At 42.2% G+C, this 72,089-nt stretch overlaps 2 protein-coding genes across 3 annotated transcripts; both read left to right on the forward strand.

Moving 5' to 3' along the window:
- Window positions 1–8,029: 8,029 nt before the first annotated feature.
- On the forward strand, window positions 8,030–16,387 carry LOC111950713 (adapter molecule crk). The gene is made up of 3 exons (XM_023968528.2): window positions 8,030–8,451; window positions 9,594–10,201; window positions 15,890–16,387. The coding sequence occupies exons 1-3, from the start codon at window positions 8,232–8,234 to the stop codon at window positions 16,022–16,024; spliced, it is 963 nt and encodes a 320-aa protein (XP_023824296.1). The 5' UTR covers window positions 8,030–8,231; the 3' UTR covers window positions 16,025–16,387.
- Window positions 16,388–24,579: 8,192 nt separating this feature from the next.
- LOC111950376 (14-3-3 protein epsilon) lies at window positions 24,580–49,646 on the forward strand. Of its 2 annotated transcripts, none has more exons than XM_023967911.2 (6): window positions 24,580–24,818; window positions 43,420–43,619; window positions 43,886–43,992; window positions 44,556–44,762; window positions 46,115–46,251; window positions 49,374–49,646. In XM_023967911.2, the coding sequence occupies exons 1-6, from the start codon at window positions 24,755–24,757 to the stop codon at window positions 49,424–49,426; spliced, it is 768 nt and encodes a 255-aa protein (XP_023823679.1). In that variant the 5' UTR covers window positions 24,580–24,754; the 3' UTR covers window positions 49,427–49,646. The 2 variants fall into 2 exon arrangements, with proteins under 2 accessions (XP_023823679.1, XP_023823680.1); XM_023967912.2 differs by lacking the exon at window positions 49,374–49,646 and adding an exon at window positions 46,620–46,666.
- The last annotated feature ends 22,443 nt before the right edge of the window (window positions 49,647–72,089 follow it).

The raw sequence follows: 72,089 nt of genomic DNA on the forward strand, positions 1-72,089 counted from the left end.
TGCATCAAAGCTGGGACCGAGAGCCTGAAAAACAGCTTCTATCTCAAGGCCATCAGACTGCTAAACAGCTATCACTAACTCAGAGGCTGCTGCCTACATTGAGACCCAATCACTGGCCACTTTAATAAATGGAGCACTCGTCACTTTATACAATGCACTCTAAATAATACCACTTTAATAATGTTTACATATCTTACATTACTCATATCACAAGTATATACTGTATTTTATACCATCTATTGCACCTTGCCTATGCCGCTCCGCCATCGCTCATCCATATACTTAAATGTACATATTCTCATTCACCCCTTTAGATTTGTGTGTATTAGGTAGTTGTTGGGGAATTGTTAGATATTACTGCACTGTCGGAACTAGAAGCACAAGCATTTTGCTACACTCACACATGGTTAGTGTTGGAGATTTTCCAGTTATCGGATGATTTTCAGTAACCTATACTGTTCTCTTTGAAGTAGAAAGAATAATCAATATAACCTTAAATATTAGACATATGTAAGCAGAATGAAGGCTAAACCTATGTGAGTGTCTAAGCTAGATCAACATCGAATTGACCATTGGACATGTAAAGAACAGAACGTAAGCAGAATCTGTGGAGATGATGCAAGGTAAACTAACAAGACGTGACTGGTCTGGGCCATATCTGATCTTGTGAAGGCTACTGGACACGCACACAAGTTAAGCATACATTGATAATGTATGTCTGAACTTGTAAAGACCTTTGGACAGGAACATTAGCTCAATGGTATGCATGTCACGCCACCAATAGAATCTATGCCTCAATATCTGAGCCAATAAGATAATGGAAACTATGTAACAAAGCAAATGGGGTGATGACGTTATGTAAAGGAAAACATTTATAAAAGCCAAGCACTAAGAATGAGAAGGCAGTACTTCCATGGAGGTGCTCGGCTTTGTTGCACTCTGCAATTAAAGTCTAATTGAATTCACAAGCTCTAGTATCTGAGTAGGATTTGATTTAATATTTTCCACAACATAAATGGCGAGCATGCCAGGAGGGCCTCAAGGGACCATAGGACAGTGACGCTTCTGTGGCTGACAGAGGTTCTTCTGGGCAGTCTCGCAAACGGTGGCCGCCCAACTATTTCAGGTGAGCTTGTTCTTACGATAGTTGAATGTTTGTGTGATTTGCCTCGGGGGTCCTGTCTCAGCGATAGAAGCACCACGTAGGTCTCTACCCAATTTCTAAATGACCCTAGTAATACTGAGAGCTTTTGAATTCAATAACTGCATGCATGCTTAAGCTTTGGGGGGTTAAAAATAGTTATTGATAGACATTTGTGTGGATTTGATGGATAGGGGGTTGTGTGCCTTGCTGGTGTTGAGTGGTCGGTAGGGAGGGGCTTTCACTTGCTCTGGTCGGACTGTCCAACGGACCCGCATGGATGGCCTGTTTGAGTAGGGATTGTCCTGTCTGATTCTACTTGGCCGGGCACGACTGTTTCAGAACCTGTCTGGGCTTGTGCGTTAACACAAGCCATTCAACTTGATCAGGCGGTCCGAGTTGGGTGTGTGATTCAGGTTGTCCCTCTCTCCGGACCGTTCATCTGGGGAACTTGTCCAGCCTGGCTGGTGTGTTTGTCTGCCCTGACTAGCTGGCTGTGTGGCCTGGTGTGTTTGTCTGCCCTGACTAGCTGGCTGCGTGGCCTGGTGTGTTTGTCTGCCCTGACTAGCTGGCTGCGTGGCCTGGTGTGTCATCACTGCTCCCTGTTTGTATTGTCAACACAAATAAATAAATAGATAGAAAAAGCCTATGATACCGCTTCAATAAAAATTAGTAGAAGGTCTGCTTGGATAGGTTACTTATGAATGCACCTCTAATGAGTAGAGGTCTGCATAAATAAGTAGGTAGAAAGCCTATGGCACAGCTCTAATAAATTAGTAAGAGACTGATTGGATAGGTGTTCACAATACCGCTCTCAGGAAGAGAGGTCTGCTTGGGTGAATAATTAGGGCACAATAGAACTTTGACCCGATTCGGCAAGGTCCTATTGCAAAATAAATCCTGCAAATAACGCTCCGTCTGACTAATCGGGGGTCGGTAATTAGTAGGTCATCCGTGATACCGCTCTGAGTAAGAGGTCTGCCTGGATGGGTGAATAGGGAATGATGGGATTCTGACCCGATTCGGCAGAACTCCCATCATACCACAAAAATCCTGTAGAAATAACGTCTTCCTGTGTTTGTGGAAGTGCATCAGGTTAGGCTAAAAAACTATAGGTTGTTTTAGGTCAAACGTAGTGTGTGTGAGTGAATGTGAATAAAAGCCTGAATTAATGTGAATAAAAGACTGAATGAGTAAAGTTTCCCTGTGTGGAGAAAGTTTATAGGTTTAGGAAAGAAGTAGGGTGTTAAAGTGTGTGAGTTGTCTGTCCTGAGTGAGGGGGATTGCGCAACCATCCTGTGACGTCACTTAAATGTGACCTGGCAGGAGGGGCGCATTTGATCCTGCACTAGGAGAGAGGAGTGTAAATGATATATGAAGACTAGTGGAATTGCACAATACTAGAAGTTAGGAGGAAATACTATGAATCATATAGAGGTGTATAAACATCATAGGTGAGTGTCCAGTAAGGTTTATAGAAAATGTATACTGGGGTGTGAGGTAGAGGAATATACAGTACAGGGAAACATGGATATAATAACATTTAAAGTAAAACTATACTACTGGAGGAATAATGATTATAGACATGTGAAGACGGGACATATGATACGCCACCTAGCAACAATAACTAGAGATATTAAAGTAGTGTGGATAACAGTAGGTATGAGAGTATGGTCGAGCAATCCACTACTTAACAGACCACTAGGAATATATAGTCCAGGAAGGACAGGGATATATATTAAAGCAACAGAGGAGGATTGGTTTTAAATAGGTGAATAGCACAATAAAAATAACTAAAACAGCATAGATAGTGCGGATATTATAGGAAGCTAAAATAATAACTAGAAATTAAATAAACATTTGAAAGTAAGGATATCAGTAGCAATAGGACAAGAAAGAAAGAGAAAAAGAAATACTGAGAATGTTTAAAGAAGGAGAAGGATTGTTGAAAAGTATAAAGAAAGCTAGAGGAATGTTGAAGAAGGACAAGGAAAAGTCAGACAGAAAGAAGGTGGAATGGTTTACAAAACCTGGAGTTGTGGAAATAAAGAGAGAAATGGAGGTGGAAGATGATAAGGAGACTCTCTCTGCCCTCTTAGGTAAAATAAAAGGACCTGGAAAGGACAGGGGAGACTGAGCAAGGTGCAGGAAGGAACCCAGGAAAGTTGAACTGTTATGAAAGATTATGTGGAAATAGGAAGACAAGTGTGAATTGTTTAGATAACGTGGGATATCAATAATAGTGATATTTGAGGCGCTATACTGGAATAAGACATTAAGTCATCTGTATTATCCAGTAATGAATTTGCAGACATTATAGAATAGATTCTAATACAAGATATTACGTGCCGTGACTAATTAATTATTGTCCGGGGAAGTGGATAGCCTTACCTTGGAAAATAGTCATTTTAAAACCATGGAGTCGCTGAAAGAAGCGCACGTAAATTCTACCAATTCGGCTCGAATATGAAAGAGTAAACTAGATAATGCAGGGCAACATTACCTTATAAACAGGAGAATTCAAATCAAATAAACAATTCAGGGAGGCAATTATGAATTAGAACAAACACATAAAACCAGAATAAGAAGCTCAATATACAAGCGTATTGAAGTTAGCGTTCTATCAGCGTCATTACGCTCACAGGACTATTTTGAGAATGGATAGTGTAAAATGGGGTGCTTGGTAATGTCGTACAGGCTATTTTGGTTGGATTTCAAAGCACTAGATTGAATATACCAGAGTGCAGAACAACTGATTGTTACGAGAATTTTGTTCTCAGTTGTTCATAATACCAAATTGAATTAATTACTCAGCCTGAAACCCAGAGTTTGTAAGAAACTGGTTGAAACGAATCAGGCGGAGGCCCAGCTACAATTGTCAGGAATGTTTATTTAGAGAGCTCTGACGTGCATATACAAAAACGTTCATTTTATCCCTTCTCTTAAACTACGCACATAAATACACACTATATTTGGATTATCCCCTGAAGTCTCACCACAGTTTATTACCACTTAGCTGACAGTTCCAGTCCCCCCCCAGATACGGAAAACCTGGAGGGGCTCTCGCTGTCTTATTTTATCTCCACAGAGTTATAGCTGGGTCAGTTCAAACATAGGTTAAGGGGTCTCTTTGCTTTCTTTCGGCACACACATACAGTGGGGCAAAAAAGTATTTAGTCAGCCACCAATTGTGCAAGTTCTCCCACTTAAAAAGATGAGAGAGGCCTGTAATTTTCATCATATGTACACTTCAACTATGACAGACAAAATGAGAAGAAAAAAATCCAGAAAATCACATTGTAGGATTTTTAATGAATTAGTTTGCAAATTATGGTGGAAAATAAGTATATAGTTAGTATAGCAATGTAACGTTATTGATCTGTCAGTTTCCCTAGCTAATTCCCTACTTTTCACTTTTCAAACAGAGTAATTAACATCTCTACAGGCTTCACTGTCATGGTGCACAGTCAGTACACAACACTATGCTCATCATGTCTAAGCAGGATCAGATGGCGACAGGTGTCCCAACAGGGACAGACAGCCAGGGAAGACCAGTCTATTGAGCTTGTGACTTTTGCAGTGTATTAACAATATCAGTGAACGATACAAAGGAGTCTGTATTGAAAACATAATATCTCAGGGGAGATATCTATTTAGGCAGTCCCTAGCTGCTTGGCTGCTCAGTCCTGGCCCTGGGGGTCTGCTGTCCTGTGTGTTGTCACTCTGGCCTTGGCCTAACACACCTGAAACCAGTAATGAATGTTTCACTAAGATCCTAAAGCTGAGTGGGTGTGTTGGGGTGCTGCAGGGCGGTGGACCCCTAGGGACCGGACGATCCAGCTATATTGCGTGCAAGTAAAAAGAGCTCAGTGATATGAATTATACTGAACAACATAAATTCAACATGCAACAATTTATTTTGCGCAACAGACATACAAAACGCCCAATGTGGACCCAGAGGATATCACATGAAAGTATTAATTATAAGTACATTTTAATGAATTAATTAGTCACTAATCTATGGATTTCAAATGACTAGGCAGGTGCACAGGCATCACCCAGGCCCAGCCAATCAAAGTTGTTCGCCACAAAAAGGCTTTATTAGACAGAAATACAACATATTGGATTGTGTAGAAATGCAGGAAATTAGCTTTAAATGGCCAAAAAATGTCCTCCCCCAGACCCCCGCCAGGTTATGTACCCCCCCACTTTAAAAATCAAAGTTGTGCCCCTGTGATGTGATATCAATGGCAGCCAGCATTGGACATAAAGAGATGTGCAGAAAGATAATCAGCCTCTCCCCTTAATGTATTTTTAATGTCAGCCATGGACAATCTCTTCAAAGAAACCCTCTAGTTGAGTAAAATAAGGAGCCTATTGCTTCGGTCCTTGTTTCGTTTTCACTTGTTACCTGGTAAATAACCAACAACCATGGATAACCACAAAGGGAATAAGGTAAGGAAACAGTCCATGTCAGCCAGGCGCATCTTTTTAAAGAAACACTATTTCAATCTGTAGTTGAGTAAATAATGATATCAAATTTCAAATTTATTTGTAAAGTCCTTCTTACATCAGCTGATGTCACAAAGTGCTGTACAGAAACACTAAAACAGCCAGCAATGCAGGTGTAGAAGCACAGTGGCTAGGAAAAACTCCCTAGAAAGGCCAGAACCTAGGAATAAACCTTGAGAGGAACCAGGCTATGAGGGGTGGCCAGTCCTCTTCTGGCTGTGCCGGGTGGAGATTATAACAGAACATGGCCAAGATGTCAAATGTTCATAGATGACCAGCAGGGTCAAATAATAATAATCACAGTGGTTGTTGAGGGTGCAACAGGAGTAAATGTCAGTTGGCTTTTCATAGCCAATCATTGAGAGTATCTCTTCCGCTCCTGCTGTCTCTAGAGAGTTGAAAACAGCAGGTTTGGGACAGGTAGCACGTCCGGTGAACAGGTCAGGGTTCCATAGCCGCAGGCAGAACAGTTGAAACTGGAGCAGCAGCACGGCCAGGTGGACTGGGGACAGCAAGGAGTCATCAGGCCAGGTAGTCCTGAGGCATGGTCCTAGGGCTCAGGTCCTCAGAGAGAGAAAGAAAGAGAGAAAGAAAAAGAAAGCATACTTAAATTCACACAGGACACTGGATAAGACAGAAGTAATCCAGATATAACAGACTGACCCTAGCCCCTCGACACAAACTACTGCAGCATAAATACTGGAGGCTGAGACAGGAGGGGTCGGGAGACACTGTGGCCCCATCCAACGATACCCCCGGACAGAGCCAAACAGGCAGGATATAACCCCACCCACTTTGCCAAAGCACAGCCCCCACACCACTAGAGGAATATCTTCAAACACCAACTTACCATCCTGAGACACGGCCGAGTGTATCCCACAAAGATCTCCGCCACGGCAAAACCCAAGGGGGGGCGCCAACCCAGACAGGAAGATCATGTCAGTGACTCAACCTACTCAAGTGACGCACCCCTCCTAGGGACGGCATGGAAGAGCACCAGTAAGCACCAGTAAGCCAGTGACTCAGACCCTGTAAGAGGCAGAGAATACCAGTGGAGAGAGGGGAACCAGCCAGGCAGAGACAGCAAGGGTGGTTCGTTGCTCCAGTGCCATTCCGTTCACCTTCACACTCCTGGGCCAAACTACACTGAATCATAGGACCTACTGAAGAGATGAGTCTTCAATATTTACGTTTTGTTCTGATCACAAGACAATCCAGAAAATTGCAATAAACAGCGCCAAACTCATGCAGAAAACGGAATGTTGTATTCTGGCCTGACCAATCTTTTTGAAGTAAACACCATTTAATTATCTCTATTTGAGCAAAATAAGTAGTTTTGTTGTGATTACCAGGAAATCCTAATAATTCGGATAAAGAGCGCCACAGTCAGGCAGAAAAATCGGAATGTTAAGAGTGAGTACAATTAGTTTCCCTGGCTGTTGTATGGCTGCTACTTAGAAATACTATAAAAGTACATTAATAGATTACATCCACTGCTATAAACCTTCCAATATAATCGCATAGTTTACACCGACCCACCGCGGACCTTTAACAAATAAATATCCGTGTAAAAAAGGCGTCTCATGGTCTGTTTTGTCAACGAGCTCGTCATATTCCAAACACTGGGGGTAACCAGATGATCCCAATAATTTAAGTAGTAAACGATGCCCTTCTCTGTTATGTTCTACTGCGAACTGTCTGTGACTCGATCGTTGTTTCCCTGTTTTACTTATTACGTCAGACAAAATTAACTGCAAATATATCAGCATAACTAAGCTACACAGAACCATGGCGGACCCACTGTAAAATGAGAGGCTTTTAATCGTATTAAAACGTGATCCAGTACAGCATGTCTAGCTCTACCCACTGGGGCGTGGCTTACGGAGCGCTCTTTGAAATAAGCGCTCGTATCTTCGTATTCCACCGGAACGAGTTCTCACCACACCTACCTTGGAGTTTAGGAGTGCCATTTGAATGACATCTAGTGTCAAATTGTTGAAACGGCATATTCTTCTTCTTATTTGTTACTTATCAATAACAACATATTGCAGTCCATGCGAAATAACCTGGTATTGTAATATTTAACAAGCAGCCAGCTGAGTTTTGAAGTCAGAGCATGTGAACCTTTGACTGATCAACATTTCTCTTCCCTTCCCTTCTCAAAATGGATGGATGTGATGCCCATCATGACATTCCATACCTCAGTGGCAGCCTCCAGCGGACATGCCCCATCGTGACTAGCTACGCCCAGTTAAATCCATGGGGATGAAGTCAACCTTTACACCAAGATCCGCCGTTTCAGCCCCTGAGTTTCACGTTGCAAATTCAGAGATGTCTTTTAAAACGCCTTGATAAATAAATTACATAGTTCTGGTTGCAACAATTAATTCTTAAGGGGGGGGGGTCAGTATTGTTTTGTGGGAGTCGGTTACATTTATATAAATCTAACGGTTTAAAGCGGTATCGATGCCGTGTCTTTTCCCGGAGCGTGTTCTACTGTGAAACAAAGTTGTATGAGTTGGATCCTAGTTGTGGACAGGGAGAGGCAAGGGGAAGGCCTCGGAGTGGATTTGCAGTCATGGTCGGGAATTTTGATGCGGAGGATCGTGCTAGCTGGTACTGGGGAAGGTTGAGCCGACAGGAGGCGGTTTTCCTCTTGCAGGGTCAGAGACATGGCGTGTTTCTCGTCAGGGACTCTATTACCAGTCCCGGGGACTACGTGCTATCCGTCTCAGAGAACTCAAAAGTATCACATTATATAATCAACAGCATCAGCAACAACCGGCAATCTGGATCAGGTAAGATTAGATAGCTGTCATACTAGCTCGCTAACGTAGTAAACTAGTTAACGTGGGAAAACGCCACTGACCCAGTTCTAGCGGGCACTAGCTAGCGGTACATAACTACGTTTAAGATAATTTAGTTGGCCGGAAGCTGGCTACACCAGACATAGCTAATGTTAGTTTGCTAAACAAAATTGAGTATACGTTTGAAAACTGTATTACACTATGAACACTTAGCATCAGTAGCTAGCTATCATTCTTGTTAAGGTCGGACTGAAGCTAGCTGTTGGAACAGAAGGCAAACTATGGCTATGCACAGAAACAAGCAACCCCCTAGTTGTGTTAACTACTTGACAGTCATTGTGTAGTTTGTCAATTAACTTACGGTCGTGGTCTGGGCTCGCTAATGAGTTCTAATTTGAACAGTCACCAAGATTTGGAAATAGTATTTATTTAGGGATTTGGTAGTGTGTTTACCTAGCTACACATAACTGGCTGTGGTTTTTGTAACTGTAGTAATGGTGGGGTTTTAAAGGTTTTTGTTTAGTTTTGTCAGCTGGAGGCTTTAGGTACTTTGTCTTTAGTAAGAGCCAGGTAGACAGTGAGTGGTCGGATTGGGCTGATCCTATGAATGAATGGACATGCTGTCACAATTGGAGGATGACTGTTTCCCGAATGGTGTGTGTGGAATGCATGTGGTCCTGCCCTGTTTTAATTACACACACACACACACACACACACACACACACACACACACACACACACACACAGGCTCAGTACTTTTTTATTTGTTTAGGCTACTTCCTTTTGGAAATTTCACCATACATGTCCTACCTTGCAGGCCTTGCAAGTGTGTGACCATTAGCTAAGCTGTCAAATTGAATCGAAAACTATCGAATGAGTAGTCCTATATCTTCTGGAACAGATTGTTTTTCTTAATAAACTTGCAAAAGTTGTGACAGGGAATGTATACATGCTGTATGTGAAGCCATGGGAGGCTTAAACAGACTATTTCAGCTAAGTCCTTGACTTAAGCCTAATTGTTTTGTTAGGACTCGATTGTCAGAAGAATGCTCAGCTGAGGCACTTTCAGTTTCAGTAGCCTCAGGGTTCCAGGAGAATTTAAAAAATAAAACTGTCATCCTCTCGCCATCCAGGTTTGGCCCCTCCGAGGTTCCGCATCGGGGACCAGGAGTTTGACGCCCTGCCCATCCTTCTGGAGTTCTACAAGATCCACTACCTGGACACCACCACTCTGATCGAGCCCATCAGCAAGGCCACGTACACTAGCTTTGTGAGCTGTGCCGCCGCCACCGCCCCTCCCACTGCATCGGGCAGCGCCCCGCAGGAGGCAGAGTTTGTTCGCGCCATCTTCGACTTCCCCGGCAACGACGAGGAGGACCTGCCCTTCCGCAAGGGTGACGTGCTGCGTGTGCTGGAGAAGCCTGAGGAGCAGTGGTGGAACGCGGCTAACCAGGAGTGCCGCGCCGGCATGATCCCCGTACCCTATGTGGAAAAGTACCGGCCCGCCTCGCCCACCTCGGTGGCGGGGGGGCCCGGCGGTGCGGGAGGGCCGGCGGGTGTTGGGGGCAGCACTACGGATGGAGCAGCGCCCCAGCTGCCCCCGCCTCTGGGAGAGCCAGGCCAGTATGCCCAGCCCATGGTCAACACTCCCCTGCCCAACCTGCAGAACGGGCCCGTCTATGCCCGCGCCATTCAGAAAAGGGTGCCCAATGCCTACGACAAGACGGCCCTCGCCTTGGAGGTATTGGTTCACCCCCTTCGCCTTCCTCTGTGCCCCATGGCACTCTCTCCCTCTTTTCTGTTTCATGTCCCCTATATGTTCTCTCTGCCAGGGTGCAGCTGCTGTAATTGCTTACTCTTTCCTGTAAGTATACACAACCATCCATACACATGTGGGCAGGCACACTTGCATGCTTACACACACACACACATACACAATGACATGTATAATGGGTTCATGCATATAGAGAAAAGCAGACCGAGAGGAGAGCTAGTACTGTCACATGCGCTAAATACAATGATGCAAAGTAAACAAACGCCTATTAAATACCTATTAAAGGTATAGTTCAGTTCCACATAAATATGTAGTTTTGTAGAACTATCCATTTAAGATTAGAAGCTGTTTGAAGGTTGCGAGTCGTACAGTAGAAATGGCAATGCCCGAACAAAGGTTGCTTCGCAGTTCATAGCTTGCAGCTTAAGAGTCCAATTTGTCAGTGTTGATGAAGAGCGTTCTTTTGAAGTACCACACCTGCAGGTATAACTGTATGTCATGAGAGGAACATGGGTTTTGTCCCAAATGGCACCCTATTCCCTATTTAGTGCACTGCTTTTGGTCAAAAGTTGTGCACCATCTAAGCAATAGGCCAGGGTGCCATTTCGGACCATTTAAAAAAAAAAATGCACATTAGAAAGTGAAGCAACAGAGATTATAGTGAATGATGGGGAATGGGCATGGAGTGTGTATCCCAAGGTAAAGGCTTGGTAGGACTGTGCTGCTGTGTAGATCAGGGCTTCGGGTCAATTCCCTTACAGGCTGTGAGTCAATCAGGGTTCGGGTAATTCCATACCAATATTGGTCAGTCAGTGGACATACCGGTAGTTCACATTGGTTTCCAATTGCAACTGTTCATGAGTGTATTTGAAATGGAAACAACCCCAACCCTGGCCTGGGTTAGCGAAACGAAATAAAGAGTTTGGCTACTGTGCTTGTCAGTATGGATGGGCATGTTAGTATTAGAATATTGTGAGAGTATTTATTTGAGGGGGGGGGGGGAAATCACAGGCCTGTTTTAACAATGAAAAGTTTGTCTCAATTAAATCAAATAATTTCTGACGTTGTTACACACAAGGATATGCCATGATATTTGAAATTCTTAATCTAATAAAACAAACTTTGAATGGAGTTTTATGACGTGTGACCCATAATAAAAATACTTATAGCCTACACAGGTTTGTTGTTGTTGGCACTACAGTCAGAGGCTGTGAAGTGGGAGGTCTCAAATCAATGCAAATTTTAAAAATTGAATTAAGTTAGCTAAATGAGAAGTAGGTTACAACGAGCAACCAAAAGGTAGGCTGCTGTTTAATGAATGGAGTTGGTGTAGACTAGAGGTCGACCGATTATGATTTTTCAACGGCAATACCGATTATTGGAGGACCAAAAAAGGCCGATACCGATTAATCGGCTGATATTTTTTGTTTGTTGTAATAATGACAATTACAATACAGAATGAACACTTATTTTAACTTAATATAATACATCAATAAAATCAATTTGGCCTCAAATAAATAATGAAACATGTTCAATTTGGTTTAAATAATGCAAAAACAAAGTGTTGGAGAAGAAAGTAAAAGTGCAATATGTGCCATGTAAGAAAGCTAACGTTTAAGTTCCTTGCTCAGAACATGAGAACATATGAAAGCTGGTGGTTCCTCTTAACATGAGTCTTCAATATTCCCAGGTAAGAAGTTTTAGGTTGTTGTTTATAGGACTATTTCTCTCTATACGATTTGTATTTCATATACCTTTGACTATTGGATGTTTTTATAGGCACTTTAGTATTGCTAGTGTAACAGTATAGCTTCCATCCCTCTCCTCGCCGCTACCTGGGCTCGAACCAGGAACGCATCGACAACAGCCACCCTCGAAGCAGCGTTACCCATGCAGAGCAAGGGGAACAACTACTCCAAGTCTCAGAGCCAGTGACGTTTGAAACGCTATTAGCGCGCACCCTGCTAACTAGCTAGCCATTTCACGTCGGTTACACCAGCCTCATCTCGGGAGTTGATAGGCTTGAATTCATAAACGCAGAGCTGCTGGCAAAACGCACGAAGGTTCTGTTTGAATGAATGCTTACGGGCCTGCTGGTGCCCACCATCGCTCAGTCAGACTGCTCTATCAAATCATAGACTTAATTATAACATAATAACACACAAATACGAGCCTTAGGTCATTAATATGGTCGAATCCGGAAACTATCATCTCGAAAACAAAACATTTTATTCTTTCAGTGAAATACGGAACCGTTCCGTATTTTATCTAATGGGTGGCATCCAGTCTAAATATTCCTGTTACATTGCACAACCTTCAATGTTATGTCATAATTACGTAAAATTCTGGCAAATTAGTTCGCAATGAGCCAGGCGGCCCAAACTGTTGCATATACCCTGACTCTGCGTGCAATGAACGCAAGAGAAGTGACACAATTTCACCTGGTTAATATTGCAGGTTTAAAAATATATACTTCTGTGTATTGATTTTAAGAAAGGCATTGATGTTTATGGTTAGGTACACGTTGGAGCAACGACAGTCCTTTTTCGCGAATGCGCACTGCATCGATTATATGCCGGACACGCTAGATAAACTAGTAATATCATCAACCATGTGTAGTTATAACTAGTGATTATGATTGATTGATTGATTTTTATAAGATATGTTTAATGCTAGCTAGCAACTTACCTTGGCTTCTTACTGCATTCGCGTAAATCAGACATGTTGGCTGGATTCACAACATGTGTAGCTCCTCATGAGGCAGGTGGTTAGAGCGTTGGACTAGTTAACCGTAAGGTTGCAAGATTGAATCCCTGAGCTGACAATGTAAAAATCTGTTGTTCTGCCCCTGAACAAGGTAGTTAACCCACCGTTCCTAGGCCGTCATTGAAAATAAGAATGTGTTCTTAACTGACTTGCCTAGTTAACTTATTTGATATAGGGGGCAGCATTTTCACTTTTGGATGAATTGCGTGCCCATAGTGAACTGCCTCCAACTCTGTCCCAGATGCTAATATATGCATATTATTATTACTATTGGATATAAAACACTCTGAAGTTTCTAAAACTGTTTGAATGATGTATGTGAGTATAACAGAACTCATATGGCAGGCAAAAACCTGAGAAAAAAATCCAAACAGGAATTGAGAATTCTGAGACTGGTCAACGTTCAACTCATCACCTATTAAATTCCCTGTAAGATATGGATCTGTTTGCACTTCCTACGCCTTCCACTAGATGTCAACAGTCTGTAGAACGTGGAATGAAGCTTATGCTGTGTTGTGGGGCTGGATGAGAGGGGAATGAGTCAGTGGTCTGGCAGATTGCCAGTTCCTGGTCATGCGCTTTCCTCATGATCTCGCCTTGCGTTCCATAACTTCTACAGACACGAAGGAATGCTCCGTTTGGAACGTTATTGGATATATGATAACAACATCCTGAAGATTGATTCTCTACTTAGTTTGACCAGTTTATTCGACCTGTTATATAACTTTTTGAAGTTTTCGTCCGAGTTCGCCTGCATCTGCGCGAGCGTTTGGACATGTGCACTAAACATGCTAGCAAAAGTAGCTACTTAGACATAAGTAATGGACATTATCAAACAAAACAACGATTTATTGTGGAACTAGGATTCCTGGGAGTGCATTCTGATGAAGATGATCAAAGGTAAGGGAATATTTATGATGTAATTTCGTATTTCTGTTGACTCCAACATGGCGGAGAAATGTTGTTATTTTTGAGTGCCGTCTCAGATTATTGCATGGTGTGCTTTTTACTAAAGTAAAAATCTGACACAGCGGTTGCATTAAGAACAAGTGTATCTTTAATTCTATGTAAAACATGTATCTTTCATCAAAGTTTATGATGAGTATTTCTGTTATTTGACGTGGCTCTCTGCAATTTCTCCGGATATTTTGGAGGCATTTCTGAACATGGCGCCAATGTAAACCGAGATTTGTGGATATAAATATGCACATTATCGAACAAAACATAAATGTATTGTGTAACATGATGTCCTATGTGTGTCATCTGATGAAGATCAGTGATTAATTTTATCTCTATTTCTGCTTTTTGTGACTATCTTTTGCTGGGAAAATGGCTGTGTTTTTCTGTGGCTATGTACTGAGCTAACATAATCATTTGGTGTGCTTTCGCTGTAAATTCTTTTTGAAATCAGACATGTTGGCTGGATTCACAACATGTGTAGCTTTAATTTGGTGTCTTTCATGTGTGATTTCATGTGTGATTAATTTTTATAGTAATATATTTGAATTTGGCGCGCTACATTTTTTCTGGCTTTTGGCCAAGTGGGACGCTACCGTCCCACATATCCCAGAGAAGTTAAATAAAGCGGTACAAAAAATAATAATAATTTTAAAAATCTGCAAAATCGGTGTCAAAAATTACTGATTTCCGATTGTTATGAAAACTTGAAATCGGCCCTAATTAATCGGCCATTTCGATTAATCGGTCGACCTCTAGTGTAGACGAGGACGGGGAGCGCAGCAAAATAGCCTCAACTGGCATAGCTAACAAGCTGGCTAGCTAATATCTGGCAATCTTAGCTAGCTTCTTTACCTTGATTTTTTTATTTCACCTTTATTTAACCAGGTAGGCAAGTTGAGAACAAGTTCTCATTTACAATTGCGACCTGGCCAAGATAAAGCAAAGCAGTTCGACACATACAACAACAGAGTCACACATGGAGTAAAACAAACATACAGTAGAAAAATAAGATTTAATACAGTAAAGACAGGCCCTGCCAGATGGGATGATAGATAACATGTGGCATTTACAAGTTTGTCAACTAGCATGAGTCAGTTGCTACTTTTTCCTCGCTCTCCCTTGTCACACACCATTGGCCCCTGCCCATCCCGTGCAATGTCTCTCCCGTGGTGCAGGCTGCGCAACAAAGTGTCCAAGTTTATCCCAATTTTTGTTTATTTGAATGTGAAATGATTTCAAATGCCCATCCCTACTTGTCAGGCTAAGGCTGGGGTCGGGAACTCAAACGAAACAAAGCAGAATTGGGCTGTATTGGCTGGCTATCCAGAGTCCTTGCTCCGGTCAATCGCTGCGCAACACCCACGGACGTTAGTTTCTTCTCCGCAATGAGTCTGGATCTGTGTACCTCCCGAGCCTTCACCGAATGCAAACAGATTCAGGGCTGTCAGATTGGGTTGGGCCAGAGCCAGAACACACGTGGGTAAAGTGGCTGTTTAAAAATGTGTCATAGGCTTTGATACTCTGATTGGTTAGAAACAATCGAATCGCTGATTACTTTGTTTTGTACAACGCCCCTCTTGTAACCACAAGACTTAAATGATTAGAGTAGCCGACCTAAAGTATGTAGTGAATGACAGAGCAGCGGAAGAATGTAATGTGAGTCGTCAGGCTAAGGGCTGTAGCCAACTAATTAGGCTAAATAATTTTAATGTGGTTCAAGTGTGAATAGAGTTGATTTGATGTATTCATTCTACTACTATTAGAGTTGATTGATTAGGCTGCTTTAAATAACTATTTATTGAACATCATTGAGTCCCATAGAGGCTTTTTAAGAGCCTTGTGCGGCTCCAGAGCCACACGTTGCAGACCCCTGAAGGTCTTGCTTCTATCCAATTTGTCTCTATAGTCTAACGTGTGTGTTTTGTGCAGGTCGGAGACATGGTGAAAGTGACCAAGATCAACGTGAACGGCCAGTGGGAGGGCGAGTGCAAGGGCAAGTGCGGCCACTTTCCCTTTACGCATGTCCGGCTGCTGGACCATCAACACTCCGAGGACGAGAGCTGAGACACACACATACTTACAGACACACTCCTCACTTCACATAAGTCCAATCCAGTCCTCTGTGATTTTCACCTATGATCGAAAATAACACATGATATACTGACTGCAGTGGTCAGAAGTTACAACTCATTCGCTGCTGTTGCTAATGTGTGTGAGAGAGAATTTATTTAGATGAAGTTCTCACTCACACACACGGAATATAATTTACACTTCTACCCCAGTATTCAAGTCCTGATACACTACACACACAGCAGAGTTTACGCCCCCTCTCCCATGTTTGGCAAGAAATCGTCCTTTACACATATACACACGTATTTGCCCGCACACACACACACACATGCCCAGACGCTGGTGTATATGTGGCTTCTCTCAGACTCATGGATCACCCTTTTGTAGTAGAGGACAGTGAATCTGGGACCTCGAAGAGCAGAATGGCCATACTGACTCCTGATTGACTCCCTCTTGTGGAGAAAGACGCTCACTGCGACTGAAACGACCATTGCTGCACTCCACAGATAGAACAAGTTACCACAGGACACCCACCACAGCGGCCCTAACCAAGCCCCTCTGCTTCAAACCCCCAAGTACTCTTTTTGTACTGAAATTAAGTGGAAAATATTATGACATATGACACCATTACATACTAAATATTATGTTAAATGTTTTTTGTGTGTTTTTTTTACCCTGTGCATGATCAAGACCCTCACCGCCCTGTGTGATCACTGACATTCTGAAATGCTATGATGACTGTGTCTTGTCTGTGTCTGGGGAGTAAGTGGAGACATTCCTTAGGACTAAAGTATGGGGCCTTTGTTCAGTCCACCTCATTGTTGTGAGATATACAATGGCCAGACAACGGCTTTGTATATTAATATACCAAGCGGATATATTTGAACTCTCCTCTTACTTTGGTCTGCCCCGGTCCCCTCCTTTCCCATCCTCTTGATCTCCTCCTCCTGTCTCATTCATTTATAAGTTGGTCCGATCCATTTCCTCCCGGCCTCCCCCATGCCAAAGACACTAGATAAACCTGCTGTGTTAGTGTTAATGTGTTAGTGTATACAAAGGCCTTTTTGTCAGGGGGAATGTGTCAACATATTTAAAATGATTCAGAACCTCATATTGTCACAATCAACACAAAGCCACAGCGTTAATCCTTTGGTCTCTCCCCTCGTTTCCCTCCCATGCGGACTGTAACAAACACAGTACATACACGTTTTTAGGTGTACTAAATTAATTTCTGCCTGCTTCGTTTCAACTGGGAGCTCTGAGTTAGGTCTGGGTTGAGTTTGGTAATGCACAGTGTTGAAAGTGTTTTTAAAGTTTTTGTAACAGAAAACAATAATGAATGTTTCTTATTGGACAGGTTCAGGTAGTACCTCCCCGTTTCAAAATGCATGTCCTCCCGACTGAACACAACCATAGTCATTTCCCTAGAGTCTCTCCCTTGGTGCCAATCTGTCACCCTCACCCAGTACCTACCCTCTGGGCTCAGCTATGACACACAAAGCCACTGACGTGCCAGATGCATTGCAGGATGCTAAACGTCATCGTATGCTGATGACACCACATTGCTAAAGGACTGTGGGTGAAAGGCACACAGTCACTGGCCAATCATAGTAACATGGGTGGGTGTGTGGACCAATCGTAGGCATATGGGAGCGTTTTAGGCCAATTGTTGTCATTTAGGGAGAGCGTGTTTATTTGTCCTCTACCTCATGTCTGAATTGTTTTAATTTATATAGATTTTTTTCCCTCAGAAATATGAAAATAAGTGATCTGAAGTGCCATGCTCAGTTCATCAGTATTTTGTGGAAATGTTTTTTTTTTTTTTTCAAGGAGCAATTCTAGCAAAAACACTTTCCTTACTCCCTCAACTATATCCTGTGGTATTTTGTAAATATGTGCTGGGAATTAGCCTGCTAGGTGCACATGTTTCACAAGAGAGTAAGAACCCCCCCTTCCAAGTCCAGGTCTAATGAAGCTGCAAGGCTTTTTAATAACACTAAGTAAGCGTTAGACTATTAACAAGCCCTATGTAGATGTTCGTTAAAGTTTACAAAGACAATATGGTTGCTCTATTGAAAGAAACACTGAGGGCAACCTGCATAACTTGTGTTGACTGCAGCAGCATTTTATTTATTTTATATATTATGAGACAATGAACAGTAATGTCTAATGGTTTTATGCTCTGTTTGTGATAAACTGAGTTCAGTGACGGGAGGAGTAGTATGGCAAGAGGATTATTGAACTATGACTTCTACAGAAAGCACCAGTGTTGTGTTCAGTAGGGTACAATGTAGCAAAATGTTTTGCTATGGGGGGGGGGGAAATCAGGGTTCTTATTGGTCAAGTTCAGGTAGTACCTCCCAGTTTCACTCTGTCTTAATGTTTTCTCCCTACTGAACAAGACCAGGGTCACTGCTAGAACCAACAACCCTTGTCGCCCCTGTGTAAGAATATTTCAAAGCGTTTTGTGAATTTGAAATTATGCAATCTGTAATTAGCAATGACCAAGAAAGACTTGCACAAATGAATGAATGTGACTGAAACTCAAACTGAAAATGTGACAAACTGCATGACAGTTCCCCATTGCACAACATTTAATATTTTTTTATAGGTTTATAAAGTCAATACATTGATTGGGAAGGGTGCTGTGGACTTCAGACCCCTTCACTTTTTCCACATTGTTACGTTACAGCCTTATTCTAAAATTATTTACAGGGTTTGTTCCTTAATTTACACACAATACCCCATAATGACAAGGCAAAAATATATATTTTTGCAAATGTATTAAACATATTAAAAAAACTTACATTTACATAAGTATTCAGACCCTGTTGAAGCACCTTCGGCAGCGATTACAGCCTCGTGTCTTCTTGGGTATGACGCTACAAGCTTGGCACATTTGTATTTGGGGAGTTTCTCCCATTCTTCTCCGCATATCCTCTCAAGCTCTGACAGGTTGGATGGAGAGCGTCGCTGCACAGCTATTTTCAGTTCTCTCCAGAGATGTTCGATCGGGTTCAAGCTGGCTGGGCCAGTCTAGGGCATCAGAGGCTTGGCCTGAAGCCACTCCAGCATTGTCTTGGCTGTGTGCTTATGGTTGTTGTTCTGTTGGAAGGTGAACCTTCACCCGAGTCTGAGGTCCTGAGCGCTCTGGGTCGCTCTGCACTTTGCTCCGTTCATCTTTCCCTCGATCCTGACTAGTCTCCCAGACCTTGTCGCTGAAAAAAAATCCCCACTGCATAAAGCTGCCACCACCATGCTTCACCGTAAGGATGGTATTGGCCAGGTGATGAGCGGTGCCTGGTTTCCTACAGACGCGACACTTGGCATTCAGGACAAAGAGTTCAATCTTGGTTTCATCAGACCAGAGAATCTTGTTTCTCATGGTTTGAGAGTCCTTTAGGTGCCTTTTGGCAAACTCCAAGTGGGCTGTCGTGCCCATTACTGAGGAGTGGCTTCCATCTGGCCACTCTACCATAAAGGCCTGATTGGTGGAGTGCTGCAGAGATGGAAGGTTCTCCCATCTCCATAGATGAACTCTGGAGCTCTGTCAGTGACCATTGGATTCTTGGTCACCTCCCTGACCAAGTCCCTTTTCCCCCGATTGCTCAGTTTGGCTGGTCGGCCAGCTCTTGGAAGAGTCTTGGTGGTTACAAACTTCTTCCATTTTTAAGAATGATGGAAGCCACTGTGTTCTTGGGGACCTTCAATTCTGCAGAATATTTTGGGTACCCTTTGCCAGATCTGTGCCATAATACAATCCTGTCTCGGCACTCTACGGACAATTCCTTCGACCTCATGGCTTGGTTTTTAATCTGACATGCACTGTCAATTGTGGGACCTTTTATATAGACTGGTGGGCCTTTCCAAATCATGTCCACCTTTGGTGAATTCAATTGATTGGACTCCAAGTTGTAGAAACATCTAAAGGATGATCAATGGAAACAGGATGCACCTGAGCTCAATTTCGAGTCTCATAGCAAAGGGTCTGAATACTTAAATAAAAAAATTGCAAACTTTTCTAAAAACCTGTTTGCTTTGTCATTATGGGGTATTGTGTGTAGATTGATGAGGAAAATATTTAATCCATTTTAGAATAAGGCTGCAATGCAACAACATTTGGAAAAGTCTGAATACTTTCCGAATGCACTGTATGTTCCCGGCACTTTTCATTTTCCCCTATTAGTTTTCTTCAACTCGATTGTCAATATTGCTTAGATTTCTTAAAAGGGGGGGGGGAAATAGTTTTTTCAGATGATTTTAATATTGTCCTCTGATATGGTGCTGATGGGTGTCTTTTACCAGTATGTTCATACTGTAAGAAGGTGTTTTACATTGGGGAAATTGTTTGCTTTGTTAAAATGTTCTCAAACGTCTCTCACCAACACCATTATGCAATGTGTTGCATGTGGAGCCAGGTCCTGATTGGTCCATACTTTCGAACATTAGATAAAGTTTGAACTTTTTTTCTCTTTTTTCAAAATTTGCATCAGCCAATTAAAATCATTGACGTAGTTGCATGTGATTAATACGCAACGTTAGCTGTTCCATTGCATAACCTGGCACATTTAGCACTATGCTAATTTGACCAGGTTAGCAGTGATTATGTCCGGTAACAAATTCTGCATCAGCCAATTACAGATGTTGACATGGTTGGATGTGATCGAACACTTTTCCATGAGTGTCCTGAACAGAAGTCAAATGGCACCATCTGCTAATCAAAGTTAGTAAAACACAATTTAAACTGGATGAATAGTTAAGTGTAGTGAGCCTGGCTCATGGTATTTATTTCAGTTTGCGGCAAGTTCGAAATCCAGGTGAGTTTTTTACTTTCAAACAAATTTATGTTTGTGTTAATGTGTTGCGAAGGGATGTGCAGACAACACATTGTTCTTATTAAGAATAAGAACTGCTTACATTTAATGAGATGCATCTTTCTTCAGTCTTGTAGACAAACACACTGCTAATAATATGTTTATTAGGCCTACATATGTTACATAGCTACACTTAAATGTACGTTTTATATGCATTATTAGAATCATCCACTTCATATTTGAATCGAGCATTGAGGTCGGCAGTAGAGTTTTTTTCAATAACAAAAAAGCTTGAGGTGAGGGGGCCTCAAACCCACTTACTGTGACCCGCAGATTTATACTGGTTGGTAGGTGATCAAATACTTATGTCATGCAATAAAATGCAAATTAATTACTTAAAAATCATACAATGTGATTTTCTGGATTTTTGTTTTAGATTCCGTCTCTCACAGTTGAAGTGTACCTATGATAAAAATTACAGACCTCTACATGCTTTGTAAGTAGGAAAACCTGCAAAATCGGCAGTGTATCAAATACTTGTTCTCCCCACTGTACATCCCCTATGTGTGATAAATGTCAGGCTGCGCAGGGTACACTAATCCACTGCTTTGCCCTATGCTCTAGCTTGTATGGTTATTGGTGTGGAATTTTTAGCATCCTCTCTGAAGTTCTGGAGACCCGCGTCTGATAATCCTGGGAGTGTCTGATTCCCTAAACGGATTAACCAACCCCCAAAAACAACTAATCTCTTACCTTCTCATTTCGTCAAAAAACATTTATCTTGCTGTTTTGGAAAAGGAGGGAAGCGCCCTCTATCAAATTATGGCTCAGCGAATTGGCAAACACTACAATTAGAAAGAATTAGATATATTCTGAACAATAAATTATCAACATTTGTTCAAATCTGGCAGCCTTTCCTCTCTTACTTGGACCAGTCGGCGCTGTGAATTTGTACATTGTAATGCACTCTCAATTGTAATATTTTAATCTACCTTTGGGCAGCATGTGCTTGCCCCGGCACCCGAGCAGTTGGGGGGGAATAAGGGGGTGACATCTACCCTCTTTCTTTCCACGTGTCCTTGTTCTGTATGTCTTGTTTTGTAATATTTGTTTTGTACCTAGAACTTTGGGTCTTGTTGTTTCTGTCTGCTCTTTTATGTTTAGATAAGAATTGCATACTTGTCTTTTATACCTATACACCATTCTTGTGTGTGTTCAATAAAAAATATTTGAACGAGAGACTTTTGGAAAAGAATCTCAGGTGAAGATGGTAGAGATGATGCCAAGAGTGTGCAAAGCTGTCATCAAGGCAAATGGTGTCTACTTTGAAGAATCTTAAATATAAGTATATTTTGATTTGTTTAACACTTTTTTGGTTATGACATGATTCCATATGTGTTATTTCAAAAAGAAAAACCCTTGAATGAGTAGGCGTGTCCAAACTATTGACTGGTACTGTATACAGTTGAACTCAGGAGTTTACATACACTAGGGTTGGAATCATTAAATCTCGTTTTTCAATCACTCCACAAATGTCTTGTTAACAAACTATAGTTTTCGCAAGTCGGTTAGGACATCTACGTTGTGCATGACACAATACATTTTTCCAACAATTGTTTACAGACAGATTATTTCACTTAAAATGAACTGTATCACAATTCCAGTGGGTCAAAAGTTTACATACACTCCAGAAAATTATGTCATGGCTTTAGAAGCTTCTGATAGGCTAATTGACATAATTTGAGTCAATTGGAGGTGTATTTGTGGATGTATTTCAAGGCCTACCTTCTAACTCAGTGCCTCTTTGCTTGACATCATGGGAAAATCAAAATAAATCAGCCAAGACCACCACCAAGTCTGGTTCATCCTTGGGAGCAATTTCCAAACGTCTGAAGGTACCACGTTCATCTGTACAAACAATAGTAAGCAAGTATAAACGCCATTAGATCACGCAGCCGTCATACCGCTCAGGACGGAGATGCCTTCTGTCTCCTAGAGATGAACGTACTTTGGTGCGAAAAGTGCAAATCAATCCCAGAACAACAGCAAAGGACCTTGTGAAGATGCTGGAGGAAACCGGTACAAAAGTATCTATATCCACAGTAAAATGAGTCCTATATCGACATAACCTGAAACGCAGCTCAGCAAGGAAGAAGCCACTGCTCCAAAACCGCCATAAAAAAGCCAGACTACAGTTTGCAACTGCACATGGGAACAAAGATCGTACTTTTCGGAGAAATGTCCTCTGGTTTGATGAAACAAAAATAGAACTGTTTGGCCATAATGACCATCGTTATGTTTGGAGGAAAAGGGGGAGGCTTGCAAGCCGAAGAACACCATCCCAACCGTGAATCACGGGGTGGCAGCATCATGTTGTGGCGGTGCTTTGCTGCAGGAGGGACTGGTGCACTTCACATAATTTTCCTGCCTCATGATGCCATCTATTATCTGGATATATTGAAGCAACATCTCAAGACATCAGTCAGGAAGTTAAAGCCTGGTCGCAAGTGGGTCTTCCAAATGGACAATGACCCCAAGCATACTTCCAAAGTTGTGGCAAAATGGCTTAAGGACAACAAAGTCAAGATATTGAAGTGGCCATCACAAAGCCCTGACCTCAATCCTGTAGAAAATTTGTCGGCAGAACTGAAAAAACATGTGCGAGCAAGGAGGCCTACAAACCTGACTCAGATACACCAGGTCTGTTAGCAGGAATGGGCCAAAATTCACCCAACTTATTGTGGGAAACTTGTGGAAGGCTACCTGAAACGGCAATGCTACTAAATACACTCAATTAGTATGGAAACATCTGACCCACTGGAAATGTGATGAAAGAAAGAAATTCTGAAATAAATCATTCTCTCTACTATTATTCTGACATTTCACATTCTTAAAATAAAGTGGTGATCCTAACTGACCTAAAACAGGGAATTTTTACTAGGATTAAATGTCAGGAATTGTGAAAAACTGAGTTTAAATGTATTTGGCTCAGGTGTATGTAAACTTCCGACTTCAACTGTATATCTATATAATTGTATAATAAAAATACATCATCAGGACCACATCAGACTGATCTAAATTGCCAGTTAGGTCATGGGGTGGAGGCATTCTGATGAGTTGGGTCTGGGGTTGTCTGTACTGAATCTGATTTTAAATAATCAGATTATAATAACATTATGGATTCTAGCAATGATGAGGAGTTGTGTGTCTGTCTGGTCAAAGGTAGTGATGTTACGTTTGGTACCGGACCTCGGAGTCATGCGTCGAAATCGCTAAGCAGTTTCATTCAAAGTAGTGTGCCTATGCCTATATCACTTTATTAGAAACACGTGATCAATGAAGTCCCAAGCTTCATTTTGTCAAACCTTTTTGCTTTTGGTAGAAGACTAAAAGGCTATTCTGTGCACTCGCTACAGCGTGTTGGACATCATCTATAATGATTTGGCTGCTCTAATTTCTTATCACCAGCAGGTGGCACTAGTGTACACTGTTTACCAAAGCCTCACGTAATGAACCTATTTGCATCACTTTCCCCATCACTAGTCAAAGGTGTAAACCAGAGCCGAATACAAAAATGTGAATGACTGTTGTGTGAACTATACACACTACTATCATGCTGAAATTATTATATTATAACAACATTTTTAATAGTAATATGTGTATCACATTAACTTTCAACAGATTTTTGGATTACAGTTAGACGTCATAAAGATATGTAAATTGGGGCACGGTGGCGTCATGGATTGCGTTGGTTTCCCGGATGGAGTTCCGACGCCATCTTTACACCAGTGCTGCTGCTACCGGTAGCTAGAGAGTGGGGACGCTGCAGTTGCTCCACTAAGAACCGCCGACTGAGACAGACATACACAAGTTCGATCCGCTCTCCATCGACAGTCCGATCCCGAACACCATGGCAGATCGAGAGCATTTAGTATACCAGGCCAAACTCGCCGAACAAGCTGAGAGATACGATGGTAAGGGCTGAGATATACTGTCAATGCAGAGTATGCCTCAGTCTCATTCGCGTGTTCCCTCTGCCTCCCCCCCCCCCCCCACACTCTACTAACGGGGGGCTTCGAGGTGGGTTGAAGATGGTTAGTTAGAGATCGTAGTAGAGACAAAATGGCGGAGAAGAGGGTTTCTGAACTAGTCATTTAACGTTTAGAGAAGTGGTTTTGTTTGACTGAATAATGTTAGTTAGCAATAATGTTTAACATGTGTATGACTGGGTTTTTGTGCATTCAGCGTTAGCATGTGTCATTCAGTATACGCTATATCTAGTTACTTTCTTGAAACCGTTGGTTATTTCTGCTGGTGGTGCCGAAGTTCCGACGTCGTTGTTGGCCCTCAATGGATATACAACTAACGTTAACTAGTTATTCTATTGTAACTAATATTGCTAACTAGTGAACTATAGCCTGTCAGCAACGTTAGCTGTGGTACAATGGCGGCTAACTGTTTTATAATATGCATAAAGGAGACGTTAGCTACTGTACAACTTTAGCTACCATGGTGATGAGTTACCGCAAGCTAATTTGTTAGCTAGCTAAAACAATTGGCTGATTTATGATGAAATAGTTAGTTATTGTGACAGTATAAGATAAACAACTACAGCTTGGTAAATCTAGTTAGTTAGTTGGTCTTGACGCTAGCTAACTTTCTATCGTGTGTGTGCGCGCACACAGGCTGTCAAACCCATTTGCGACGACAGAGCTTTGTGGGTTGGGTTTCGGGTTTTCTGCAACACATGTAGTTAGCTATCTACAGTAGCTAGTACACGTTGGGTAATTATCTTGGTATTAGTTTTCTTTATAGATGCCAGTTAGTTAACTGTTGCCTTGACATGATTGGCTAAACAGTATATCAACCAGAGCCAATTAACATTAGCTACCGACCAGAGACATTTCGCTATTTAGATAGCTAACGTCAGAGCCATGTAGTTAGCCAGCTAACTTAGCTAGCAAGCCAACATTAAACTCAACACGCTAACATTAGCTGTCAGTTTTGTTTAATGTTATAGCTAGCTAGATAGCGAGAGCTACCTTATTAGCCTAACCGTGGAAAGAACGCAGTCCCTGGCAAGCCGAGTGGGTGTGGTTGTAACGGGGATAGCTAATGTTGGCTCATTACATTATCCCAAGCCAGTCAGTGCAACACGTTTCAGCTAGCCAGTCAGTACCTTGACAAATGAGCTGTTATGTTTCATTTGTCGTTTATTTTTATTAGTAGTGTAAGTTGGATAACACTTGCTAACATAGACAAATATGGTTACAATGTTACAGGCTTTGACATGGCAAGCTTGGGTTAGTTACTTGGCTCCTGGCTTACAATGGTGTCCACATCAATGAACTGTTGTACTAATCATTCTTTGGCCCTTAGTGGAGTTTAAATACTTCTACAATAGAGCAACACTGTTATAATGCTGTAGTCAAATCTAGGGATAGTTATAGTTTGCTGTAATATGGATCTCTGCCATACAGGGGCTCCCAACCTTTGTTCTACAGGGCACGTTTTTCACATTTGAAAAATGTCACGCTCACTCCGCCCCTTTTATTTTTATTTATTTTTATGGAAGTCTATATTAAATACACCAAAAGCTTGATTTTGTTTAATTTGAAGGTCTCTGTGATTTGAAGCGCATTTCTATTTAGTTTAGCAAGACTCATGACACATTTTAGGTAGGCTATATAATACTAATAATAATGGATAAGGAAAATATAGTCTAGACCCAATTTTGCCCAAATGTTATTCAGCTACCAAATGTTTTATGATAATTTATATGAGCCCTCAATTTAATTAAACATTCTCTTTTACAGAAAGTGATTACTTCAATTGATGGCAACATTCACACAAGTCTTAATATCGTTGACTCCTCAACTTTAGAAGGTCATATCTCAGTTTCTGAATGTCAGAGACAAACCAGAGATTATTCCCATGTGCATCAGTCGCGTCTTTCTCTGGCATTTAACTGCTTCTTTCTCGCCTAAAGCATCGCAGATTTGTGTTGTTTTAGATCGGTATAAACAGTCAAGGTACCACACCTCTAAAGATTTCCTAATTTTGAGGAAAAACCATGAATGTAAGCACCACATACAATTTAGGAGAACCACAAATATTTTTAAATGTGGAATACTGTTACTGTAGGGAAAGGAGGACAAACTGCACCGATTCCAGCTGGAAAACAACAGGACACATTTTCAAGGTATTGGCAAAGACAGTACAGTATGAAGATAGGCTAAAACTGCTTCTCCAATAGAAATCCCAGAGCACACTTGTAGGCGATGTCATGGCGAAGTTGACTAGCTAAGCTCATGTGTAGACCCGATGACGTGTTTCTAATGGTCGTCTCGCACCAAACTGCATGTGCAGGCCCTCAAATCAGAGACCCTCCTTCAATATAAATTTGTTGACAAAAATAGAAACATGTCAGTTTGTCACTTTCATGAGATTGGAGTAATAACATGTTCAGCTAGTTAATACATTGGCTCAAATTTAGGTTGTGGCTTTAGACTTTGTGAAAATGAAGAACAAAGGAAGAATTTTCCCTTCTCTCATTGACTTCTAAAACCCCGGCTTGGTCTGTTTCACAAGCGTTCCTGGAAGTTTTGCAATGTTTTATTTGGTATTTAGCTGTTTTCATTGATAGGAGGGCTGTAACCACTGAGTTCTGGTAGTAGTCACTTGAATGGAAAAAAATCAATCACAAAATTAGCCACTGGCAAAGCACTGCCTCTCACTGCAGGCGTTGCCTTAGTGAATGGTCCTTGCTGTCCGGGATCCTTGGGATGGCCCTGAGTTACATTCAGTTCATATAAGGCAATCAGTCAATTGAAATAAATTCATTTGGCCATAATCTATGGATTTCACATGAATGTGAATACAGATATGCATCTGTTGGTCACAGATACCTTCACGAAAAAAGGTAGGGGCTTTGATCAGAAAAACAGTCTCTGGTGTGACCACCATTTGCTTAATGCAGCGCGGCACAGCTCCTTTGCAATGAGTTGATTAGGCTGTTGATTGTAGAATGTTGTCCCTCTCCTCTTCAATGGCTGTGCGAAGTTGCTGGATGTTGGTGGGAACTGGAACATGCTGTTGTGCATGTCGATCCAGAGCATCACAAACATGCTCAATGGGTGACATGTCTGGTGAGTATGCAGGCCATGGATGAACTGGGAAATGGTCAGCTTCCAGGAATTGTATACAGATCCTTGCGACATGGGGCCGTGCATTCTCATGCTGAAACATGAGGTGATGGTAGCGGATGAATAGCACGACAGTGGCCCTTAGGATCTCGTCACGGTATCTGTGCATTCAAATTGCCACTGATAAAATGCAATTGTGTTCATTGTCCGTAGCTTATGCCTCCCCATACAATAACCCCACCGCCACCATGGGCCAGGCACTCTCTTCACAAGGTTGACATCCACAAACTGCTTGCCCACACAACGCCATACACATGATCTGCGATTGTGAAGCCGGTTGGACGTATTGCCAAATTCTTTAAATTGACGTTGGAGGCGGCTTATGGTAGAGATATCATTCAATTCTCTGGCAACAGCTCTGGTGGACATTCCTGAAGTCAGCATGCCAATTGCACGCTCCCTCAATTTGAGACTTCTGTGAAATTGTGTGGTGACAAAACTGCACATTTTAGTGGCCTTTATTGTCCACAGCACAAGGTGCACTTGCGTAATGATCATGCTGTTTAATCAGATTCTTGATATGACACAACTGACCGGCGCATGGATTATCTTGGCAAAGGAGAAATGCTCACTAACAGGGATGTACAACATTTGAGAAGCTTTTTGTGCTTATGGATCATTCTGGGATATTTTATTTCAGCTCATGAAATGTGACCAACACTTTTACATGCTGCATTTATATTTTTGTTCAGTGTAAAATGCTTACAGTAAGTGTTAGGGATGCACATTTCTGTAAATTTTGCTGCCAAGTAACTGACCCTCATTAACTGGTTAATGTTCCATATGTGACGATGATGAAAATCTCAAACTACAGTAGGATGGGTTGCTAATATGACTAGGGTTGTGCCTTTTTGCTTCTGGACAACAGAAGTTGATATGAAAACCAACAGAACAGGAGAGAAATGCTAGTTAATGGCATCAGGCAGTCTTTATAAAATAAATGCCTCTGTTTCTATGGATAGATTTTTGCAAGGCTACTTTGAAGCAACGTAAGACATGCCTCATTATCTGAAGTAAAGTCAAAGGTTCAGCTTTCAGACAATTACTGCCTCAAGCTCACAAAGTGGTAGGTGACATGCTGATAGTCTGCCTACCGTTGACTATAGCCTACTCACTCGAATGGCAAATGGGATAACACCCGATTGCATTTAGAGTTGTTTGTTGTGCAATGACTGGGCTTACAAAAGCACTTTCACTCCAGCGAGGAGCTACTTTCGCGCTGTCTGACAGGTGATGGGATATTCCGCTCCTCAAGCTAGGCTCTGTATGCTGTGCGTGTGATAAGTAAGATGCATGACTAACAAAAATACACCTACCAATTTAAGTCCACTAAAGTATGCTAATTTACCTATAGACCGATAAGCATGACCGGTCAAATGTGTTTTTGGCGGCTAACCCATTAAACGGTTAACCGTTAACATCCCTAGTGAAGGCTAAGGCTCGGGTTTGGTTATGGTTAGGGTTTAGTGTAGGGATGTCCCAAGGATTTGACTAGCAATAACACTCAATGAACAGCGTCAGGTACTCTCAGCTAGTTAGATGGGCGTGGCGAAACGTGAATTTGGACCACTGAGGTATAATAAGAACGAGACTGCCTCAAATATGGCCAACTCTTGTTTTCAACGAAATCTAATCACTTTCGCATACGCAGTTCCGTAGTTGCTGCCATCTTCCTTACTGAGATTACTCCACCTGCACTCAAGCACTCAGTGCGCACTGGAAAGGCAGGTGGAGTAATCGGCACTTCCGATGGCTAGCTGGGGTCATGACCTCAGAGCATGAATATAAAATGTTAATATCTTCGGCTGTGAGTGGCCTGGGCAACAATTTGAATAAGTTAATGCATGTTTTTTCCCCCCCCAAAGGTGATGACTAGTGTCTTGTTAGGCCTTTTAAAATTTGACTTCTCTATGGGGCCGTCAACGGGAATTACCTTTCTCGGCCGTGATGCAGTTAAACTGCAGTACCGAAGCAATACTGTAGGTGCAGTACTCAGCATTCACCGTAGAAGCAGTAACAGTTAGTTCACGCTCCTCTCCGACTGGTGTCGTTGGGTTATACAGTGCATTCAGAAAGTATTCAGACCCTTTGACTTTTTCCACATTTTGTTACGTTACAGCCTTATTATATAATGTATTAAATAGTCTCCCCCCCTCAATCTACACACAATACCCCATAATGACAAAGCTTACAAATGTATACAAAAATGTAAACTATCACATTTACATAAGTATTCAGACCCTTTACTCAGTACTTTGTTGAAGCACCTTTAGCAGTGATTACAGCCTCAAGTCTTCTTGGGTATGATGCTACTAGCTTGGCACACCTGTATTTGGGGAGGTCTCTCATTCTTCTCTGCAGATCTTCTCAAGCTCTTGCCAGGTTGGATGGGGAGCGTCGATGCACAGCTATTTTCAGGTCTGTCCAGAGATGTTCGATTGGGTTTAACGCCGGGCTCTGGCTGGGCCACTCAAGGACCTTCAGAGACTTTGAAGCCACTCCTGCGTTGTCTTGGCTGTGTGCTTAGGGTTGTCCTGTTGAAAGGTGAACCTTCGCCCCAGTCTGAGGTCCTGAGCTCTCTGTGGCAGGTTTTCATCACGGATCTCTCTGTACTTTGCTCTCTTCATCTTTCCCTCGATCCTAACTAGTCTCCCTGTCCCTCCCTCACCTCCCTGACCAAGGCCTTTCTCCCCACGATTGAGGAAAAACATTTATTTAATCCATTTTAGAATAAGGCTGTAACGTAACAAAATGTAGATAAAGTCGAGGTGTCTGAATGCTACTGTATACAAAGACATACCATTAGTTGCTGTAGTAGCACCTGATTTCAGTTTTCTAGATTTTACTATCAAAGATTCACCAGCGGTACACACGGGCCAGGCAGTCTGGTCTCTCTTGCTCTGCTCTGAAACAGGATACTGTTCTCTACCAGCTCTAGCCACTGTTGAGAGGCGACACCCCCCACCCCTCCTGTCGTTAGGCCTCCTGAAAGGGGACAATCCCCTGTAGGGGCTCAGAGCCAGACTGACCCCCCCCCCCTGCAGGCCTGCTGTGGAACAGGCCATTCCTCCTGGAGCCCCCTTTGGCACAGAGGAATGTGCAAGGCGGATAGTACAGCTGGGGTCGAGCCAGACCAGAGAGAGAGGGGTGGGGGTGTAGGAGCTGGTGGTATGTGCCTATGCAGCCCCCCTGACATAAGGGCTGAAGGACGGGAGGAGACGAGGCACCAGTGCGCCACTCTCTTTTACGTAACCCCTCTCCAGCTCAGGCGAGTCATCCAGACCCAATGTTTGTGCAAATGGCTCAGACAGGGGCTCTCTGCTTAGTGGGGATCTTTGCAGAGACTGCTCATTTACTTTTTACTCCCTCCCCTCCTTGCCGCTGCCTCTTTGACGAAGTGCACTTATACACTGCCCCCAGCCTCAGTAGGAGGCTGGGCTCAGTGGTCCTGGCCACTCAACAGACCTGAATGAATTCCAATGTGGTGTTGTAATGGTGGTGGTAACTCCTCTGCCCCAATCCACCTCTGTCACCCCCCCCCCCCAGAGATGGAGTAGTATTCCTTCTTTCCTTGATTAATTGGGTTTAGAGTGAACAGTTAACAATGTTATTTTTTTTATAGACACGTCAAGTGTTCTTGCGGTGCTCATTAAAACGAATCTGAATACGTCGAGTCATGCTAATCAGGGCAGCAGAGTAGCTGAGCACTAGTTAAACGTGATGCTTCCACACATGCATGGAAGGCCAGCTGTTGTGTGTCCTGAGCGCCATGGTCCCCCACACATAACATTTCTACAATCTAGTGCCTTTAGACCGTATTCACACCCCTTAACTTTTCCACATTTTGTGTTACAGCCTGAATTTAAAATGGATTACATTGAGATTTGGTCACTGGTACTCCATAATGTCAAAGTGGAATTGTGTTTTTCAACACTTTTACAAATTAATTAAATGAAAAGCTGAAATGTATTGTGTCTAGTATTAAACCCCTTTTCTTATGGCAAGCCTAAAGTTCTGGAGTAAACATTTTCAAAACAAGTCACAAGTTGCATGGACTCACTCTGTTTGCAATAATAGTATTTAACTTGATTTCTATACCCCACACATACAATTATCTGTAAGGTCCCTCAGTTGAGCAGTGAATTTCAACCACGCATTCAACCACAGACCAGGGAGGTTTTCCAATGAGCATAGTGTAGTTATTAATTACACTTTGGATGGTGTATCAATACACCCAGTCACTGCAAAGATACAGGCGTCTTTCCTAACTCAGTTGCCGGAGAGGAAGGAAACCGCTCAGCGCGATGCCAATGGTTACTTTAAAACGGTTACATAGTTTAATATCTGTGACAGGAGAACTGATGATGAATCAAGAACATTGTAGTTACTCCACAATACTAACCTAATTGACAGAGTGAAAAGAAGGAAGCCTGTACATAATACAAATATTCTAAAATGTGCAGTCTGTTTGCAACAAGGCACTAAAGTAATACTGCAAAAAAATGTGGCAAAACAATTACATTTTTGCCCTGAATACAAAGTGTTTAAATTTGGGGCAAATACAACATATTACTGAGTACCACTCTCCATATTTTCAAGAATAGTGATGGCTGCATCCTGGGTGTGCTTGTAATCGTTAAGGACTGGGGAGTTTTTCAGGATAAAAAAGAAACGGAATGGAGCTAAGCACAGGCAAAATCCTAGAGGAAAACCTTGTCTGATTTCCACCAGACTGGGAGATTAATTCATCTTTAAGCAGGACTACAACCTAAAACACAAGGCCAAATCTATACTAGAGTTGCTTACCAAGAAGACAATGAATGTTTCTGAGTGGTCAAGTTAGTTTTGACTTAAATCTTCTTGAAAATCTATGGTAAGACTTGAAAATGGTTGTCTAGCAACGATCAACAACCAATTTGACCGAGCTTGAAGAATGTTGAAAATAGAAATGGGCAAATGTTGCACAATCCAGGTGTGGAAAGCTCTTGGATTTACACAGAAAGACTCACAGCTGTAATTGCTGCCAAAGGTGCTTCTACAAAGTAAAGTTTTCAAGGATGTGAGTACTTATATAAATTAGATTTCTGTATTTTATTTATAAACATTTCTAAAAACATGTTTTCACTTTGTCATTATGGAGTACTGTGTGTAGATGGGTGAGAAAAAATCCATGTAATCAATTTTTGAATTCACGCTGTAACGCAACAATGTGTATGAATACTTTCTGAAAGCACTGTATATCCTGAAATCTTGTTTGTTTCATTTCCCTGTCCTACCTTTTTTAAATTGTGTCAATCCAGAGAGTGGTCACTCTGAGCACGGCTCTAGCCCACTCATCGAAGTCACAGGTCAAGTGTTCTTTCTCTGTAGAGATACCGTAGTACCGCTGCTCTTCCCGGGCACTAGTAGTCGAGCATCGAATCTTTAGCAATTCTACTCCATGTCATATGCTGAAAAGACTCGCCTTTCTGTGATCTTCGAATATGAACATTTTATAATTGAGCTTGAGGAGAACAGGATTTAATCCCCCGCACAGCTATCCTCCAATGACAGTTTCATTATTTGCATTATCATTTTCTCCACAGAACACATCGGTATCCAGTTAAGAATGATTTTTTTCTTCATACGTTTACAACAATACATACTGCAATACCTACCTCCAAATGTATTAGTTTTGATTTTAGGCCTCAAAATACAACATGTCTAGCTAAATGTTTAGAATTTGAATTTCTAACAGTCAAAAACAATTTCCCGAGGCTCCACATGTTTTCATGTAAATATTAATGTTATTTCCAACAACCAATGAGCAACTCCGCCGTTAATCCAGCGCATATTGAACATTGAGATTGCCAAAGATTGCCTTATCATTCCAAGATGGCTTAGCAGTTCAGATGTCATTTTTGTCCTCGTACTGTCTTGTCCTGTATATATATATATATATTACACCTTCTTCGCATATCTTTTATATATTTTATTATCCAAGAACTCAACTGCAAAAGCTTTCCTGCAACCCGCCTCACCAATTACAAAAAAAAAAGTATTATTTACCTAAAATCTGAAAATCCACAGTGGATGCTAGCCAGGGGCTAATCAGAATCTAGCCAGAAAGCTAACCAGAAGCTAGCCGGTTTGCTGGCTAGCGTTGGTGTTTCAGCTGCCCACGTTTTGTGGTCATTTGTGGTCATCAGCTATTCCTTTAGCTCGATAATCTACCGGCACTTTTGTGCTACGCGACTCGGACCGGAGCATACCGGGCCTTTTTTTCCCTCTGTTTCCCCGGATTTCAGCCGCAGGCTCTGGACATTTGCACCTTGATTTCGCAGCTAGCTAGCTGTAAACCGTGTGACTATTGGCTTACGTCGATCCCGGAGCAAACTTAAATTATTCCGGAGCTAGCCAGCTGAGGAGTTCCATCAGCCATTCCTGGGCTACAGTCACCTATCCGGACCCGGTTATTTTTTTTTATTTCTTTATTATTATATATATTTTTTTGTGCTGCAGATACGAAGCCCCACCGGGCCTTCACGACTGACTGCCGACGTTATCTGCCCGAGGGAGTTATCCAACTGGCACCTCCGTCGCGACGTTACCTGAACGCTCATCTGGGACCCGCTAATCGTTAGCTGTCTTATCGGCTGCTATCTGAATAAGTATATCGGACAATTTTTTTTCTTGGGTCACTATCTATTTTGCCAATTGGATTGATCCCCTCTACCACACGGAACCCCACTAATCTACCGACGGAAACGCACGAGGTGTCTAAAAATAGACCTCCATCCTATGCTATCTTGCTACCGATAGCCATCTACCCGGCCAGCTGTCTGGATCGCCGTGACCCCAACCTCTACTCACTGGACCCTTATTGATCACTCGATTAAGCATGCCTCTCCTTAATGTAAATATGCCTTGTCCATTGCTGTTCTGGTTAGTGTTTATTGGCTTATTTCACTGTAGGGCCTCTAGCCCTGCTCACTATACCATATCCAACCTTTCAGTTCCACCACCCACATATGCGATGACATCACCTGGTTTCAATGATGTTTCTAGAGACAATATCTCTCTCATCATCASTCAATACCTAGGTTTACCTCCACTGTATTCACATCCTACCATACCTTTGTCTGTACATTATTCCTTGAAGCTATTTTATCGCCCCCAGAAACGTCCTTTTACTCTCTGTTCTAGACGTTCTAGACGACCAATTCTCATAGCTTTTAGCCGTACCCTTATCCTACTCCTCCTCTGGTGATGTTGAGGTGAATCCAGGCCCTGCAGTACCTAGCTCCACTCCTATTCCACTCCTATTCCCCAGGCGGTCTCTTTTGATGACTTCTGTAACCGTAATAGCCTTGGTTTCATGCATGTTAACATTAGAAGCCTCCTCCCTAAGTTTGTTTTGTTCACTGCTTTAGCACACTCTGCCAACCCGGATGTTTTAGCCGTGTCTGAATTCTGGCTTAGAAAGACCACCAAAAATTCTGACATTTTCATCCCCAACTACAAGATTTTTAGACAAGATAGAACGGCCAAAGGGGGCGGTGTTGCAATCTACTCCAAAGATTGCCTGCAGAGTTCTGTTTTACTATCCAGGTCTGTTCCCAAACAATTTGAACTTCTACTTTTAAAAATCCACCTCTCTAAAAACAAGTCTCTCACCGTTGCCGCCTGCTATACCCTCTAGAGCCCTTGGTTCTCTCCTGACCTGACTGCCCTTAACCAACAGAAAAACATCCTATGGCGTTCTGCATTAGCATCGAACAGCCCCCGTGATATGCAACTTTTCAGGGAAGCTAGAAACCAATATACACAGGCAGTTAGAAAAGCCAAGGATAGCTTTTTCAAGCAGAAATTTGCTTCCTGCAACACAAATTCAAAAAAGTTCTGGGACACTGTAAAGTCCATGGAGAATAAGAACACCTCCTCCCAGCTTCCAACTGCACTGAAGATAGGAAACACTGTCACCACCGACAAATCCACTATAATTGAGAATTTCAATAAGCATTTTTCTACGGCTGGCCATGCTTACCACCTGGCTACCCCTACCCCGGTCAACAGCACTGCCCTCCCCTCTGCTACTCGCCCAAGCCTTCCCCATTTCTCTTTCTCCCAAATACAGTCAGCTGATGTTCTGAAAGAGCTGCAAAATCTGGACCCTTACAAATCAGCCGGGCTAGGTAATCTGGACCCTTTCTTTCTAAAATGATCTGCTGAAATTGTTGCCACCCCTATTACTAGCCTTTTCAACCTCTCTTTCGTGTCGTCTGAGATTCCCAAAGATTGGAAAGCAGCTGCGGTTATCCCCCTCTTCAAAGGGGGGGACACTCATGACCCTAACAGCTACAGACCTATATCTATCCTACCCTGCCTTTCTAAGGTCTTCGAAAGCCAAGTCAACAAACAGATTACCGACCATTTCGAATCCCACCATACCTTCTCCGCTATGCAATCTGGTTTCAGAGCTGGTCATGGGTGCACCTCAGCCACGCTCAAGGTCATAAACGATATCTTAACCGCCATCGATAGGAAACAATACTGTGCAGCCGTATTCATTGACCTGGCCAAGGCTTTTGACTCTGTCAATCACCACATCCTCATCGGCAGACTCGACAGCCTTGGTTTCTCTAATGATTGCCTCGCCTGGTTCACCAACTACTTCTCTGATCGAGTTCAGTGTGTCAAATCGGAGGGTCTGTTGTCCGGGCCTCTGGCAGTCTCTATGGGGGTGCCACAGGGTTCAATTTTTGGACCGACTCTCTTCTCTGTATACATCAATGATGTCGCTCTTGCTGCTGGTGATTCTCTTATCCATCTCTACGCACGACACTATTCTGTATACTTCTGGCCCTTTGACACTGTGTTAACAACCCTCCAGGCGAGCTTCAATGCCATACAACTCTCCTTCCGTGGCCTCCATTTGCTCTTAAATACAAGTAAAACTAAATGCATGCTCTTCAACCATCGCTGCCTGCACCTGCCTGCCTGTCCAACATCACTACTCTGGACGGCTCTGACTTAGAATATGTGACAACTACAAATACCTAGGTGTCTGGTTAGACTGTAAACTCTCCTTCCAGACTCACATCAAACATCTCCAATCCAAAGTTAAATCTAGAATTGGCTTCCTATTTCGCAACTAAGCATCCTTCACTCATGCTGCCAAACATACCCTCGTTAAAACTGACCATCCTACCAATCCCCGACTTCGGTGATGTCATTTACAAAATATCCTCCAATACCCTACTCAATAAATTGGATGCAGTCTATCACAGTGCCATCCGTTTCGTCACCAAAGCCCATATACTACCCACACTGAGACCTGTACGCTCTCGTTGGCTGGCCCTCGCTTCATACTCGTCGCCAAACCCACTGGCTCCAGGTCATCTACAAGACCCTGCTAGGTAAAGCCCCCCTTATCTCAGCCGCTGGTCACCATAGCAGCACCCACCTGTAGCATGCGCTCCAGCAGGTATATCTCTCTGGTCACCCCAAAGCCATTCCTCCTTTGGCCGCCTCTCCTTCCAGTTCTCTGCTGCCAATGACTGGAACGAACTGCAAAAATCACTGAAGCTGGAGACTCATACCCTCACTAGCTTTAAGCACCAGCTGTCAGAGCAGCTCATAGATTACTGCACCTGTACATAGCCCATCTATAATTTAGCCCAAACAACTACCTCTTTACCTACTGTATTTATTTATTTTGCTCCTTTGCACCCCATTATTTCTCTCTACTTTTTCTATCTCTACTATCTCTACTCTACTTTTTTTTTCTTCTTTTTTTTTTACTTGCTATATTGTATTTACTTCGCCACCATGGCCTTTTTATATTTTTATTTATATATTTTGTTTGCCTTCACCTCCCTTATCTCACCTCATATTGTATATAGACTTATTTTTCACTGTATTATTGACTGTATGTTTGTTTTACTCCATGTGTAACTATGTGTTGTATGTGTCGAACTGCTTTGCTTTATCTTGGCCAGGTCGCAATTGTAAATGAGAACGTGTTCTCAATTTGCCTACCTGGTTAAATAAAGGTGAAATAAATAAAAAGAGACTGGCCTTTCGGCAATGACAAATAAAATATTATTCATCACATGCGTGAAATGCTTACTTATGAGCCCCTAAAACCAACAATGCAGTTCAAAAAAATGAATAAGAAATAAAAGTAACAAGTAATTAAAGAGCAGCAGTAAAATAACAATAGCGAGACTATATACAGGGGGCTACTGGTTAGTCGAGGTAATATGTACATGTAGGTAGAGTTATTAAAATTACTATGCATAGATGATAACAACAGAGTAGCAGCGGTGTAAAAGAGGAAAGGGGGCAATAAATAGTCTGGGTAGCTATTTGATTAGATGTTCAAGGAAGTGGAATGTTGGCTATAGAGACTGGTACTCAGACTATGTTAAAGGATAACTACACCCAACATTTTCCCCAGATTTCAAGTGGTCTCCTGATTTGGTTTAAGCATTGTTGTGGACTTGGATAACCCATTAAAACATATTTGTTTTGGGGCGGGGCATCCCCTCTGAGGACAAAAATTAACATTGTTTTTACAGCTTTTTCTTTTGTTACAAGTACATTCTACTACACACATTTTACATACTTGGCACTTATATTTTTGGTTTTGCAGTTACATAGCAAGAATAAAGTAATTTCTTATTTTGATATACATTGCATCAAGATGGTACTTATACATGTTTTTAGTCATAACTATGATGGAACATGACCCATATTTTAACTGTGCTGTGATGTTTTACATATTGCCCTTGAAGTTTTCAGAGCCCTGGACTTAAAAAATAAATAATCTAAAAATGATTAAATATTTTTTTCCCCCTCATCAATCTACACACAATACCCCATAGTCACAAAAAATAAACAGATCATGTTTTACAAAACTATTTAGACTCTTTACTCAGTACTTTGTTGAAGCATCTTTGGCAGCTATTACAGCCTCAAGTTATCTTGGGTATGAAGCTTGCCACCAGTATTTTGGGAGTGTCTCCCATTCTTCTCTGCAGATCATCAAGCTCTGTCAGGTTGGATGGGGAGCATCGCTGCACAGCTATTTTCAGGTCTCTCCAAAGATGTTCGATCGGGTTCAAGTTGGGGCTCTGGCTGGGCCACTCTAGGACATTCAGAGGCTTGGCCCAAAGCCACTCCTGCATTGTTTTGGCTGTGTGCGTAGGGTCATTGTCTTGTTGGAAGGTGAACCTTCGCCCCAGTCTGAGGTCCTGAGAGTCTCTGGAGCAGGTTTTCATCAAGTATCTCTCAGTACTTTGCTCCATTCATCTTTCCCTCGATCCTGACTAGTCTCCCAGGCCCTGCCTCTGAAAAACATCCCCACAGCATGATGCTGCCACCACTATGGTGCCAGGTTTCCTCCAGATGTGACGCTTGGCTTTCAGGCCAAAGAGTTCAATCTTGGTTTCATCAGACCAGAGAATCTTGTTTTTCATGGTCAGAGTCCTTTAGGTGCCTTTTGGCAAACTCCAAGCGGGCTGTCATGTGCCTTTTTACTGAGGAGTGCCTTCCTTCTGGCCACTCTACCAAAAAAACCTGATTGGTGGATTGCTGCAAAGATGGTTGTCCTTCTGGAAGGTTCTCCCATCTCCACAGAGGAACTGTGGAGCTCTGTCAGAGTGACCATCGGGTTGTTGGTCACCTCCCTGACCAAGGCCCTTCTCCCCCAATTGCTCAGTTTGGCCGGGTGGCCAGCTCTAGGAAGAGTCTTGGTGGTTCCAAACTTCATACATTTAAGAATGATGAAGGCTTCTGTGTTCTTGGGGCCCTTCAATGCTGCAGAAATGTTTGGTACCCTTCCCCAGATTTGTGCCTCGACACAATCCTGTCTCAGAGCTCTACGGACAATTCCTTTGACCTCATGGCTTGGTTTTGGCTCTGACATGCACTGTCAACTGTGGGACTTTATATAGACGGGTGTGTGTGCCTTTACATGTGTGTGTGCCTTTACAGATAATTAAGGTATCTGTTTTATTGTTTGCAAAAATGACTAAACCTGCTTTTGCTTTTTCGTTATGGGGTATGTAAGAGATGTGCCATGTGATGCTGTTCTATACAATGTATGTAGTCTGTGATCCCACCTGAATGTCGTCGTATATGAAAACCCAGTCTCATTGTCTTTGCATTGCAAGGAGTACAGATTAATGTAATTAAATATCTTAGGCAAACTTTTCCATTTTGGTTTACTCCTAGGGATGTTAATGGTTAGCCACCGAAAATACATTTAACTGGTTATGCTTATTGATCTATAGGTTAATTTGCATAATTTAGTGGAATTAAATTGCATGTATTTTCGTTAGTCACGTATCTTATCACGCCTGCACAGTATACAGAGCCTAGTTTTGAGGTGCGGAATGGCTTGTCTTCTGTCAAAGTAGCTACTGGAATGAAACGTGCTTTTATAAACTGTCATTGTGCGATAAAGAAATTCTAAATGCAATCGTGATGGCCACGATTACATTTAAAAAATATATATTTTCATTTCTCAACTCGTAATTAACGCGTGCCTCCCATTCGCCATTTGAGGGTGTAGGCTATAGTCAGTGGTAGACAGGCTATCGGAGTGTCACCCACTACTTTGCTATGTGAGCTTCAGGCAGTATAATTGTTTGAACCCTGAATGTTTTACTTAAGCTAATGAAGAATGTCTTGCCTTGCTTCAAAGTAACCTAGCCAAAATCCAACCATAAAATTGTGGAGACAATTATTTTATACAGACTTATTACTCAACCAGTATTTCTCTTGTTCATATCAACTTCTTTCATTGTCCAGAAACAAAATGCCCAATGCTAGTCATATTAGCAAGCCTTCCTAGTTGTTTGTATTAGACTCCCCCTCTTTCTAAGTTTCAAACAGAATTGTTCATCTGTCATGGAATGGCTTGCATTAGGTGCACTGTTCAGAACAGTTTTTTTTAGCTGCTTCATTACAGCAGTTGCATGTTCAATAATAGGCTATAGCCTTTTGACTGTAAGATGATAGGCTTGCTATTGCATGTTTTAATTTAGTTCTTAATGCCTTATCTTGCATGCATGCATACTATTTTCTGTTGGTCACGTCATTTTACTGTTTAGATTTTTTTTTACCGGTTAATAAGGGTTGGTTAGTCGCAGCAGAATTGTCGCAGCAGAATTGACTGAAATTTGTATCCGTAGTCATGGGTTTTGTATATCGAAGTTGCGTTCAGCCTTTATATACTTAATAAAGGTTATTCTCATAGATGAAAATCTATTTTACGAGAGCGACCACTAAAATACACATTACAACCACTCAAAGAAATTGGCTTACATCAGAACTCAAGCATTGTTTTGTCTCCCCCCAATACACCAGCGCAGACCCTGACCTTTGGGTTGCCTGGTAACAAGCTCGGTGTTAAAGGTCAGTGGTATGAGGTTTGAAATGACTGGCATGGAAAACCGTAATGCTCGATATTGGCCCCTGTTCCTCCTTTTGATTTGGATATTTGGGTTCTTCTTGGTATGTCATGTGCGGCTAAGGACTAGTACTCGGCTAAGATAAGGATCAGTCGTACTAGTAGCTCTTGTCAGATCTTCCATCATAATGGCTGTGTAGCCCATCTTTTTAGGCTTTAGGTTTGGTAATGGCTGTGTAACTGCTTGTGGTGAGCCTTATAGACCAGTACTGTACAGTGGTAGTGGCTATTTGCGTATTCATAGACTGATTCACAAGTCTGTTTGTTCATGAGGCAGCAAGTGTCCTGACTCATTCACACACTGCTTATGGAACCGTTAGTGGCCCAGATCAAATGCTCTGTTATACGTTGATCCACTTCAGCCCTGGTTTCAAGGAGTCGGTCTTTACTTACGCTGAGAAGTTCGGTTGGTCCAGCCCAAAATACTTGCTAATTACATCTCATAAGCACCAACAAAGCCTTAACACCTATCATTTCCATCAGTGTTCCTGTAAGCGTGGATAAATACTGTGTGCTGTGTTTTCTGTATGACATGTCTGTAGGCTTGGGTGGGGTATTTCAGGGGAGCAGGGGAGTCCAGCTGTGTGTTGACGGGTTGCGTTTTATATTGAATGTTTTTTTCTTTTTCTCTCAATTGTGATCATAGACGTGCAAGTTTTCCTTTGCAGAAAATACTTTAGTGCATCACATTCTGCAGAAATGGGTTCATTTTAATCAGATGAAAACAGAATTGCAACGCTATTTGGCTGGAAGCCACACAAGGTTTTGTATTTTTCTTCAAGTGATGTAAGGCCATCCTATTTCTGTTCATCAATAAATAATTTACATAAAGTTAATATTGCATTTTACCGGAGAAAAGTAGGCTGCTTAAACCGAGAGAAGTAGAACACTGACTGTTGTGTAGCTATCTGCTCTTAGAATGCCCATTTGTGAATTCTCATCCAAGTGAAGTGCAACTGAAGAACAAAATTAGTCTGAGGCCGAGCAGAAATGGCAATAAGAAGCGTTTTTAGATCTGCATTTACAAAATGCAGCAAGATTTCTTATGCATTTTATATATTTTCCTGTGTGAAAAGTGATGAATTCTACTTTATTACAACCCTTAAGTTTAACTTGCTAGTTATCTAAGTAAGTGGTTGAATTAAGGTGAAGGGGCATCATATTGTGTTTCGCTTTCTGCCGTGTTTGAGAAGTTAAAGCCCTTTGGGTGAGTTATCTGCTTTTCTCTTCTGTTCACGGCCCGTCTACGCCTACCCCTCTTCTCCGAGCAGAGCAGGCAGACGCGTTGCCCTACAGACTCCACGCATGTACACATGCTCCTCCAGAGTTCTTCCTTCAGACAAGCATGTCTCAAACGTTTATTCATTTGCACAATGTCTCATTTATATTCACTTGTAAATGTCCAAACTCACCAAAAATGATATTCAGTAGCTCCTACCTATACATAACTTTGAGCTGCATTGGCTATTTTAGCATTTTTTTTTGTTGTTGCGCTCATTAAAATATTTAGCTAGCAGCCTCCATGGAAATGTGCAAATTTTGTTAGCATTCTGGTAATTAATGCCCATTTTATGGCTCCCCTTGTGTACTAAGCTGGTAATGCCATAAATCCCAGAATGAGAGAATGAGGAAATGAAAATCTGGATACCACCCAACCCTACATGTTATTCTGTCAGGGATAATTTGTCTTTATTAATCAGGATTTCCTGCTTTCTGAACATTTCCTCCATTCATACATAATAGAAATTGATCTATTCCCTAGCCCAAATCTACATTGTCCAGATTTTCTATGTTCTTGTGTAATTGCTGCCAGCAAAAAACAGACAAAATCCAGAACAGAACGAATTGTTCGTAACTTATTGAAGGCAGGGTGTTTGATGGTTTAGGTTCAGTCTTTTCTCTCTCTGTCAGAAATGGTGGAGTCCATGAAGAACGTGGCGGGCATGGACGTGGAGCTGACGGTGGAGGAGCGGAACCTGCTGTCGGTGGCGTACAAGAACGTGATCGGAGCCAGAAGAGCGTCCTGGAGGATAATCAGCAGCCTTGAACAGAAGGAGGAGAACAAAGGAGGCGAAGACAAACTGAAGATGATCCGGGAATACAGGCAAACGGTGAGCCACGGGAACGTGGACGGTGATAGTAGAGGAGAACCCTGATAAGGGCGGCTTAATGTTGAAATGTTAGTTAGATAGGGATGGTGTGTGGCTCCTTTCAAAGTAGAGGTTTATACTCTGGGGCCTTTTTATTTAATGTTTAATTTTTAAAGAGGTCGTTCAAAGGGTTATGATTAAGTAATAGACTTTAAAGTTGAGTTGTTTTTGTCTGTTCTCCTTGAGTTTGTTGCCAACAGGTGTTGTGTGTTTTGTCTGCTCTGCAGGTGGAGACTGAGCTGAAATCAATCTGTAATGACATTCTGGATGTACTGGACAAGCACCTCATTCCAGCAGCAAACACTGGAGAATCAAAGGTTTTCTACTACAAAATGTACGTCTGCGGATGGGACAGCTTTTGAAAAACTATTTAGCGCACAGCAGCTAATATCTATGCCCTGACTGTTCTAGTAACATGAGAAAAGTGTCTCTGCTCTCTCGTGCTCTGTGTGTGAAAACATCTGCTTCTCAATGCTTCACCCTTTGCCCTGAACTGTGCACTTGTGCGCTACCACACATGAATTTAAAAGCACACAATTGGTGTAAGCAAGGGCTCTTACACCAATCCTTTAAAATCCAAATAGGGGAGTGCGGAAGTGCATACTTCAGGGTAAATGTGGAATATTGGGACGCAGGGTTAGTCTCTCTAGCAAGTCTAGTCCTGGTCAAGGAGTAGGCTTAAGTGTCCACATACCAGTTTCAAGGGCTGCATGACAGTAAGAGAATTAGCTCCTTTTTGTACATAGGGTTCATTCATAGAATTATGCAGAGTTTTCTCAACCCACAAGCCATGCTTGTCTGTTAAGAATATTCATATGTTAACATACGCAGACCATGGATTGATTGAATGTTTTGTGAGGTTGAAATAAGTGGTCTCGTTCTCCCTTTTTTCCTCAGGAAGGGAGACTACCACAGGTACCTGGCAGAGTTTGCCACGGGCAACGACCGAAAGGAGGCGGCAGAGAACAGCTTGGTTGCGTACAAAGCTGCAAGCGACATCGCCATGATCGAACTCCCACCGACACACCCCATCCGCCTGGGACTGGCGCTCAACTTCTCCGTATTTTATTATGAAATCCTCAATTCCCCCGACCGCGCATGCAGGTGGGCCCCCTCATCTTTTCTCCCCACTCTTCTCGTCTTTTCACTCCCCTCCATGTTTCAAATAGAAAGCGATTGTGAGTGTGTAATAATGCACAAGCAGGAGGCCTGATTACATTTTTTTTTTATGTATTTATTTATTTTTTGCTATGCCTTACGGAGTGTTTTTCTGCAGTACCAGGTGTTAGTCTTTTAGTAACATTTTCAAAGAAACAGATTGAGTTCTGATTTGATTAGGTTTTTTGGACATCCTTATCTAGTGCTGCATCATGTCTACTAGGCTTGGGCGGTATCCACATTTTATATCGTCATAACATCCTTCTCTCATCCTGGGAGTTATTGAATTACCGGCATAGCACACAAGGGGGTGTTAAAAAATACAACAAAATGCCATTGGCCTTCTATTACCAATGCGAACAAAATGCGAACAAAATTAGCACAAACAAATAGCAAAATCACAGCAAAACCAAACATCAACTAATTGCAAAGACTGGCAAATCCAGCTCAGAAGGTTATACAAGCATAGCAAGTAGCTACCAAATGTCATTTTTGGTGAGTGTGGACATTTACAAGTGAACGTGAACAGGAGATTGTGCAAATGAAAAAAATTGGGATGCATCCTTCTTTGAAGGAAGAGCAGCATGTGTACACGGAGCAGATGGGAGAATAATTAAATGCTAGTTGGAAGCACCGGGGAAATAATGTCAGCTGTACAGAACTCCTCCAGAGCTCTTTGACTTCTGATGGCAAACACTTAGTAGTGAATTGCATACAAGTGTAACTTCATCACCTCGTGCGCCGCACACAGACTCGCCGATGCATATATAATGCTATGGACTCACCAGCTTCCTTTCTCCCGTTGTGCTATTTACAAACAAACATGTGACTGGCTCCTTCTGTTCTGGGGAACTAGGGTAAGTTTTATAAAGTGAACAGTGACATAAAACCGCAGTCTGCTTTATGTCCTAACGTATTGTACAAGTTGACTGCAGGTATTAACTTAAATTGTTATATTTGTAGATACTTTTATTGGAAAAAGTTCAAAGAAATAGTTTCAACGGTTTTGAAAAACCTTACCGTGGCTTTTTCCAAATACCCTGATATATGGTATATGCGGTATGCCGCCCATGCCTTTATTTCAGACTGGGCATGCAATAGTCTCTCCTATACAGTACATTAAAGTCACCTGATGTCCTGGCTAGTAATATGATATCTTTTTTATTTATCAAGACATGTTATTGTATGCTCCATACCAAGACATGTTGACTAATGTTCAGCAAATTGTTGATGTGACTTGGACACACTGTAAAATCCAACCTTTGACCCTCCCTCTCTGCCCACGCTGTTGCCCTCAGGTTGGCGAAGGCGGCGTTTGACGATGCCATTGCAGAACTGGACACGCTGAGCGAGGAGAGCTACAAGGACTCCACACTCATCATGCAGTTGCTACGCGACAACCTGACACTATGGACTTCAGATATGCAGGGAGACGGTGAGCGTTCCATGCTTCTTCACCTATTATATGTAGAACAATACAGTTCAAGGACTAAACACACTGCAGCGTCTGGTCACGTGGGGGATGGATGTTTTCCACCTATTGACAGCACACACTGCTGTGCTGGTGCTGTGTGCTCTTAGGGTTGGAGAGTTGACCTCACCAACCCTTTATCTCCCCCCTCAGCACAGTGGTTTTTCTCTAACCTCAGCAGCGCTACCTCTATCTTTCTCCAGCTCTCTTTCTATTTCTCTTTTTCTCTATCTTTTTGTTTCACCTTTTTCTCTTTTACAGTCTTTATCCCTTTGTCTGAGATGTACTCATGTTCAAGGCTCTCTCTCATGTCTCCATCTTCCACTGTGTAGATTCTTAAGGACAACGCCCCCCCCCCCCCCCCCCCCCCCATTCCCTCGATAGAACTGTATTTTGTAAGTCATCTTTCTCCTGTCTTGGGCATCCCTCTTGCTTTGTCAATCAGACTTCACTAACACTTTTTCTCTGCATCTTCCAGCGCCGGGTTAATTAATTCACACTGTAGTAAAATGTTGTGGAACTCGAAACATTTGAGTGCTGTGTGGTTAGTGTCACTGTCTTACTCACTGCAATGCAATTTTTACCAACACTGTCTGGTTTTGGGCTAGAGTTTAGGTATTCCACTTATTATTATGGCTGAACATGATACACTCAGTAATCACACCAAATCCTTGGGACCCTGTTTGTCACTCGTAAATCTGCAAACATGCAGTTGATGCACATCAACACTGTGCTGTCGTCCACACCAACTGCATGTAGCATCTCGTAGGCACTAATTAGGCACCTTATTATAGTTTCTATTTTTGATCTTCGTAGATTCTGAACCTTTGTTAGACTCGCTGCTTTAATTCTTTACCAAGTTAGATGGCTGTGCCATCTCTATGGAAACCTTCCTAAGCAACCAGCCTAGGTGGCCCGAAAGGCATTTGCTAGCTATCAAATCTTTACTGAGGCTTTTGACATTTTGCAGTGTGAAGAATAAAGATATTTGTCTTGTTACTGGTTTGCACACTAGCACTAGTGCCTTCAGAATGTATTTATACCCTGTGACTTATTCCACTTTTTGTTACAGCCTAAATTCAAAATGGATTAAATACATATTTAAGTAGATTTAAGTAAAAACTGTAACTAGGCCACTCAGGAACATTGTTGTCTTCTAAAGCAACTCCAGTGTAGATTTGGCCTTGTGTTTTAGGTTATTGTCCTGCTGAAAGGTGCATTTGTCTCCTAGTATCTGTTGGAAGGCAGACTGAACCAGGTTTTCCTCTAAGAATTTGCATGTGCTTATGACTGTATTCCATTTATTTGTATCCAGAACTCACTAGTCCTTGTCGATGACAAGCAATCCCATAACATGATGCAGCTACTGCCATGCTTGAAAATATGGAGAGTGGTACTCAGTGACGTGTTCAGTTGGTTTTGACCCAAACATAATGCTTTGTATTCAGGACAAAAAGCTAAATTCTTTACCACATTTGCAGTATTACTTTAGTGCCTTATTGCAAACAGGATGCATGTTTTGGATTTTTAAAATTCTCTACAGGCTTCCTTCTTTTCACTCTGTCATTTGTTAGTATTGTGGAGTAACTACAATGTTGATCCAACTTCCGTTATCTCCTATAACAGCCATTAAACTCTGTTTTAAAATCACAATTGGCCTCGTAAAATCCCTAAGCGGTTTCCTTCCTCTCTGGCAACTGAGTTAGGAAGGATGCCTGTATCTTTGTTGTGACTGGGTTTATTGATAAACCATCCAAAGCCTAATTAATAACTTCACCATGCTCAAAGGGATATTCAGTGTCTGCTTTATATATATTTTTTACACATCTACCAATCGGTGCCCTTTGAGAGGCATTGAAAAACCTCCCTGGTCTTGGTGGATGAATCTGTGCTTGAAATTCACTACTCGATTGAGGGACCTAACATAATTGTGTATGTGGGATACAGAGATGGGTAGTCAATCAAAAATCATGTTAACCACTATTATTGAACATTAATGAGTCCATTTAACTTATTATGTGATTTGTTAAGCACATTTACTCCTGAACTTATTTAGGCTTGCTATTACAAAGGGGTTGAACACTTATTGACTCAAGACATTTCAGCTTTGAAGTTGTAACTTCTACAAACAAATTCCACTGACATTATGGGTTATTGTGTGTAGATCAGTGACACAATATTAATGTATTACATTTAAAATTCAGGCTGTAACACAACAAAATGTGCAATAAGTCATGCGGCATGAAAACTTTCTGATGCCACTATGTACATTCTCCTGCCAACCACCAATGTGTTTTGAATGAACCTTTTTGTGCAACATGACTCGTGGGTGGGTTTTCCAACGCCTTTGTAGCGAAAGTAGTATCGGTATGTTATCTCTCCCATTGACCTGAAGGCATTCATATCACACATTTTGCTGGCATACACTGAACACCAAATGGCAATTTTATAATTGTAATGCTCATGGCTCTAGCATTGGTTTTCGAAACTACAGCTAACTTCCTTCACATTGCACGCTGAAACAAAATGGTATGTTTGGGTAAGTAGAACAAAGCACTATCCCTTAAAGGTTATGATTGGGGGAGGGAAAGCAGATCTTAGATCTATACCTAGTGGACCTTAATCTTGGAGTCTTTGACTCTGGTGGTCTTAGAGCGTTGGGCCATTAACTGAAAGATCGAGTCCCCGAGCTGACAAGGTAAAAACCTGTCGTTCTGCCCCTGAGCAAGGCAGTTCCCCGGGTGCCGAAGACGTGGATGTCGATTTTATGGCAGCCCCCCCGCACCTCTCTGATTCAGAGGGGTTGGATTAAATGTGGAAGGCGCTTTCAGTTGTACAACTGACTAGGTATGCCCCTTTCCCTTCCTCAGCCAATCTCACTCACCCATCACCACCTAACTTTACTAATCACTCCTCCCCTGAAGACCATATCACTTTAAACCTCACCTCCCTGTTGCTATGGTAACAGTGGGTGGGCTCTGGACTTTCTTTTGTCCATTTATGTTTGTGGTGAAAATAACACTGGCTTTGAATGATGAAGATTACAAATATACAATTAAATGGAATACATGTGCCTCTCTCTTCAGGTGAAGAACAGAATAAAGAAGCTCTGCAAGATGTGGAGGATGAGACCCAGTGAGACTTCACGGCCAATACGAGACACCCCTCCCTACCCCTCCCCTCTCCGCCTGCTAGCCCCAGTTCCAACTATGGTGTCAGTGAGAGCTCCCAAACTCGGCTTTTACGCCGATGCCAACTCGCTCTTTTACCCCTTTTCTTGTTCACTATCACTCTATCTGTCTGTCAGTTCTTCTGGTTTTTTCTTTTATAAAAAAATAAAGATTAAAAATAGCCCATTTCATTGGAAATAATAACTTCCGCATTTAAACACAAGAGAAAATATACAAGCTAAAGCTTCGAGCTGTTCCTGGGTGTTACTTTTTTATATATATATATATATATAAAAAAGTATCTCCTGTTGCAAGCCTGGCCATGTAAGGGTCATGTCATTTATCTTCACGTTTTTTTTTGTTTTCATTTTTGCTGTGTCATCAGTTGCCAAGTGTGCTTGCCTGCAGTCGTCAACGTTCACGCGCTCGCTGACTTGATTTTTAAAACACAAACGTTTGCTGTAACTCTCTTTTTCTAGAACTGATTGATGTCTTCGTGCTACTTTACTCTAGTCGTCTAAGCCTTTGGTCGCAAATTAGGGATGGTGGCGGCTTTTGACTGTTTTTAAAAGGGACTTAAAGCTTTTTAGAAGGAACGAAGTGCCCTTTGTGTTTCTCCTCTCTCATTGCCAGACACTTATCAATGACGATAGCAGAACCTCCCCCGAGCATCTCTTTCTTTGCGATCACCACTCAGGTCCGAGGCATGGACCACGCATTGTTCTGCAGTCTGTAGCGCTGCTTTTGTACTGGTTGCTGACGTATAGAGACGATGGCTTGTAGCAGTGTAAAAAAATAAACAAGGAGCGCGAAGTTTCTCCATCTCTCTTATGTGAGGTAAAGCAGGTTTGCATTGGCACCGTAAAAAAACTGTTTAAAAAAAGAAACCTGCTTATGTTATCTTGTATTGCCCCTCTGTTCCAGAATGTTCTCTTTCTCCCTCTGTCCTGCCCCCTTATTTTCTCTTCTGTTCAGTATGTGTAGCTTGAATCTGATTTGTACTACTGGATATTCTGACTGGACCCACACGCCCCGTCTGTCTTCTTACTGAAACACAGCATGGAAATTAACATTTAAACTTCAAATAAAAAAAAGAAACTTACATTAAAATGCACCTGTGGTGTCATTTTTCGATTCAAATTCGCTGTACTGTCTTTAGCCAAAGACTGATAAGTTTTACCTTTGACAGTTTACCTTCTGTTGTTACTGTCATCTAAGGGTAAGGTGCTCATTCAGTGAACTGATCAGGAAATAAGTGTCTTACCCTCCGACAGTAACAGCGTAAACTGTTTTGATTATGTGGATCATTTTCCATTGGAGTGCGTAGGTTGGATCAAGAAAAGAGGGAAAAGCAACAGAAGAATACACACTTTTGGGAAGCCATCTAATAAGGTATCTTGTTTTCAGCCCCACGGATTACTTGTACTTAGGGTCAGGGGTGTATTCACTATGCAATAAGGTGAAATGTTCACAATGTTGCAACTAGAAATGTAATTACTAGAGTTGACATGATTTCCTATTAGCTATGACAGAAAATAATAGAATGCATTTTGTAGAGCATTTATCTGTCTATTCTTTAACTTTGCATCCTCCTGGCCAAACTTATTTGTACAGGTGGCCTTCACAATTATTTATATTCCTTAATCATTACATAGCCACTAGAGGGCAGCGCAGTCCTACTATTTAATTATATTCCCGTTTGAAACTACAGTCGTGGCCAAAAGTTTTGAGAATGACACAAATATTAATTTTCACAAAGTCTGCTGCCGCAGTTTGTATAATGGCAATTTGCATATACTCCAGAATGTTATGAAGAGTGATCAGATGAATTGCAATTAATTGCAAAGTCCCTCTTTGCCATGCAAATGAACTGAATCCCCCCCCCCAAAAAATGTCCACTGCATTTCAGCCCTGCCACAAAAGGACCAGCTGACATCATGTCAGTGAATCTCTCGTTAACACAGGTGTGAGTGTTGACGAGGACAAGGCTGGAGATCACTCTGTCATGCTGATTGAGTTGGAATAACAGACTGGAAGCTACAAAAGGAGGGTGGTGCTTGGAATTATTGTTCTTCCTCTGTCAATCATGGTTACCTGCAAAGAAACACGTGCCGTCATCATTGCTTTGCACAAAAAGGGCTTCACAGGCAAGGATATTGCTGCCAGTAAGATTGCACCTAAATCAACCATTTATCGGATCATCAAGAACTTCAAGGAGAGCGGTTCAATTGTTGTGAAGAAGGCTTCAGGGCGCCCAAGAAGGTCCAGCAAGCGCCAGGACCGTCTCCTAAAGTTGATTCAGCTGTGGGATCGGGGCAACACCAGTACAGAGCTTGCTCAGGAATAACAGCAGGCGGGTGTGAGTGCATCTGCACGCACAGTGAGGCGAAGACTTTCGGAGGATGGCCTGGTGTCAAGAAGGGCAGCAAAGAAGCCACTTCTCTCCAGGAAAAACATCAGGGACAGACTGATATTCTGCAAAAGGTACAGGGATTGGACTGCTGAGGACTGGGGTAAAGTCATTTTCTCTGATGAAACCCCAAACAATCGGAAAGGGGAATCTGGAAAAAAGCTTGTACGGAGAAGACAAGGTGAGCACTACCATCAGTCCTGTGTCATGCCAACAGTAAAGCATCCTGAGACCATTCATGTGTGGGGTTGCTTCTCAGCCAAGGGAGTGGCCTCACTCTCAATTTTTGCTTAAGAACACAGCCATGCATTAAAAATGGTACCAACACATCCTCCCAGAGCAACTTCTCCCAACAATCCAGGAACAGTTTGGTGACGAACAATGCTTTTTCCAGCATGATGGAGCACCTTGCCATAAGGCAAAAGTGATAACTAAGTGGCTCAGGGAACAAAACATTGATATTTTGGGTCCATGGCCAGGAAAATCCCCAGACCTTCATCCCATTGAGAACTTGTGGTCAATCCTCAAGAGGCGGGTGGACAAACACAAACCCACAAATTCTGAAAAAATCCAAGCATTGATTTTGCAAGAATGGGCTGCCATCAGTCAGGATGTGGCCCAGAAGTTAATTGACAGCATGCCAGGGCGGGTTGCAGAGGTCTTGAAAAAGAAGGGTCAACACTGCAAATATTGACTTTGCATCAACTTCATGTAATTGTCAATAAAAGCCGTTGACACTTATGAAATGCTTGTAATTATACTTCAGTATTCCATAGTAACATCTGACAAATCTAAGGAGACTGAAGCAGCGAACTTTGTGAAAATTAATATTTGTGTCATTCTCAAAACTTTTGGCCACGACTACAGTATGATGAGGAATAGACCCATCAATCTGTTATTGGCTACGTCGGAGGTGTTTTCTTGACTGATAAACATGCAGTTGTGAAATGGAGAATTTATGTTGGAGGGAATATATTTTGTAAACAGCTGTTTTTGTTTCTGTTCAGCAGGTGGTTGCCTATTATGTGGGTGCTATAACAGACTGATTCACTTCTCACCAGGTTTGTCTTCATTAGGGCACACTGTACCAAAACGTTTTGCAAAAAAATTGAAACATGCCATTTATTGAACGGGTCCAAGTAGTATTTCCCTGTCTCCGTTTCCTTCCGTTTGGTGCCTAATGAACATGACCCAGGTTTTCATAGGGAGGTTCCTTTTTCTAAAATCGGTCCCGTTTTTGTAATCCCTGAGGCTTTCAAGCGTTGTGCTTGTTCGACATTGCAAGCAACTGCCAACTAACTGGTCTACAAATGACCTTTTTTTTTTTTTTACTACTCCTTTGTCGATCAGTCCGTCAATCACAATTTACCCAAAATGCGTCACATCAGCTGCAATGCTGAACCAACCCGTTGTGTGGCTGCTAATTTGTTTGTTTCCCTCTCCTATGAGATTTCTGTTTTTCTCTAACTCTGGTGCTCATTGACGCAATCATGTATCAAATGTATTAACTAGGGCCCAGCTGACATTCAAATCTATATCTTTTAACCTGATTTTAATTTGCCTTACTTTGAATATGTGTAAAGAAGGCTATGCCTATAGTGCACCAAATAACAACCCTTTAGTAGTCGTAAAGAACTGGGTTTTCTATTTCTGAACACACCTAAACCAATGAAAAAGGTCTTCTGCACAGAGAGCTCGGAGGCTACTCTCCACTTTAACTCAGATTTTGCACGTTAATTCCCCTCACATGAGAGAAGGGGGTCTGAAGTTGCGTGTCAACCTCATTGGCTAGTTCCTCCAGCCCACTAATCGTGTTGCTCTGTGTAATTCTCCCCACGGCCCCAGAGATGAGCACTAGCACTGTGACATAGCCAGGCACGGCTCATTACTGGCTGATGAGAACCATGAATCTAAGCACAGTAGTGTGTGTCACAGGATGGATGAGGTGTGCCCGTGTCTGGTTGCATTCCCGTGTGTACCAGTGTCTGACAGTGCTTTGTTGTGTACACAGTGTGTCTCTCTCTTTAGGGGGGTGGTAATGTCTGCAGTGATGTGCAGATAGGACTCACTACCCGAGGAAGAAACCAACATGTACGGATGACAAGGGGAGTAGGGAGAAGTTGCCGCTAGATACTGTTCTTGGGTCACTTTTGGGCTCTGATCAATCTGTGAGGAAAGGTTTCAAAAAGTTTTACTATCTTGTCCTGAAGTTCAGTAAGTGGGCAGTCTCTAACCTGTTGTATATTTATCACTTCTTTCCTCATAAAACATGTACACACATTCTAGTGCCATTTCCCCCTAGTCTAGATATTTATTTATTTATTTTTCTTCCCCATTGCAGTCCATGAGTCCCCTGCTTACTGGTTTCAGTAGCTCACCAATCATTGCCATCTCACACAACAAACTAGTAAGAGCCTGTTTGACTCCAAACATCTTAATTGAGGATAGTCAATTATGGATGAAAAGATCAAGGGCCAGTGTTGATCAGTCCTGTCTTGCAGATGTGAGCTAGAGAGGTGAGCTAGCAGCCATCGTGAAGTTGTCACCTTCCCCGAGACCTGAAGCAACAGCTCCTCTTTTGCCCAACCAAGACTAATTTTGTCCGCTACTGGTATGAAGTGTTGCTGGCGTGGGATTGAATTCTGCCTCAACTGTCGGTCATAACGGGTAGTTCTAACAGTGGGATGATCAGTCCTAGATGAAGGGCTTCTATCAGGAGACACTACAGCTTTCCTCCATTGTTGTCCTTCTCTCTTATTTCTGCTCTCTGCTTTAATGAAACAATCTATCCACCCCTCCTGTAGCACACTGTGTTGGTGCTTGCGCATGCGTGCATTCTAACTTTATCAGATAATAGAGCTGTCAGCCCCACTGTCACACTGCAGGCGTACAGCAGGGCAAGAACGGTGTGGCCACTCTGCCCTGGGGGCATTAGTATCTGTCTGCATCAGACACACACATCACTGAACCCAGGCACAGACAAACATTTGGACAATAGGGGAGGTGGGGGGCGCTAAAATATGAGATATTTTGGGAAATGGCTAATATGGCCTGCTGGATGCTGCTCTTGCAATTCCACACGGTGGCCATTTTGGTGCAATGTTGCATCAGCTGATAAGGGGCCCATACAAATGTGTCGTCTGCTCCTGGTGGGGGAGCTGGATGAGGTTCATATCACTTGGTGATGAGGCCTGGAGGGGTGTGTGTCTGTCTGTCTCTCGCTCTGTCTGCTCGCCTGTGTGAGCCCGAAACGCACACAACCACTGATTTGTCAACCCGACCGTCTGCGCTCATGAGGTTATTCGTGGCTAGCATTAATTTGTGATGTTATCATCTAATCATCAGCCACCCTGCTAAATATGTTACTAGCTGCGCTGTCAGGGTTGGTGACTCACTGCACATCAGATCCCTATACCTCTGTGTTTGTGTGTTAAGAGTAGAGCAAGACACACCCCCATTCTCTATCAAACATGTCCCTTCTACCCCACCCCAGAATGGATACTGGCCCAAATAGTTTTCAAGAGCCACTTATATTTTTCTCACTGACCGTCAGTCTGTTACCCATGGAAGTTTGGAGTGGAGATGACTTGCTCACCTCACGCTTACGGCACTTGAGCGTGTGGCTAGCTTGAGGTCATGCCATTATTCTGTTTATCATCAACGTGATTGACAATTGGTAGTATTAATGATACTTTAGTAGTACAGAGCGCTTGATATCTTTAGGGTTCTGCTCCTTCAGCTAAAACAGGTTGGAGGAGTACTAAGACTGCTGGGTCATTCTTGAATTGCGGTGGCATTTTGGCAAACATTTTATAAATGTATTTCGGTGTCTCTTCTAAATCAACTAATATGGCAGCCTAATGACTAAATAATTCTTACCATTATGATATATAACATTGTGCCATTGTACCAGATGGGGATCTGTGAAACTCACTCTGCTTGAAGCGTCTCCACTTGCGCTGCTGAATAGCTAGTTTTCTGTGGCATGACTGGGTAAGATGCCAGAGGTACTGTGTTCGAGCCTTGGTATGAGCTGAATCAGGAGGAAGGATTACTCGCTAAGCAAGCCGCTTGAAGTCCTTTACACCACCAGCAGGAGTAGTATCACCGGTGACTGGAATGCCGATGACACATTGTTTTGTAATTTAGGATTTTCTTAAATGGAGGCCACACATGTTCAAATCTAAGGTCATTAACCCTTTAAAATAATTTACTAAAGCAATTAATCATTTTGCCATGAATGTAATTTCCCTTCATTTAAATGAAGTAACACCATTGATACTTTTTCGACACTTTATCAATGGAATCCTTAAATTTGACATACTAAAAATGTGTGATCAGCTAATGATTTCCTTTAATATAGACCCCTTCCCTGATAAGTTTGCCAATGGAGGGAATGTTCAAGGTCCTAGTATATATTTGTAATGAGTGATTTTTAAGGCATTAACTCAATGACACAAAACGTAGGGACTCATAGATTTGTAAAAAAGCGATTGAATGGGATCTTAAGCACTTAAAAATGTGTAACATATTGTACAAATTGGAATTTGTAACATCGTACGAATTGCATATTTATTACTTTTTTTTTTAGAACATAACATCTCATACAAAATGGACGACGTACACACATTTCGGGGAACCTGTTTGGCTTGGTAACGCTACTATCAAAACTACTGGCTGAAATTATACTTTAAACCTTAATTTTTTTTGCTTTGGTGCCATTTCCACAAGTATCTGGTTGCTTTTTGTTTTTTTCCACTCTTTAGTACAAAACTCCAAACTGGTAAGACTTGTAACACAGCCAGTCTTGCGTTCAAAACCTTTCATTTTGTGTTTATTTTGTTTGTAGACATCTTTCACCACACAACCATTGATTCAAAATAAGTATACTGTGAAATATGAGTACATTGGTTTAATCGCCAAAATACAACATATCTTTTCTATTTATACTGAACAAAAATATAAACCCAACATGTAAAGTGTTGGTTCCATGTTTCATGAGCTGAAATAAAAGATCCCAGAAATTTCCCATATGCACAAAAAGCTTATTTCACTCAAATTTTGTACACATCCATGTTAGTGAGCATTTCTCCTTTGCCAAGATAATCCATGCACCTGAAAGGTGTAGCATATGAAGAAGTTGATTAAATGGTGTGTTCATTACACAGATGCATCTTGTGCTGGGGTCAAAAGGCCACTGTAAAATGTGCAGTTTGTCACACAACACCATGCCACAGTTGTTTTGAGGGAGTGTGCAATTGGCATGATGACCTCGGGAATGTCCAACAGAGCTGTTGCCGGGTAATTGAATGTTAATTTCTCTGCCATAAGCCGCCTTTATCCTCGTTTTAGAGAATTTGGCAGTACATCCAACCGGCCTCATCACTGCAGACCACGTGTAACCACGCCAACCCAAGACCTCCAAATCTGGGTTCTTCACCTGTGGGATTGGGTGTTTGTCTGTAATAAAGCCTTTTTGTGATTGGCTGTGCCGGGCTTCCCATATTTCCTTATGAACTGTAACTCTGTAAAATAGTTAATTGTTGCGTTTTTATATTTTAACCAGTTAATCCAATATCAGAACATGTAAGATACATGTTTCAAAGTTGCCATGTGATTATAGTATGCTACAGGACTGTAAATTACAGTACATGACTGTTTTCACATTAGGCAATACACTTGCAATACCCATTAAAATTGACTGAACATCAAATCATTTCTATCCCTTGTGTGATCATCTTTCACAATGTAATCAAATGAAATAAAGAAACAATGTTTAGCAGGCACTTGTTTGCATCAAGCCGGTTCTCATCGAAATCAAAGTAAATATCCGCATTGTTCATGCACCTAGGGAAAAACCTTTTTGGAATCGCAAATCCAAGCCTGACATACTGTAGGCCTGGATTGAAATCACATCTAGGCCTCATCCATGGCCTGGAGGAGGGTGGTACGCTCAAGGGGATAGCAATCACACATATTCCACCTGTATTGTAATCATGTATTTTATTGCATTGTGGCTTGGTTCCTAAGAGCATGGCACTAGCAACACCAGAGTTCTGGGTTCATTTACCACTGGGGTCACATACCAAAATGTGTGGACTGTTTGTCGCTTTGGATAAAAGTATCTGCTACGTAAATGGCATATTACTGTATTACAGTACTGTATTTGCGAATGCAATTTTACTGTAGTGTGATTTTGTGTGTTGTACTTAGTCAATTGAAAATGTGCTTAGTTTTGAAACAACTGCCTTTTTGATGAACACATACATCGACAGAGGCTGTGTGAGAACAGAGGGGGGAAACATTGCAATGTGCATCACATCAAAGCCCAGGATTTAGGAGGATCAGACAGACAGATTCCCAGTACAGGTAATGAGTCCTCAGGTAAACCTAAGGTAAAGCTTGTCACTGGGGAGAAAGCTTATGTGATGATTTGTAGTCTTACTACTACTTATTCACACTTTCTGATGCATGTTATACTAGGCCTGCTACAGCTAGTTGGGTAACATAATGATCTTTACTAAATACCAGCCATTTTGACTTTGCGTGGGGGGGCTTACATTGGTTACTGAAGTACTAAACTCAGCAAAAAAAGAAACGTCCTCTCACTGTCAACTGCGTTTATTTTCAGCAAACTTAACGCGTAAATATTTGTATGAACTTAAGATTCAACAACTGAGACATAAACTGAACAAGTTCCAGACTTTTGACTAACAGAAATGGAATAATGTGTCCCTGAAGAAAGGGGGGGTCAAAATCAAAAGTATCTGGTGTGGCCACCAGCTGCATTAAGTACTGCAGTGCATCTCCTCATGGACTGCACCAAATTTGCCAGTTCTTGCTGTGAGATGTTACCCCACTCTTCCACCAAGGCACCTGCATGTTCCCGGTCATTTCTGGGGGGAATGGCCCTAGCGCTCACCCTCCGATCCAACAGGTCCCTGACGTGTTCAATGGGATTGAGATCCGGGCTCTTCGCTGGCTATGGCAGAACACTGACGTTCCTGTCTTGCAGGAAATCATGCACAGAACGACCAGTATGGCTGGTGGCATTGTCATGCTGAAGGGTCATGTCAGGATGAGCCTGCAGGAAGGGTACCACATGAGGGAGGAGGATGTCTTCCCTGTAACGCACAGCGTTGAGATTGCCTGCAATGACAAGCTCAGTCCGATGATGCTGTGACACACCGCCCCAGACCACGACGGACCCTTCACCTCCAAATCGATCCCGCTCCAGAGCACAGGCCTCGATGTAACGTTCATTCCTTCGACGATAAACGCAAATCTGACCATCACCCCTGGTGAGACAAAACCGCAACTCGTCAGTGAAGAGCACTTTTTGCCAGTCCTGTCTGGTCCAGCGACAGTGTTTGTGCCCATAGGCGATGTTGATGTCTGGTGAGGACTTGCCTTACAACAGGCCTACAAGCCCTCAGTCCAGCCCCTCTCAGCCTATTGCGGACAGTCTGAGCACTGATTGAGGGATTGTGCGTTCCTGGTGTAACTCAGGCAGTTGTTGTTGCCATCCTGTACCTGTCCCACAGGTGTGATGTTCGGATGTACCGATCCTGCGCAGGTGTTGTTACACGTGGTCTGCCACTGCCAGGACGATCAGCTGTCCATTGCAATTTATTGCCCTGGCCACATCTGCAGTCCTCATGCCTCCTTGCAACATGCCTAAGGCACGTTCACGCAGATGAGCAGGGACCCTGTGCATCTTTCTTTTGGTGTTTTTCAGAGTCAGTAGAAAGGCCTCTAGTGTCTTAAGTTTTCATAACATTGACCTTAATTGCCTACCGTCTGTAAGCGGTCCCGTGTGGCTCAGTTGGTAGAGCATGGCGCTTGCAACGCCAGGGTTGTGGGTTCATTCCCCACGGGGGGACCAGGATGAATATGTATGAACTTTCCAATTTGTAAGTCGCTCTGGATAAGAGCGTCAGCTAAATGACTTAAATGTAAAATGTAGTGTCTAAATGACCGTTCCACAGGTGCATGTTCATTAATTGTTTATGGTTCATTGAACAAGCATGGGAAACAGTGTTTAAACCCTTTACAATGAAGATCTGTGAAGTTATTTGAATTTTTACGAATTTTCTTTCTTTTCTTGCTGAGTTTATTACCTTGCTCAGTTTTCCATGTAAACAGTGTTCAAATTTCACTCGCAAATGTGGTAGAGAGAACTGTCTCCCACTATAATTGACTATTGATCGTAACCAGGATCCCACATTGACTAGCTGTTTGTGTGACTTTTAGTCTTCATCCCAAATGACACCCTATTTCCTACATAGTGACTACTTCTGACCAGAGCCCTATGGGCCCTGATCAAAGGTAGTGCACTAGGGAATACGATGCCTTTTGAAGCAGTCTGTTTGTTTTGTATTCTTGTGTGTGTATGATGAGATGATGCGTTGTTTTTATGCACTCCATCTTGATAGTACTTCTTAGTGGCATTACAGGTAGTTAAGAGTTATTAAGGGGCGATAAACCAACTGGAATTTGTCTCTCACTGTCAGTCATGGATGAGAGGATTCAATGCCAGCTTATTTCTCTACTTCTCATTCTCTCTCTTGTCTCTTTCTCCTCCCCCTCTCTCTCACTTTTACGTTCTCTCTCATTCTTGTTCACTTTACACAAGACTGAACAGGGGTAATAGCATTGCCACAAATGGATGGGGGCCTTCTCCAGACTGCAAGTTTCAGCTCTTTCCATTGATGTTCGATAGGATTCAGATCAGGACTCATAGGCCACTTCAGAATATTCCAATGTTTTGCTCTTATCCATTCTTGGGTTCTTTTAGCTGTGTGTTTGGGTCATTATTCTGTTGGAGGACCCATGACCTGTGACTGAGACAGAGCTTTCTGACACTGGGCAGTATGTTTCGCTCCAGAATGCCTTGATAGTTTTGAGATTTCATTGTGCCCTGCACAGATTCAAGGCACCCTGTGCCAGGCGCAGCAAAGCAGCCCCAGAACTTAACCGAGCCTCCTCCATGTGTTACTGTAGGTATGAAGTTATTTTCTTTCAAAGCTTCATTTGTTTTGTCTGTGAACATTAAGCTGATGTGACTTGCCAAAAAGCTCCAGTTTTGACTCATCTGTCCAAAGGACATTTCTCCCAGAAGGATTGTGGCTTGTCAATATGTATTTTAGCAAATTCCAGTCTGGCTTTTATTTGTTTTCTTTCAAAAGTGGAGTCCTCCTGGGTCTTCTTCCATGGAGCCCACTTTCGCTCAAAATGCGACGGCTGGTGCGATCAGAAACTGACGTACCTTCACCTTGGAGTTCAGCTTGTATCTCTTTGGCAGTTATCCTTGGTTCTTTTTCTACCATTCGCACTCTCCTTCTGTTCAATCTGGGGTCGATTTTCCTCTTGCGGCCGTGCCCAGGGAGGTTGTCTATAGTTCCATGGACCTTAACTTCTTAATATTTGCAACTGTTGTCACAGGAACAACAAGCTGCTTAGAGATGGTCTTGTAGCCTTTAACCTTTACCATGCTTGTCTATAATTTTCTTTCTGATCTCCTCAGACAAATCTCTCCTTTTGCTTTCTCTGGTCCATGTTCAGTGTGGTGCACACAATGATACCAAACAGTACAGTGACTACTTTTCTCCATCTAAATAGGCTGAATGACTGATTACAAGATTGGAGATGTGTGATACTAATTAAATAAACAAATTTGTTTGAAATATCCCTAGAATCCAATTATTTATTTTATTTTCTAAGGGGTACCAACAAATGTGTCCAGACCATTTTAGAATATCTTTGTAGAATAAGCAATAATTCATCTATTTTCACAGCTTCTTTGCTTTATTCTATGACATGTCAAAGGCATGCAAGTATACATGATAAAATAGCTTTTAATTTCATCACCTTTCAGGTGGAATGAAGCCTTATTTCAATGAGCTGTAAGGGAACCAACACATTTGAGCACGTCTGTACACACAAACTATCTAGGTCAAATAGGGGAGAGGTATTGGTCAAGCATGGTGGTGGCAGCAGCATGCTGGGGAATGTTTTTCAGTGGCAGGTACCGGGAGACTAGCCTGAATCAAGGGAAAGATGAACGGAGCAAAGTACAGAGAGATCCTTGATGAACACCTGCTCCAGAGCGCTCAGGACCTCAGACTGGGGCGAAGGTTCTACTTCCAACAGCACAACGACCCTAAGCACACAGCCAAGACAATGCATTAGTGGCTTTGGGACAAGTCTCGTTGTCCTTGAGTGGCCCAGCCAGAGCCCGATCGAACACTTCTGGAGAAACCTGAAAATAGCTGTGCAGCGACGCTCCCCACCCAATCTGACAGCTTGAGAGGATCTGCGGAGATGAATGGGAGAAACTCCCCAAATACAGGTGTGCCAGGCTTGTAGAATCCTACTCAAGAAGACTCGAGGCTGTAATCTCTGCCAAAGGTGCTTCAAAAAAGTACTGAGTAAAGGGACTGATGTAAATGTGACTTTTTAAATTTAAATCTAAAAACCTGTTCGCTTTATCATTATTTGTGTATTGTGTCTACATTGATGAAGAAAAAAATAATTTCATACATTTTAGAATAAGGCTGTAACATAACAAAATGTGGAAAAAGTCAAGGGGTCTGAATACTTTCCGAATGCACTGTAGCTTTTCACAATGGGCAGGTTGGCGTTATTGTCATGAGTCTTCCCCTGAAGGCAGAACTGAGCGGTTTCCGCTAGATGGGCCAGCTCCAAAGTGAAAATTGGCTATCGTAAAAATTCATAAAAACAAAAACTTTCTTTCTTCTTTCTTCTGCCTAATGAACACAACCCTGATCTCTGTGTGTATGGCCATCTGACATTACTGTAGGTGCAGCAAGTGGCCATGTGATGGCGCCAGCGGGCAGCAACATTCACTCCGTTAAGCGTCTGTGTCTTACTGCCGCAACATATACATCTGCAGTGGTGTATGTTGAGATATTGAATATACTATATATTGAAAAGTCTTAATATCTGGATGGGCCAAGAATGTTGTACCGTAGGCTATTGTTTGAGTGGCATTTTCTATCCATCCCTTAGGACACAGACAGACAGGCACACACACAATATTAAGAGATTGGGCTCCACACACACATTAAGAGATCAGGCTACACGAGAGGTTCGCAAACTTTTTTGGCCCATGACCCCATTTTGATATGACTTTTTTTTTTCGCGGCCCACAATGTAAAAAAAGTTATCAACGGCCAATGTTTACTTTTTTTTATTGGGGGTATGACACTGTATTACAAATCAGTCTGACAGCACTTTTGACAGTATTTCAATCTGAAGGAAGTATGGTTTGAAGTGACTGAAATGCATCAGAAAGGTATTAGGAAGTTCAGAAAATCATCAGGCAATAATTTTGTATGATCTTCTGTGTAGAAAAGAACATTGCCATTAACTAGGTTTCCATCCATTGGGAGACAGATTTTCATGTGAATATTATATATTCTGCATAAAGAAAATATGCTGATTTCCCACCAGTGGTGTTTCCACCAAACGGACTTGTTGCTGATAAAAGTCAGTGCGTGATGACATAGTGCACACAACAATTACTTCTTTGCTTAAGTTTTCATATACCAAATAAAAATCGAAAGTTCAATCTGTTTCCATCGCATTTTCAACTCTACTGATAGTTTTGTCACTTTTGCTTTAAATGGCAAATGTGCTACTCTGGTCTTCTCACCAGAGCCCCTTGCAGATACAGTGCGGGTAGGCTAGGATAGTCTACGTTATGAGATTATTATAGATAAGCATTGATCATCATGTCACCAGAATAAGACCCTCAATATTTAATGGAAAGGAGCATCAAGATCACCGTGCACTTTCACCACCCTGTGAAGTTCTTTTCGCGAGTCATAGTGGGAGGACCACGCGTGACTCCAAGTTTACTTCAATATGATGGTTATTAAATCAATATTTGTGCATAAAGGATTTTCCACCGCTATTTCTCGCATAATTAATTTTACATACACAAAAAGTTCCAACCATGTCGAATACACAAATTGTACTGAAACATCAGGATTCCATCACAGCTGTTTTTTTTATAGCTTTTTTAAAATACAGTATGACTTTACTTGTATAAAATCTGTGGATGGAAATGTGGTTATAGATGATGTTGTTTCCCCCCCAGTCTGATTTAGTGCCTTGTCTTGTCCACTCGGTTCTAACGAGGCTTGTGAGAATTGTTGAAGGAAACAGAAGACACATAGGTGTTCCTGAGAGTCTTATCTTTCGGTGATGGGGTCAAAACATTTTGTAGCTTAAACCGTTCAAATGAAAGAGCCACATTTGTAGGAAGAAAACAGAAACTACTCTGTTAATTACAACCACATCTAGCGGCTATTGGAGGTAACTGACGTAACCAAGCACATCATTTCTACGTTTCTCTCGCGACGCCATTTTCAAATCAGGATACCTCTAGTTTGGGAAACACTGGGCTGCACACTTCACTCAACTGTGATGACTTGTTTTCTTTGGAATCCATTCCAAGTCGGGGAGCTGGGAAAGTTCATCACTAAATAAGAACACATTTTGTATTCCAAACTGTAATTGTATTAAATTCTTTTGACATGACCTTGTTGATCAGGCATGGAGCGACAACCTCTGCAAAAACTGAGGCCCTGGTGCGAATACTGTGCTATGAGGATTACAAAGCATCAGGGACGCAACTTTGGTTTTAGAAGTGGGGGGACATAACTTGGCGGGGGTCTTGGGGTCCTCCCAATTTTTGGGGCATCTAATGCATTTCTACACAATCTAATATGCCCCCTGGCCCTTCTAGCCATCTCTATATAGAACAATGAAAAGTAAGCAAAAATGCCCACAGTCATCAAGCTAGTTAAGAGATCATTATTAAATATGTTTAAGTGATTGATTCGACTGAACTAGATCAATGATAATTAAATAATCAATATTCTGTTGCACCTTTAACCAATAGTCTAACAAATTAACAATCCTAACAACCCTTACAAATAAAGTACAAATATTAGTCTAGTCAGTACCTCAACATTACTCTTTTTTTTTTTATGTCTCAGGGGAAAGGTTTGGAAAACAAAAGTTTAATAAAAACACACATACACCTACACATTAACACACAAAAACAGTACACCCTCCATATAATTCATACCATAGGCCTAATAGTACTGTAGAGCTCTTTTTACTTGTACACATTTACATTTAAGTCATTTAGCAGACGCTCTTATCCAGAGCGACTTACAATATAGCTGGGTCACCCCATCCTGCCCCTAGGGGTCCACGGCCCTGCAACGCTCCAACCCAACACACCCCACTCAGCTTTCTTAGCTGCTATAGATGCTAGGTTACACAGTCTCCAGTATCAACATTTCCAAGCAAACAAAAATGGAGAGAAGAGAGAATCTGTAGACATGCTGAGATAAAAAAAAACACACTGTGCCAGAATTCAGCCAGCCTTCACAAGACCATAACATATGCAAATATGTCCCCTTTTGTGTTTTACACCTCCAGCAGAAGAAGTACATTTCTGAGTGCATGATATTCAGTTTCACTGGCATATAGTACCTTCTATGGATGGTGTTAAACTGCAGTAATTTATGTCTGAGATTATATGAACATGACTGGCCATTCTAACATACATTATCTGTATCCATTCATCACCATTAATAGTGTCTCCCAGGTCTTCCTCACATTTTTGTTTGACATGTTTTGTGTCATCTGGAAAAAAGCCTCTATCAACCCTTGATACAGTTTGTAAATGAACTTTAGAAGTTTGTCAGAATGCCTTAAAATAGTTTCAATCTTTGAAGCGTCTTGCTTGTCCAGTGTTTGCTGCACAGAGAGAATAACATGTTGTATCTGTAAAAGTTCACCTCTGCACCGTCACAGACTGGTCTTCCCTGGCTGCCTGACCCTGATGAGATCCCTGTCACGATCTGATCCTGCTCAGATGAGGCATGACAAAGAATTACCTTGGTGTACATTTATACATTACATTATCCATGAATAGAATCAATGATTCAATAATGGAAATTACCATTATTCCTAGATCACAGACTGTAGCCTACCCATCAACTCAAGAGGGAACTTTGTATCCATTCACTGCAAAATTCACCTGAGCTCAGTAGACTGGTCTTCCCTGGCTGTCTGACCCTGCAGGGACACCTGTCACCATCTGATCTTGCTAAGACGTGATGCGCATAGTGTTGTGTACTAACTGTGCACAATGACAATGAAGTCTGCAGAGCTGTTTATACAGTATCAGTGTGAAAAGTAGTGAGTTAGCTAGGGAAACTGACAGATTAATAACGTTATATTCCTATACTGACTAATAAAAACTCACATGGCGCTGGAGAAACATCAGAATATCGGTGTTCAATCTTTTGGCTGCTGGTTTCATCGTTAGATTCAGGTCTAGTGTGATTGAGGCAAAAATTGTAGCTAAAGTTAGAAACTTTAAAAGTTCTTTAAATATTCTGCATTGACTGACCTTCATGTCTTAATAATGGACTGTTGTTTCTCTTTGCTTATTTGAGCAGTTCTTGCTATAATATGGATTTCATCTTTTACTAAATAGGTCTATCTTCTGTATACCACCCCTACCTTATGTAACAACACAACTGATAGGCTCAAACGCATTAAGAAATAAATAAATTCCACAAATTAACTTTTAACAAGGCACACTTGTTAATTGAAATGCATTCCAGGTGACCACCTTATGAAGCTGGTTGAGAGAATGCCAAGAGTGTGCAAAGCTGTCATCCAGGAAAAGGGTGTCTACTTAGAATAATTTGTTTAACACTTTTTAGTCTTCACTATTATTCCACAATGTAAAAAATAGTAAAAATAAAGAAAAACCCTTGAATGAGTAGGTGTGTCCAAAATTGTGACTGGTACTGTAGCTGCTAGTAGTTCATTCACTTCAGTCAAGAGGGGATGAAACATTAGCTAACGTAACATGTCAGTTACACTACTAGCTCAGCACTGGGAATAAATACTTGTTTTCTCTGTCAAACAGCAGTTACTTTGCCAGCAGGATCAGTCAACTAAAGAGTAGCCAGTTTCTGCTCTGCTTGCTTTTAAACCTCTTTTCATCTCTCCCGTGCTGGTCCTATACGGCAGCCTTTCAGAAGCTTTGCCATCACACAGCCTGTCCGCATGCTCTGCTCTGTGGTGTCCTTGCCATCCTAAATCCAGCCGGCTGAAACCGGAACACAGACTACCGGACTGCTCTGGGGTGTTTGCATGGTGCTAAAGCACACCGGTGCTGCATTTTGTATCACAGTGCAATGATAAAACTGGGGGGGACAAAAATGCAATTTCAGTATGTGGGGTGGGGGGTCATGTAGTCCCCTGTCCCCAGTGAAAGCATTATCAAAGCACCAAGTAACATTTCCCCTAGATACAGATCAAGGATCAGCTTCCCCTCCCCCATTCCTAATCTCAATCATTAGTGGGGGAAATGCAAAACTGACCCAAGATCAGCATCTACCAAAGCATTATGGAAAGGGCCATATACAGTTGAAGTCGGAAGTTTACATACACTTAGGTTGGAGTCATTAAAACTCGTTTTTCAACCACTCCGCAAATTTCTTGTTAACAAACTATCTACAAACTATCAAACTATCACATCTACTTTGTGCATGACACAAGTTATTTTTCCAACAATTGTTTACAGACAGATTATTTCACTTATAATTCACTGTATCACAATTCCAGTGGGTCAGAAGTTTACATACACTAAGTTGACTGTGCCTTTAAACAGCTTGGGAAATTCCAGAAAATTATGTCATGGCTTTAGAAGCTTCTGATAGGCTAATTGACATAATTGGAGTTAATTGGAGGTGTAGCTGTGGATGTATTTCAAGGTCTACCTTCAGACTCAGTGCCTCTTTGCTTGACATCATGGGGAAATCAGCCAAAACCTCAGAAAAAATCCTTGGGCGCAATTTCCAAACGAATGAAGGTACCACGTTGATCTGTACAAACAATAGTATGCAAGTATAAACACCATGGGACCACGCAGCCGTCATACCGCTCAGGAAGGAGATGCGTTCTGTCTCCTAGAGATAAACGTACTCTGGTGCGAAAAGTGCAAATCAATCCCAGAACAACAGCAAAGGACCTTGTGAAGATGCTGGAGGAAACAGGTACAAAAGTATCTATATTCACAGTAAAACAAGTCCTATATCGACATAACCTGAAAGGCCGCTCAGCAAGGAAGAAGCCACTGCTCCAAAACTGCCATAAAAAAGCCAGACTACGGTTTGCAACTGCACATGGGGACAAAGATATTTTGGAGAAATGTCCTCTGGTCTGATGAAACAAAAATAGAACTGTTTGGCCATAATGACCATCGTTATGTTTGGAGGTAAAAGGGGAAGGCTTGCAAGCCGAAGAACACCATCCCAACCGTGAAGCACGTGGGTGGCAGCATCATGTTGTGGGGGTGCTTTGCTGCAGGAGGGACTGGTGCACTTCACAAAATAGATGGAATCATGAGGCAGGAAAATTATGTGGATATATTGAAGCAACATCTCAAGACATCAGTCAGGAAGTTAAAGCTTGGTCACAAATGGGTCTTCCAATTGGACAATGACCCCAAGCATACTTCCAAAGTTGTGGCAAAGTGGCTTAAGGACAACAAAGTCAAGGTATTGGAGTGGCCATCACAAAGCCCTGACCTCAATCTCATAGAAAATTTGTGGGCAGAACTGAAAAAGCATGTACGAGCAAGGAGGCCCACAATCCTGACTCAGTTACACCAACTCTGTCAGGATGAATGGGCCAAAATTCACCCAACTTATTGTGGGAAGCTTGTGGAAGGCTACCCGAAACGTTTGACCCAAGTTAAAGAATTTAATGGCAATGCTACCGAATACTAATTGCGTGTATGTAAACTTCTGACCCACTGGGAATGTGATGAAAATAAATAGAAGCTGAAATTAATAATTCTCTCTACTATTATTCTGACATTTCACATTCTTAAAATGAAGTAGTGATCCTAATTGACCTAAGACAGGGAATTTTTACGAGGATTAAATGTGAGGAATGGTGAAAAACTGAGTTTAAATGTATTTGGCTAAGGTGTATGTAAACTTCTGACTTCAACTGTATATTATATATCTCTATATATGGCATTCTCAAACTAAAGACACACAATCTAAGATTCGTATCACTGCACAGTAGTGGATTGAATACATTTCCTGCTCATAAATCCGAAGTGGATGAATCAGCAGTTATTCCTTTAGATAAACATACATTTTGTCGCTATTTGTCTCATCGTCTTTGATACAAAGCTTAAGGTTATGACTCAGTGAAAACTCAATGTCACAGAACCTGAATAGAAACATCCTTTGAACTCACATTCCAAAGAGACTTTTAGTCATTCCCTTTGCTTGATTAAACGCTACAAATGAATCACGACGTCCTATCACTGCGGTATCCTTTCATAGGTGTGATTTAATCTATTAATTATCAAAATGATCAAACATGAATCAAGTCGTTTTCTGAAAACAAATGGTAACAAGCGACTCTCCCTGCATTTCTCTCGCTCTCTCTCATCCCTCCCATGTGATTCTGTTTTCATCCCCCCCTCTGTTTTGGCTCGCACCACACTATCAGTCGCAGCGGCGACCATTAATCAACAGGGGGAGGTTAATGGCTCGCCACTTAGGCTCGGCTGGTCTCCGCTGGTAATCAAGGTGTATTTTACACAAATCAAATGATCACACACAGGGATGTCCTCTCTCCCTGAGTACCCTGCTCACACTCCCATCATTCATCATCTCATTAAACGTATCATCCTTTGCGCTTGGCTCTGCTGCCGAGCATGCAGAACTGCAGTCGGTCCCAATGATTTGTCTTGGCTGTCTGTCACATGCATACACACACAGATACATGTACAGATAGAATATATAGGTATAGGGTTGCACAATTTCTTGTCGGAGGATTCCAGATTTCCTGCTTATTCCCTCCTGATTCTGGGACCTGGGAATTTTGAAGGGGGAAAAAATTAATTTTGCAACTCATAGGAAAGTTAGCCAGAAGATTAGCCAGTTTTAACCAATTATAGTTTGAAGGATACTTACTGTTGCACTAAAATTAATACAGAGTAGACCCCCCCCACGAAATGATTAGCAGCATGACGCCTCTGTACACACTTACTAGGTGTAAAAGAGTAGACAGGTAAACAAACACACACACATGCACACCTCAGCACGTGACACACACACTGTACTGCACAGTGCGCCCACACGTTCAAATCAAATCAAAGTTTATTTGTCAAGTGCGCCGAATACAACAGGTGTAGACCTTACAGTGAAATGCTTATTTACAGGCTCTAACCAATGGTGCGAAGAAAAAAAAGGTATGTGTGTGTGTGTGTGTAGGTAAGTAAATAAATAAAACAACAGTAAAAATACATTTGAAAAAAGAGTAGCAAGGCTATATACAGACACCTGTTAGTCAGGCTTATTGATGTAGTATGTACATGTAGGTATCGTTAAAGTGACTATGCATATATGATGAACAGAGAGTAGCAGAAGCGTAAAAAGAGGGGTTGGCGGGTGGTGGGACACAATGCAGATAGCCCGGTTAGCCAATGTGCGGGAGCACTGGTTGGTCGGGACAATTTAGGTAGTACTATACATGAATGTATAGTTAAAGTGACTATGCATATAAGATAAACAGAGAGTAGCAGCAGCGTAAAAGAGGGGTTGGGGGCACACAATGCAAATAGTCCGGGTAACCATTTGGTTACCTGTTCAGGAGTCTTATGGCTTGGGGGTAAAAACTGTTGAGAAACCTTTTTGTCCTAGACTTGGTACTCCGGTACCGCTTGCCATGCGATAGTAGAGAGAACAGTCTATGACTGGGGTGGCTGGGGTCTTTGACAATTTTTAGGGCCTTCCTCTGACACTGCCTGGTGTAGAGGTCCTGGATGGCAGGCAGCTTTTCCCCAGTGATGTACTGGGCCGTACGCACTACCCTCTGAAGTGCCTTGCGGTCGGAGGCCGAGCAATTGCCGTACCAGGCAGTGATGCAACCGGTCAGGATGCTCACGATGTTGCAGCTGTAGAACCTTTTGAGGATCACAGGACCCATGCCAAATCTTTTTAGTTTCCTGAGGGGGAATAGGCTTTGTCGTGCCCTCTTCACGACTGTCTTGGTGTGTTTGGACCAATCTAGTTTGTTGTTGATGTGGACACCAAGGAATTTGAAGCTCTCAATCTGCTCCACTACAGCCCCGTTGATGAGAAATGGGGACGTGCTCGGTGCTCCTTTTCCTGTAGTCCACAATCATCTCCTTAGTCTTGGTTACGTTGAGGGATAGGTTGTTATTCTGGCACCACCCGGCCAGGTCTCTGACCTCCTCCCTATAGGCTGTCTCGTCGTTGTCGGTGATCAGGCCTACCACTGTTGTGTCGTCAGCAAACTTAATGAGGGTGTTGGAGTCGTGCCTGGCCATGCAGTCGTGGGTAAACAGGGAGTACAGAAGGGGACTGAGCACTCACCCCTGGGGAGCTCCAGTGTTGAGGATCAGCGTGTCAGATGTGTTGCTACCTACCCTCACCACCTGGGGGCGGCCTGTCAGGAAGTCCAGGATCCAGTTGCAGAGGGAGGTGTTTAGTCCCAGGTTCCTTAGCTTGGTGATGAGTTTTGAGGGTACTATGGTGTTGAACGCTGAGCTGTAGTCAATGAACAGCATTCTCACATAGGTGTTCCTTTTGTCCAGGTGGGAAAGGGCAGTGTGGAGTGCAATAGAGATTGCATCATCTGTGGATCTGTATGGGCGGTATGCAAATTGGAGTGGGTCTAGGGTTTCTGGGATAATGGTGTTGATGTGAGCCAATACCAGCCTTTTAAAGCACTTCATGGCTACGGACGTGAGTGCTACGGGTCAGTAGTCATTTATGCAGGTTGCCTTTGTGTTCTTGGGCACAGGGACTATGGTGGTCTGCTTGAAGCATGTTGGTATTACAGACTCAATCAGGGACATGTTGAAAATGTCAGTGAAGACACCTGCCAGTTGGTCAGCACATGCCCGGAGCACACGTCCTGGTAATCCATCTGGCCCCGCAGCCTTGTGAATGTTGACCTGTTTAAAAGTCTTACTCACGTCGGCTACGGAGAGCGTGATCACACAGTCGTCCGGAACAGCTGATGCTCTTCCTCAGTGTTGCTTGCCTCGAAGCAAGCATAGAAGTGATTTAGCTCGTCTGGTAGGCTCGTGTCAATGGACAGCTCATGGC

The sequence above is a fragment of the Salvelinus sp. IW2-2015 genome, linkage group LG23, assembly GCF_002910315.2.
Source record: "Salvelinus sp. IW2-2015 linkage group LG23, ASM291031v2, whole genome shotgun sequence".
Taxonomy (NCBI): domain Eukaryota; kingdom Metazoa; phylum Chordata; class Actinopteri; order Salmoniformes; family Salmonidae; genus Salvelinus; species Salvelinus sp. IW2-2015.

What these genes read in the sequence shown, in the direction of transcription:
- LOC111950713 (XM_023968528.2), top strand. Translation starts at nt 8,232, where the DNA reads ATGGTCGGGAATTTTGATGCGGAGGATCGTGCTAGCTGGTACTGGGGA. An exon ending in CAACCGGCAATCTGGATCAG is followed by an intron (nt 8,452 to 9,593) that starts GTAAGATTAGAT and finishes CTCGCCATCCAG; the next exon opens with GTTTGGCCCCTCCGAGGTTC. An exon ending in AGACGGCCCTCGCCTTGGAG is followed by an intron (nt 10,202 to 15,889) that starts GTATTGGTTCAC and finishes TGTTTTGTGCAG; the next exon opens with GTCGGAGACATGGTGAAAGT.
- LOC111950376 (XM_023967911.2), top strand. Translation starts at nt 24,755, where the DNA reads ATGGCAGATCGAGAGCATTTAGTATACCAGGCCAAACTCGCCGAACAA. An exon ending in TCCCCCGACCGCGCATGCAG is followed by an intron (nt 44,763 to 46,114) that starts GTGGGCCCCCTC and finishes TGTTGCCCTCAG; the next exon opens with GTTGGCGAAGGCGGCGTTTG. An exon ending in TTCAGATATGCAGGGAGACG is followed by an intron (nt 46,252 to 49,373) that starts GTGAGCGTTCCA and finishes CTCTCTCTTCAG; the next exon opens with GTGAAGAACAGAATAAAGAA.